Below are 72,089 nucleotides of genomic sequence, written 5' to 3' on the forward strand. Positions count from 1 at the left end.
GTGGTGGGCTCACAGGCAAATAATTTTAAAAGCAAATTCATGATACTACTTGCAAAACTTTTAAAGCACATCTAATGTGGTTCACGGGGGCCTGTGATGGATTTCATAGGATGTGGGGTGAAGCCTCCCACTGCCACAGTGCCCTCTGCCTGTGGGAGGAATCCACCAGCTCCAGCTCTTGGCCTCAGTGGGACCCTCCAATGGAGGTTCAGTTGACAATAAGGATAATGGTGAAGGTACACTTTCATGTTGCCCAGACTCATTCACTTAACTCTAGTTAAACTAAAAATTCTGCTATCATTCAAGCATCATTATAATTTAGATTGTGGAGGAGGAGGCTTCTGGGATGCTTTGGATGCATCAGAGTGGCAAAGACATATTGTGCAGTAAATTAACCTCACAGAAAGATGAAAGAAAACTACTCAGCAGCACAAACTTGACTTATGTTTATTTTTGTATTTGTGCTTTTGTCATCATTTGGTTTTCTTTTCCCCAGCCCACTGCCGTATGCTGTTGGGACTCAGCTGTAATTATTGTACCCATAGATGAAAGACTAAATACAAAGTGAAATAAAGCAAACAGAAACTTCACCATCACAATTCCGGACTCTGCTCTTCAGAAAGTGTCTGCAGTTAGCATGAGACAGAACAAGTTATTTTACGTGGACAAAGAATATTGAAAGCGTTTCATGTACACTTACAGGTATGGCCACAACCAACCCATGACTCAAGACATCTGACCCTGTATCGAAACCCATGGAGATTTAAAAAAAAAATTCTACTTACCACAGCTGTACATTAGAAATAGCTGGGGTACTTAAAATAAATTCAACCCCCAGCTCTACCATGATCAAATAAATCAGAAATTTTTTTTAAAGATTTGATTTATTTATTAGAGAGAGAGAGCATGCACGAGTGAGGGATGAGCAGAGGGAGAGGGAGACGCAGACTCCCTGCTGAGCAGGGAGCCCGATGTGAGGCTCGATCCTGGGACTCCAGGATCATGACCTGAGCGGAACTGACTGAGCCACCTAGGCACCCCTAAATCAGAAATTCTGAGGGTAGGACTCAGACATTGGTATTTTTGCACCACTGTTTTCCACCTCACCTCTGCTACAGATGGTAAGTGATCCTAAATACAGTCAGACTGAAAGCCACTGAATCAGGCTCTCTCTATGTCTGAGATCACCACCTAGCTGTGTGTATTATCCACGTCTTCTCATTTGGGATAGTTTTGTTGATGAGTAATAAAATTAGTAGCCGTTCTCTTGTGGAATAGTTATTAAATATAAACTATCCAGTTGATTTCCAAACTAAGCAACTCAGAGCTGCAGAAGTTAAGCACTACGAAGTGAAATTTCAGAGGCTTTTTTTTCTTTTTCTCTTTTATATTGCTACAAGAGACTCCTAGTAGTTGAATTTAATTATTCTGACTGAAGAGATAAATTGGTCGAGCAGAAGAAACTCTTTCATATTTTCAGTAAAGTGATCAATGTGGTGTTTTCGCAGATCTACTCTGCTTAAAGTAAGCCAGTAAGGTTACTTAGCAAATAGATTAGAAGGTGATAATTTACAACTATGCAAAGATCCAATTTGGAAGCCAATTATCAGGAATTCCATTTTTCTTAAGTTTTGATGACAAATAATAATGCATGTTTAATGTTCCACTTTTCACTTACTTATTTCATATCCAGAGAAACTTTACCAAAATTTGTTGTCTGATAAACAGAGAGTGACTGTATTAAACTTTGGCTAAATACTGTCAGTGACTGTTACAAAGAAAGGAAAGCCCCACCTTAAAGAAAATTGTGAAGCAAAACTTTATACTACCTCCCTAAAGAAGATGTACAGAGGGCAAATAAGCATATGAACATTTTCCACCTCATATGTCATCAGGGAGATACAAATTAAAGCAACCAAGAGTTGCAGGTACACACCTATTAGAATGGCCAATGTCTAAAACACTGTCAACACCAAATATTGGTGAGAATGTGAGCAGTAGGAACTGGCAAACATTGCTGCTGGGAATGCAAAACAGTGCAGCCACTTTGAAAGGAAGTTTGATGATTTCTCACAAAACTAAGCACTCTTACCATACGACCTAACAATTGTGCTCCTTTATATTGACCCAAAGGAGTTGAAAACTTATGTCCATACAAAAACCTGCAGAAGGATATTTATAGCAACTTTATTCATAATTACCAACACTTGGAAGCCACCAAGATGTCCTTCAGTGGGTGAAGGATTAAGGACACTGGTACATCTAGATAATGGAATATTATGCAGTGTAAGCCATGCAAATATATGGAGTAATCTTATAGGCATATTATTAAGGGAAAGAAGCCAATCTGAAAAGGCTACAGACCATATGATTACAACTATATGACATTCTGGAAAAGGCAAAACTATGGAGATGATAAATAGGTCAGTGGTTGCTAGGGATGGAGGAGGGAAGGGATGAACAGGCAGAGCACAGGGGATTTTTAGAGCAGTGAAAATATTCTGTAGGATATTATAATGATGGATATATGTCACTGTACACTTGTCCAAAGCCATAGAATGTACAACACCACGATGAACCCTAAGGTAAACTATCACGTTGGGTGATTATAATATGTTGAGGTAGGCTCATTGTTGATAACAAATGTGCCATTATGGTGAAAGATATTGATAATGGAGGAATCTGCATGCATAGGGGCAGGGAATATATGGAAAGCTGTACTTTTCTCTCAAGTTTCAAGTGAGTCTAAGACTTCTCTAAAAAAATAAAGCCTTAAAAAAACTTATGCTAATTGTGGAACAGGCAAGAAGGCTGCTATCTTCTAGCACTTCTTCAAGTTTTTTTTTTAAATCAGAAAAGCTGAATCCATTTTAATGTACCTAAAATCTCAGCAAATGCAAACACTTTTACTAGTTTGAAAAATGGGCTTATTCCACTGTTGGCTGTAACATTGTTAGCAGCAGTCAAATGAAAAAGATTAGACCTCAAAATGCAGGGATAAAGCCTTCTTTTAAATTATTTCTTGTGCAATTCTACCTCCTATTTCTGAGATTACAATTTAAAGCAATGAAAGAATGTATCTAATTTATAAAAGTTCAATTCACGTATACTTGCTTAGGAGCATGCAAGTTCACTGAAAGTGAAGTATGCCTATAGACCTGGGCTAAAATCTTGTGCTTGCTAAAGCTGAAAGGGGCTATCTGCTTTTTAGGATAGAAAAGAAACTTATAGGCAAGAAATTTTTTCCACTTGGACAATGCACACTTTTCCCCCCTTTTTTTCTTTTATCACCTGAGGGGCCTTGACATCATCAAGGTATGTATTTGATCAAAACCTCTACTATGAGAGCCTTTGTTCTAAGCTAAAGTACTTTTTTCCTTCTTTCTCTCTCTCTCTTTTTTTTTTTTTAAAGAAAATGTCCGAAGAGTCTGTATCTCAAAGTAAAAAATAAAGTTGCTAAACTATTTCAGGTTATATGTCAGCTTGGGCTATGAACTAAAAATAAAATAATGATGGGTATCATGACTTCTCTGAAAGTATAAAGATGAAAACTGAAAGCAGAATGAAAACTGGGTGAGCATTAATGTCATAAAAGGGACATAAAGAATTGAGTAGGCCTGAAACACAGAAGGCAAGTGCTCTGCAATCTTAACAAAAGCAGTTGAGTTGCAAGAAGGGTCTGCTGAATGGGATGGGGTTATACACTGAACCCGACTCTCATAGACAGGACTGGCTACATAATTTACGGGGTCCATTGCAAAATGAAAATGTGGGCCCTCATGTTGAAACATTATTACAATTCTAAGCTGGTGACAGGAGAGCATAAAACTAAGTGCAAAGGTGTTTTTTGTGTGGGTCACAGGTTACAGGTTGGTGAAGCCAACTCTGCTTACCAAAGGGCTATGCATAAAGAGTTTTGGTTGAATTGGAGAGTTTTGGTTGCAGAATAAGAAAAATTGTTGGGGAACAAATATCTAATTTTGGTGACCTTTGAATCTTGAGGGTTTTTGCAGAGTAGGTTTATAACAATCTATCTCCTAGGTTGTAGATACTGTTGAGAGTTCGGTGGTGTAAGGCAAGGACAGAAAGTAGGGCTTAGGTGGATGAAGCTGAGGTTAATGGGACTGTGGGATGGATTGCAGTGGATGAAAGACTGAAGACAGGATAGATAAAAAGACTATTTCAATTGTCACGGAATAAGGTGAGAAAGATTTGAACCTGTACCCCGTCAGAGAAAACAAAAGTTATACATATGATTTGGAGGAACTGGGACTGTCCTACATTGCTGTTGAGAACATAAAGTGACACAGCTGCATTTCCATGATATTAAACACCAAGTTACCACATGACTCAACAAGTCTCCTCCTAGGAGTAGGCCCAAGAGGAATGAAACATCTGTTTATACCAAATCCTGTATACGAATGTTCATAGCAGCATTATTCATAATAGCCAGAAAGTGGCAACAACCCAAATGTCCATCAACCGTTGAATGACAACGCAAAATGCGGTATATCCGTACAATGGCATATCATTCAGTACAAAAAGAAGGGAAGTGCTCATGCTGATGTGCCAGATGAACTTTGGAAACATTCTAAGTGACAGAAACCAGACACAAAAGGCCATGATCCCATTTGTATGAAATGTCCAGAAGAGGCAAACACTTAGGGACAGAGTTTGTTGGGAGCTACGAGGAGCCAGGAATGGGGAGTGACCACCAATGGATATGGGGTTTCTATTTGTGGTGATCTAATTGTGTGAAGTGAGATAGTGGTGAATATATTAAATTGAATATACTAGACCGAATTGTTGACTTTAAAGGGTGACTTCTGTAGTATGTGAATCATATCTCAATAAAGCTGTTATTAAAAAAAAGTAACACGTAAGTAAAAAATGACCAAATTGTACACTTTAAAAAATGTATAATGTATCACACATCCATTATACCTCCACAAAACTGCTAAAGAAAAACCTTAAAAAGATAATGCCTATATAGATGAAAAATGAAAAAATTAAATTTTGAAATACAAAATATTTTTAACTATATAAATATGAACATTTCTATATGGATTTTGAGAGAATTTAGAATGATACAAAATTGAGATTAATCTTAAAAGATTCTCTTTTTTTCCACTATACACTTGTTTTATTTGATAATATGAAAACCTGAAACTGCTTAATCCCTGAGTGGGTTCTGGTCTAGGTAATAAGGAATAAACTTGACATAGGTTGCTATGTGAACAGAGGAAAAAGTCACTATTAGCAGATTTAGGAGAAGTTCTTTTAAAATTTTAGATTATTTAGGGCCAGAAGCTAATCTCTCTTGTTCATTGCTGAATCTTCAGTAACTACCACAAGGGTAGGCCAACAGTGGCCCATTGGGTCAAATCCAGTCCACCACTACTTTTTCTATGGCCCATGACAAAACATCAGAAGAAAAATAATAATTCATGATACTTTAAAATTATATGAAATATAAATAAAAATTTCAGCATCCGGAAGTACAACCATGTTCATATTGTAGCTTCTGGGATACAGTGGCAGACTTGAGTAGTCATGATAGAGACATAGAGCCTGCAAAGCCAGAAATATTTATTATCTGGATTTTATAGGAAAAGTTTGTTGGTCCCTGATCTAGAAGAAAGTCAGCATGTAGTAGATATTCAAAGATTATTTGTTGAATGAAGGGCTGAAAGGAAAGAGAGACGGACTGTGGTAGGGTAATACATTCTTGTTGGTGATACAATTATCTTGAAGCTGGATTGGCAAACGTCTATCAGGTACTAGGAGAAGGAGCAATGGCACATGAAGGAAGGGGATGGGATAGAGGCATTGAGTGGGGGTTATTTCCCTACAATGGAAGTTACAATATCACTAAGAGAAATCACTTCAAGGAAAAAGAGTAGATAAGTGGAGAACTAGAATGTGGGGAGCACCCTATTTTATGGACTGGCAAGAGAAAGAAAAGTCAGATAAGAGGTAGAAAAGGATCTGTTAGGTAAGCGGACAATGCTTGACAAAAATAGTCACACAGAAGGAAGATGTTTCAGGAGGGTTAGTTTTGCTTAGTGTCAATGCCGTGTTTATAAAGTTGTTGGTGACCTGGAGAATACAGTTGTATTACAGAGGAGAAGGCAGCCTTGGATGCTTGGTTGAAAATGGCTGCCACATGGTTTTACTAAACATTATATTGGCTAAAGGGTTTAGAAAAACCCTTTCCAGGGAGACGAACCAGGAGAGATGATGGACTCTGAAAAACAAACTGAGGGTTCTAGAGGGGAGGAGGGTGGGGGGATGGGTTAGCCTGGTGATGGGTATTAAAGAGGGCACATTCTGCATGGAGCACTGGGTGTTATGCACAAACAATGAATCATGGAACACTACACCAAAACAAATGATGTAATATATGGTGATTAACATAACAATAAAAAATTAAAAAAAAAAGAAAGAAAAACCCTTTCCAAATAGTTATTATATAGGAAGCTCTGAAAAGGAAATCATGCTGTGTTCAATCTCTAAAGATATTTTGATCACCCAAGCACAAAGGCACACAGGATAGTGATGCGTCGTTAAAAATAAATTGTTAAATTAATTCCTTCATAACTCAGGTCAAGAAATCCAACCCGAAGCACTTGACCACATGCTTCTTTTGAGCTCAGAGTGTCAGAATAAATGTATACGCCTTATGCGTTCTTGCAAGGAGAAAGATAAATATTTTAATTTAAACAACAGACATTTTCGCCATTTAATCTTTGCTATTATTTTATCATTTACAATAAATGGTTCAATAAAAATAAAATATGATTTTTGTCATCATGCTGTGGTTTTCTTCTGATTTCAGTAAGCATTGTGTTGCATACAAGTTATTTAGCTTTCCCCTAAGGCCTATTGGCATTAGGTAGAGATCTTGATTGATAACTGTTTATATGCAGCACTAAACCTTCTTGTGTTTTGCTTATTTCTAGTAAATGAAAGCAAGTCCCTCTAGACCTTGAGGCAAAATTTAAATCAGTATTTTACCTCATGCTGTACCATCTTGCCTCTCAACTGATCTCATCCTGGAACAGCAAATGCTCTTTTTCTATAGCAGCCAAAGTGATCAGGCAAGTTTAATTGCTTCAAAGTAATGCAATTGAATTTATACTTTTATTGGCTAATTTCCAGTTCTAACAAAGCCTGGTACTCAGAGCACTTGCTGTATACTCAGCCACTTTCACCCAAGTGCTTACATCTGCTGCTTTAGTTTTGTTCTTTAAAGTATGCAAGTATCAGCACATTCTGTTACACGGCCAACAAAGGAAACATGTAAAAATGAACCCTCTTTAAAGGCTCTTTCATTTATTTGGTTACATTCTATCTTAGCTTTTTCATTTCAGACCCATTAGGGGCAGTAGAATACAACTCAAAAGACTGGATTATAAATACAGTGTATCTTTCTCATAAAACTGCTTAGTTCAACAATAATTTGTCTGAAAGATGAATATTTTAGAAATGTTTCAATAGAAATCAATAAATGCCTCAAATATAATAAATGTAGGAAAGAAAATAGTATTTATCAAAAAGAATGCTTATAAAACAGAAGATAAAGAATTTACATTGGTTTATTACTAATGTAAGATAACCTGTTTTTAATATTAATAGTGTTGAATTTCATTTTCATTTTATCCATTGTTCCCTGTTTTGAGCTACATCGAACTCCCACTGTTAGTTTGGTGGAGATACTATTATTTGATTTCTATGTACTTGACTGAGTCAAGTACTTGACTAAATTGTAGCCTCTGAAGGTCTTCAAGACTGGATCTGAACTAGCTCCTGAGAGATAAATTCAGAGTCCTCAGGAACATGCAGCCTGACAAGAGTATCTGTGTATACTTGGCACCTTGGCTCATACCAGATAGTTTATGCTAATAATGTGATTTACCGGGAATGCCTGGTTTTCTTTTTTTGGGGTCACAGACTGTGCTGTATAAGTTTGGCCTCTGGGGGCGCTAGAGACTGACTAGCTAAGGTCAGTAATGCAGGGGTTCCAGATCTCAGTGGCGGAGCCCCAGTGAAAACCGAGAACACCAAGGGTTTATGAGCTTCTCTGGTTGGCAAGGCTTTGAATGTCTTGTCACACATGGTACTGAAATTAAGTTTTGTTCCTGTGACTCCGCTGAGAGATGACAACAAGAAGCTTGGATCTGGCTTCTGGACTTCACTTCATGTACCTTCTAATTTTGCTGATTTTATTTTATTATTTATTTATTTTAGATTTAATTTATTTATTTGAGAGAGAGGGAGAGGGAGAGAGATCACAGAGATCACACAGAGGAAGAGGGAGAAGCAGATTTGTTGCTTAGCAGCAAGCCCTGATGTGGGGCTTGATCCCAGGACCCCCGAGATCATGACCTGAGCTGAACGCAGATGCTTAACCCACTGAGCCTCCCAGGGGCACCAGTTTGCTGATTTTAATCTGCATCCTTTTGTGCAGTAAACTTTAATCTTGAGTGAAATAGCTTTTCTGAGTTCTGTGAATCTTAGCCTGTCATCAAACCTGAGGGTGGTCTTGGGGTCTTGGGATCTCCACCACAAGCAGAAATTGAGATATGTGAGAAATTGCGACTCCAAGTAGTTAAATTACCTTAGGTAACAATGTATAATATTTTTGTGCTGTAAGCAGAATTGCATCTCCATATTATGTTTCCTCTTGAGAAAAGTATCTTTTTCAAAATAGATTTTAATTATAGTGTGATTGCAAATTGTTGCTTGTTTTTTGGAGACACATATATTTTTGTTTGAGATGCAGCTTGGAATTGCCTGGAAGTGAGAGACTTACAAACTGCAGGAAGGATACGAGTTATGTTCTTTATGTTATTTTGAGGGAGAAACCCCCAACTTTCTGGCTTTGTGAGACTCCAGCAGGATTGTAGTGTTGAGGACATCCATAGTTATTAAAGTTGGATAGCCTAAATATTGAGGAATGTAAAAGAGGACAGAGTTGTCCTTCCTTTTGATAATTTGGGAGAAATATGATAAAATTAACCCTCTGCTACTTCAGCCCTTGTACAAACATTAGGCTATTTCAATTGCATATTGTTATTCTGCAAGGGCCATAGGTTAAAGTCAAGGTAGATGGAGAGGAATCCACTAAAGTAAGTGTACATTCCAGTTTCAATCATGATGGAAAGAAGCAAGTCCTATGACAGTAGATAAACCTTGGGGCCACTGGTTTTCCTTTTCTAAGTCTGGACTCCAGAGAGTGTGGATGTGCTTAGAACCATCCTGGATGCAGGGAAAAGACAGTGTACCTCTGTAATGGGAAAACAAGTTCGGAGCAAGGAAGGGTGAGAACCTGCCTGAGGTAGGAAAGGAGGTGTGTAGGCATCCCCTGAGGAGCCAACATTTTCAACTCTGGGAGCAATGTTGCTAAGAGCCAGTTGTGAGAGATTCTGAGGGTATTTTTCTTTGATGCCATTCTCAAGTGCTTTGTAGAATATTTTAAATGATATAGGCTGATTTTCTCTGTGCCGTGGGAAATTAAAGAACTCTGCCAGATCTTTTCTGTTTGCCCCTCCAGATCTACTTTCCATTCTTCCTCTCTGCTGTGTGCTACAGGGAGCAGACCTGTAGACAGCAGCAACACTTGCTTACTGGCTTCTGTTGGGTGACAGCCGTGAGAGACAGTATTAGGAGATCAGAGGTTGGGAAGCAATTAAGCCCAAGATTTTTATTACCCTGGCTCCTTCTCTGCTTGGGTGTAGCAGGTTGGCAGCATCTTTCTGCTAAAGGCCATGACTCCTTTCAGAGCCTTTCAGAACTGATTTTCTCCAGATTCAGGTGATTATTCCCTCCCACTGTTCTTGCACATCCAAGGATTATAACAGTTCCGAGTGTTGCTAGTCCTAGTATGAATTATTGCCTGTTGATTCCCCTTAACCCTGCCCGTAACTTGTGATAGTCAATTACCTTCTTGGAGTGTGCTGTGTCCTGCTGGGACCCTGACTGGGTCAGTAATGACCTGTGTAATCTCGAGTATTCTATGAAAAGAATGATAAATACACTGAAAGAATATCTGAATTATTATTTCTGCCCAGAATCCTCTCTTAAATCTTCCTATCTTCTTAGGATTAGTTTAGTAATTTTTCCATACTCAGGCTGGGCACCTCTTTCTCCAGAAAGCCATCTTTTATACTTTTCCCCATTTTCTATCTCTCTGTCAACATTTCTTTTCCCACCATCCAGTTTTGTTTTGATGCTTTTTCTAGATCTACTTTATACATACCTGTATTGTAATTATCTGCTTATTTGCCTGTTTTTAACAAGTAGACTATAAGCTCTTGGAGTACTATGCTTTTTATCTCTTAATTGCTTGAACTTTGGAGAGTTTTTCTTTTGACTTTATTTATTCTTTCTTTTGTTAATAAGATAAGACTATTCTTTCATAGAGAGTTATAAATATAATTCAGGAATAAAATAACAAGAGTTTGTACTACAGTGATAATTACACAAATGTAGAAAGGAGGATCAAATATGAAAGGCTTTGGAAATGAAAACATCAAAAATATGGTAACTTAATGGAAATACTTGGTAAGTTAATGGAACAAAAAGCAGTTAAAGATATAGCCAAAATGGCAATGTACATGATATTTTCAATCAAATATAATACTGACAAGATGTCATTGTGTGGGCAAACAGAAAATCTCCTGTCTAAATTATAGTCTGTCTCTTATTCCTGAGTTTAATGAAAAATATATTAGTTAATAGCATATTAAGTACAGTTACTATATTAATAATTTAAAGTGATAGTGTTTATTACGTATGTACACAGTACTGAGGAGAAGTTGAAAAGCAACGTTAAGACATGGTTTCTGATTTTTAGGTGTTAGGATCTAGTGATGAACACAGGAACTAGACACAGAAAGCAGGTGAGTAATTATGTCACCAGAATACAATCAAATGGATTGATAAAGTGCATTCAGATTTTAGAAAAGGGAGATTACTATGTACTAGAAAGGATGGAAGGAACAAAGTAAATGAACTTGTACTTCAGCTGAACTTTGAAGTAAGACACGTATAACAAAATAGAGAAGAAGGACAGTTCAGGTAGGAGAAACAACCGAATATGGACGAGAAGCAGGAGGGTTGTGATGTGGCTGAGTAACAATGGTCTTACAGGGGAAGGGGTAGAGGCATGGCTTGCGAAGAGAAATAGTCAGAGAAATCAATTTACATGGTATGTTGTAACTAAATGCATAGAACCTGGAATACTTAGCTAAGCAGTTTGGACTTCACCTGCTGGAAAAGAGAATGGTGAGTACTGAAATTTTTTGAGTGGACTATTGAAATGAAGAAACTGGTGTTTTAAGGAGATTGAGCTGACGATGATGTATAAAATCAAACAGAAAATTTGAATAGAAAGAAGCTAGAGGCTAACTAGTCAGGCAGGAAACTGATGCAGCAATTAAGTTGTGAGGTGGTGAGCACCAGATATGGCTGGTGTCAATGGAATGAAGATGGAATCACAGAAGTGAGGACATGGAGGAAGAGAAAGGGAAAGCATTGTTTTCGGTGAGGCCGATTTGGATTTAAATTCTGTCTCTGACACTTAGAATTGTACCAGATCTTTGGCAAAAACAACTCTAAGTTTTAATTTTCTCATCCAAATCATGGTAGTCACTTGAAGGGTGCCTGGGTGTTGCAGTTGGTGGGGGTCGGACTCTTGGTTTTGGCTCAGGTTGTGATCTCAAGGTCATGAGATCGAGCTCCACCTCTGGCTCCACACTCAGCATGGAGGCCACTTGAGTTTTCCTCCCTCTGCTCCCCTCCTCCCCCCGCTGCTCTCCTCTTTCTCTCTCTCTCCCAAATAAAGAAGTAAGTCTTGAAAAAAATCATGATAGCCACTTGAGCGATTGAAATAATTTTAGCTGAATGACTACAGTGTTCTGCTTTTGTCATCGGTACACCTTAAGGTCTTGGAGAAGTATGGGGCACTCAATCAATAATATTTGTTGGATGAATATGTGGGTGCATGGGTAGTAAATATAACTATTCTTCACTGCTCTCATTAATAACTGTAAATGAAGGAATTTGATGACTGGTTGGATTACATGAATGGCTAATAAAAATGATACTCCCAAAGTCAAGAACTTTTGGTGTTTATAAAGTCATGTTCATTTATCTATGATCTCTATGAATGGTCTTCAAATGTAGGTCAGAGCCCTCCATAATAATCTGAAAAGATAGCACAAAGAATGGAACACATGGCTAGATGAACACGTTTTCCCCTGGGCTCCCATCTTCAGATTGCTGTTAAACTTTCCCGGAGGGCACAGTAAGAGGGTGTGTGATTGTCTGCTGAGAATATTTGCATTGAAAACAGGAGATCTTATTCCCGTCCCCACTCTAACACTTCTTAGCCATGTGACCTAAGACAAGCTATCTGAACTTTAATTTCACTATTGATAGTACTAGATCAATATAATCTACATCACAAGTGGTAGGTATATTATGAAAATTTGTATTCTATAAGAAAATATAAATAAAAGACACTATCATTACATTTGTGGAAATACTATGATTAATATTTCAAGTGGAAGAGGTAAGTTGCATCAAACGGGTTATGTTTACATGAGAAATAGAGCATAAAATTTGGTTATGCAAGAATCAAGTACCAGTTTGAAGAATTTGAAGCAACTTAAATTGCAGTCATAAGCCAATATTTTGTTTTGTTTTGTTTTTTTCCTCAGAAGGCTTTTCAATCTTGAGGTTTAACTGGCATTTAACTGGTTTTCTATAGGATACAAAGTCTCTATCATATGGATAGTATTAAGCAATATAGAAATTACTGAATACTCTTCCTGATACAAACGATTGCTAATGTTACACATCAGGTATCTCGTTACGAAGCAGGTCCTCAGTGTAATAAGTGAGGATTTCCTGACAAAATAAGTATTCAACGTCAGTGCTCTCTGTCAGAAGTCTTGACTCGATGTGCCAAAGCTGTAAGTGTGTTAAATAATCCTTTAATTAGATTACAAAATGCAGCTATTATATGTCAAATATCTATTGATCCCAGGAAGAAAATGGCTTGAGGTTTCTTAAGTATGCAACACCAAAATTCATTTGCCATGCAAGTAACTTCAAATTACCTTCTTGGGAAATTAATATTAGAAAGAATGTTTTGGCATGTAAAAGCATATAATTGACATTTAACAAAAATCTTAGTGATGAGTAATACACGGTTTTAAAAACCTTTATTGTCAATGTATACACAATTTAGCATTTTGCTCTCTTATACCTGGTTTTAGCATGCATTTACCTAAGAATTTTTTTTAAAGAATTTTTATTTATTTATTTGACAGAGAGAGAGAGAGAGAGCACAAGCAGGGCGAGCAGCAGGCAGAGGGAGAGGGAGAAGCAGGCTCCCCGCTGAGCAAGGAGCCTGATGCAGGACTCGATCCCAGGACCCTGGGAACACAACCCGAGCCGAAGGCAGTCGCTTAACCAACTGAGCCACCCAGGCACCCCTTACCTAACAATTTATATGTTTAGATCAGAAATGTAAAATTATTTGAGCTCTGGGAAGAAGGGAATTTTTCTTAGAGCTACACAGCATTTGAGCATCAACTCTAATTATGCCAAAGAGAGTTAAAAGGACTCATGATTCTGGTCACATAGTACCTACCTCAGGACTAAGTGAGGCAGTATTGTGGGAGGAGGAGTGACAGTGGCTTAGGCAGGACGAGGGCAATGGAGCAAGCCACAAAGGAAAGGGGACGCATACAGACAGGATCTCTTCTGGATAACGTCCCATTCTCTTGTTGGGTTCTGGCATTTTGGTGTCAGAGCCGGACTTTATTGCAGGAGGTGGATGGGCCAGTTGCTTAACACAGATGAGCTTGCTAAGGAGCTCATCTGTCTCTAACCAAGAGACAGCTTGCTAAGGAGCTCATCTGTCTCTAACCAAGAGACAGCTTGCTAAGGAGCTCATCTGTCTCTAACCAAGAGACAGCATTGGTTTCTGTGAATGGCCAATACCAGCACTGAGAACTGGCAAGGGGCAAGGACACGAATGTTGATTAAATGTCTGAAGACAGTGAGTAGGTGATAGTGCTCCTGAAAATCACCAATGCAGCTACCTTTACCTCGTAGGAAGCAGACCTACAGCATCAGCAGGCCCAGGAGCAGGTCCCTGGGTTGACAACAGGAGGCTAAGGCTGAGAATGAAGTTTGATCTCTGCATTTAGGATGAGATTCAGAAGTCAAGGAACAGATATGTGCTTTATTTACATGTTTTCCCTAGAACTTATAAATGATATTGAGAAATATTTATTATATGACACTCTGGGCTCTTTACTTCCAGAAGCTATTCCTAATTTGATGTTGATACTGCCATCTGAATAACATCTTTCACACTGTGCAAATTTGATAGCATGATAGGTGTCAGGTTGCCCAGCAGACTTATTATCTAAGTTTCTGGATGGAGGGGAGAGTGACACTGCAAACGGTCATCTTTCCTACTACCATTTTCAGTCGCTGATGAATTCATTAAGAATATGTACCCAGCTGTCTACAGATACATGTGACGCATTTCCCCAAATCCATATGGTTGCATGAAGATAAAAGAGAGCGAGAAAATACATATATTTTATGCTGTCTACCAACACAAACAAGGCCACCAAGTTTCTTGAGAGACTCTGTAAGCACCGATCCCGGGAAATCTGAGCATTCAGTATTTTAAATGCTCTGAAAGCCAAATACCCTAAGGAGAAAAAGGACAGGTTCATTGATATAAGAGGAACTAGAGTGATGAATAAAAAATGAACAAGAAACAAAGGAGAGAATGGGAAGATAGAGAATATTCTCGGCAGAGGTTTGCATGTATTATCATTGCTGGATCATTTCCCAGAGAAGATCTGATCCGTTTACTTATAAGGTTTAGGAGAGAGGACTGTGACAGTGGCAGAGGAAGACAAAGAGTAATTAAACAAAAACACAGACATATATTAATTTCTCAGTTTATCTGGGATACGTTGGTGATACCCATGTAGCAAGTGAACAATGCAGAAATTTTTAAAAGGGAATAAAGCAAGAAAAATAAGGACAGATTTAGGAGGAGAGGAAGAGTGAAGAGAAGGAAGAAAGAAGTCATTTAAAATAGTGTTACACGCTAACACTGAGCACTCCGCATGGAGTTGGTTCAATTTCTGTTGCCTGTTAATCAACTGCTCATACCTGGAGACCAGCAATGCTGAAAATTAAAAGCTTCAGAACTGCTGTGAGGGACATGATTCATGGCAATATTTTGCTTCCCCCTGCAGGCAAATCTCTATTTATCTCCTACAGAGTTAGATAGTTTGGGGTTGACTCCTAAGACAGGTGGTCTTTCCCAACAGATAGCTCATCTTTCCGAGAATCCAGGGCACAGCTTTTTAAAAAGACAGTGTTTATATTTGGGCGTGGGATTTATATGAGGAATTTGATAATTCTAGGAGGTTTTTTTCTGAAGCAGGAACTTCTCTTCCATAGTTGTAGTTTAAGATCATATCGCCATAGTTCCTGACAAAAGCCTGACAATTCTAATTTAAAAAGCTGTAAGAAGAACAAATGGGATTTGAGATGTTTTTTGCAGTTTTCATTAAATTATGACCTGAACCTTAAAATAGCTATATGAGAAGCTAGCAGATTTTGAAAGAAATGAAAAATTGTATGTTACAGGGTGTATGTGTCTAATCCTTTTTAAATGTATATTTTAAACATGTTTTTGGAGTAACTGTTGTGGTTCATTATTGGAATTTGTTAGGAAGTAGATGTTGGACAGTTTACTCCTGGCCCCACTTTTTTTTAGCTATGTAATGTGTTCTACAAAAAATATCGGTTTCCTCATTTGCAAAATGGAGTAAGAATAGTACCCGTCTCATAAAACTGTTTTGAGGAATAATGTAAAGCTTTCTGCATAGGGCTTGGCACTGAGTGAACATCCACTATTAGCTATCTGATTATCTGCATAATGTCTGTATTTCTATCTATGTAAATGTGTATATAGCATATGGCACCACTTAGAAAATGTTCACATTTGCAATATTATTTTTCAGAAGCTGCAATTTGAAAATTAAAGGGATAAAACAAAGGATGACTAATATTTATTCCAAATGCCTAATAAGTGTCATAGATAGCTCTACTTGTGAATATTATATTATCTTATTTAATTCTCAAAACTGCCTTATCCTTTGCATTGTGCCTCTGAAATCAAGATGGGTCACCATCAGCTCAACTGGAACCATCCATGAAAATGCAGCCAGGTTCCCACTCTTCCCACAGCATGGTCTGATCTGGAAATACGGCCTCTGTAATTCCTGCCACTGCTTCCTAACACTATGCACGAGATATAGGCTTCATCACGTTGGACGAATCTACCTTTCTTGATAAATTATCCCAGACAATGCTTGCTGTTTGGACATGGCATGTAAAAAAAAAAAAAAAAACACAAAAAACTTCAGTTAAAAAACAAAACAACCTCTTCATAGCCTTTTAAAGTAGATGTGTTTTAATCAGCTATATAGCCCAGGCAGTAGGTGAAGACAGAATGATTTTCCAAAAGGAAAGGTTGGTAAAGCCTCATATTGGGATTTGAACCCATTTTTTTTTTCAGCTCATTCAGTCCATGCTCTTTCCATGTCGCCACTCTGCATCTCCCGTACAGAACTGAGACAGATTTTGTGTATACAGAATAAATAGGCTTAATATGAGAAGTAGAAGCATCAACATCCACACATTTGTGCTATCGTGGTTACTTCCATTGAGTGCCTAATGTGATAAAACATCTGTTCTTTTGTTTTTATGGAGAAAATGGGTGATAACTTTAATAGAAGTAGAATGGTAAATTAATAACAGAGTGGAAATTTTCTTGCATTTTTCTGTTTTCCTTTTGAAATGCAATGAATAGGAATTGAATTTTAAAAGATGGTGCAAAATCATTGTTATATAATTGTACACTTTAAGCTTAAAAGCATTTGGACTCAGTTTAAATACAAAAACATTCATGTGGTTCGGGATTAAGGGGCTCAGAGAGTAATATCCTTGGGCTATCTATGGGGGGATGCATTTCAAGCTATTCTGATGACAGTAATTCTTCATTTGGACCAAGCACAGAAACAAGATTTAAATGTGGATCCAACATAGTGGATCTTTATAAGAGGATTTAGATGTTATATTCAGAAGAACCCTAATTTAGTTATTCTTATGAAATCATGCTATTCATTGTCTTTTTTGGAGCTTGTCTTACTTCTATCTACAGCTACTAGCAGATGCTATTATGCGTGCCCATAGGAAAGCCTAAAAATGCGTTGAATTTTGTATATATTAAAGCTTAAGCTTTAGACATGTTACACTTTTAAGAAATACTTACAGCATGTGGTGGAATTGAGGTCTGTAGCTCAGGGGCACTGTAGAAGTTGCTAAGGAAACACTGTGGGATATGGTGTAACATCTCTAAGAGCAGCTTTTAAAATAAAGGTAGTATAGAAATGGATAGCAGAAAATGGATAAGATCAAGATTTCGTTTAGGTCAACTCACAAGCTCACTTTTGGGTCTTAGAATTAATAATGGAAACTTTGCTGTAAGAAAAGATTATTCTGACTGTGAATGTTAAGAATCCAAAGAGAGGTTACATATAAACTAAGGGATCTCAAACAAAACCCGATAAATAGTTGAGACAATTAGATGGATAACCCTGGTAGGCTTTAGGCTTTATTTTTGAGCACCATTTAAATGTTTCTAAAGTATCTAAATATAATGCCTTTGGCTTGAGTTCTCCGAGTTTCATCTCTCTCTCTTTCTATTTCTCTCTGAATAAAGACAATTTCATAGCTCTGCTGTGGATGTGGTATTCAGATGTGTAGGGCCTAAGATCTAAGCCTTTTTTACTGTAGTATTTATTTTATAATTTTTTTGATCATTTAATAAAAATCTTTAAAAGATTTTTAAAAACTACCACTTCCTAAAATGAACATGTAATATAGTGAGTGCCAAAGTCACATAATAATTTTATATAGGATTGCAGAATAGGTTTAGTCACTAATAAACATTGAAGTGAAGGACTGAGATATTACTAGTTCTGTTTTATGTATTCATCATGGCATCATGCCACCCTTGCTATCCCGCACTTTTACAGCACCTAATGCAAAACCATAAGCAAACAAAAATAGAACAAAACAACTGCACATAGTGACCAACAGTCAATAAATACTGTTTCTTGATGATGAAACTTTATTGACCTTAACCACCTAGATGAACGTGTGATTCATAATTGGATGCGAAAGTGACACTAAGTATTGCAAACACTCACTTTAACTTTGGGTACTTAGCAATCAAATAAACGCAGATACTCATGAGTTTATATAAATTTAATAGGCAATTTTGATTTTTTAAAAGATTTATTTATTTTAGAGAGAGAGAGAGCAGGGGGAGGGAGAGAGAGAATCTCAAGCAGACTCCTCACTGAGGGCAGAGCCCCACGGGGGACTCCATCCCACTACCCTGAGATCATGACCTGAGTGGAAACCAAGAGTCTGTCTCTTAACCTACTGAGCCACCCAGGCACCCCTGCCAATTTTGATTTTTATCTGATCTTGCTCTCATTTTGAGAAAGGCTGTGGTGAATAATGGAGAAATTGTGAGGAAGTGATGAAAGAAAAATGTCCTAGATTCAAATTTATCATAGCATCACAACTTGGAGAACACGTATTTCTCTTATTCTTAGACTTCAGTGTGAAACAGAAACCATTAAAGGGCCCCTTCCTTAACATTTTATTTTTAAAAGAACATTTGATATTTACATATAGATTACTTTTATTAAAATGGTATTATCATTTATATTCCTTCCTTGTAAAGGTAACTTATATGCACATCAATTTTACAGCCAGATATACAGATATATTAGACTTCTGTTTTTGTTTCACTGGTTTTCAGATCTCAATACTTAAAAAACTATCCTGAATATCTTATCTTTGAGAACTTAATTTTACTTCATTTTTTTTGTCTGATAATAATATGTCTTCAAGTATTTAAAAACAGTATATTTTTACAGCTCTGTTCTTGTTTCACACTTGCCAAATGGCTTAATATGAAATACGCAGATCCTAAACTGTCCCCTCTTCGTAAAAATGAAAGTTTACATTTTGAGATTGTTATAGATTTGCAAGCAGTTGTGAGAAATAAGATAGAAAAAGCCCTGTACCCTTTACCCCGTTTCCCCCAATGGTAATAGTGTATAAAACTATAGTATGACACCACAACAAGTATGTTGACATTGATTCATTCAGGGTACAGAATGTTTACATCAAGGTTCCTCATGTTGCCCTTTGTTAGCAATATCTACCTCCTTTCTGCCCCCATGCTCTCCTTAAGCCTAGGAACCACTCATGTGTTTTCCATTTCTATCATTTTGTCATTCCAAGAGGGTTATACAAATAAAATAGTACAGTATGTAACCTTTTGGGGTTGGCTTTTTTTCCCCTCTGCGGCACTCTTCTGGAGATTCTTCAAGGATGTTGTGTGTATCAGTGGTTTGTTCTTTTTTATTGCTGATTAGTTTTCCATGGTATGGATGCACTATAGTTTAACCATTCACCTGTTGAAGGACATTTAGGTTGTTTCTAGTTTTAAGCTATTATGAATAAGCTTCTATGAACACTCCTGTCTGATATGAATGGCCAAAAGTGAAATTGCTGGGTCTTATGGTAATTGCATGTTTAGTTTTATAAGAAACTGCCAAACAATTTTGCAGAGAGGCTGTACTATTTTACCTCCTCACCAGCAATGTATGAGTGATCCAGTTTCTCTGCATTCCTACTGGATTTTGGTGTTGTCACTGTTTTTCATTAGCTTTTTGAGGGTAAGTAGTGCTATTTCATGGTTTTAATTCGCATTTCCTAAAGGCTAATCATGTTGAACATTTTTTTTTCCTGTGCCTATTTGCCATCTGGCATATCCTCTTTGTTGAATTATCTGCTAGCATATTTGCCCATTTTCTAATTGGACTGTTTTATTACTATTGAGCTCTGAGAGTTCTTTATGTATTCTAGATACTAGTCCTTTGTCAGATATGTGGTTTGCAAATATCGTCTCCAAGTTTGTAATTTGTGTTTTTATCTAATTAATACAGACTTTGTCAGAGCAAAAGTGCTCATTTTGTTAATATCAATTTTTATCAAATATTCCTTTTTTTGACTGTGCTTTTGTTACCAAGTCTAAAAGTTCTTTAGCTGTAGATCTCAAAAATTCTCTCATTAAAATTTCTTTTCTCATTTAAAAAAATTTATAGTTTTACATTTTACACTAAATCCATCATTCAATTTGAGTTTAAGTTGAAGTTCATCAATTGCCTATAGATAACCAGTTGGTCCAGCACCATTTTTTGAAAAGGCTATCGATCCTTTTTCCATTGAATAGGCTTTGCTTTTTTGTAAAAAATCAGGTAGACATATTTTTGTGGGTCTATTTCTTGGTACTGTAACTTGATCCATTGATCTAAGTACCTATCCTTTACCAATAACACGTTTTGATTACTGTAGCTATATAGAAAACCTTGGTATCATGGAGAGTGACTTTTCCCACTTTGTTCTTTGTAAAAGCTATTTAAGTATCCTAGGGCCTTGTTGGAGGAGGTCATTGAGAGGATGTGGTCACCAGTTGATCCACAAGATGGACTCAGGCAATGGGAGGCTCCTTATTCCTGTCTTTGTACATTCTGCCCACCATTTCCATGTTAGGAGCTGCTTCAAACATACAGCTTTGAGAGGGTAATATGTTGTGGTAATGTGAACTGAATACATGACTGAATCCAGGTAAGACCCCTGTATAAACTTCTAAGATTTTGGCAGGTGGATACAGATATCTACTGGTCTTGTGGTCACCCAAGACAAGCCTTGTATTTCAGTTCCCTTACTTATTAAAATTGCCACCTACCAATCTGGAGTGGCATGACTCTTTTTTTTCAGTCTCCCCTTGCCCTCTGTTAAGGGGGCCAGTTTACAAACCAACAGTGTTTTTCCATATAAATTTTAGAATAAGCTTATCAGTGTTTACAAAAATCCTTGCTGAATTTTGGCAAGAACTGCGTTGAATCTACAGACTTATTTGGGGAGAATTGATATCTTTATTATATTGAGTCTTCTAATCTTTGAACATGGATTTGTTCTTACATTTATTTAGGTATTCTTTGATTTTTTTTTAAATCAGCATTTTGTAATTATCGGCTCTTGTTTTGTTGAATTTATTCCTAAGTATTTCATATTTTTGAGGTGCTTGTAAATGGCATTGTTTTAAATTTTGATCTGCACGTATTCATTGAAGTCTGATTCTCTTTATATTGCCTTTCACAGAGCAGAAGTTTTTAATTTTAATGAAGTCCAGCTTATTTCTTTCATGATCATGTCTTTGGTGTTGCCTTAGCCAAGATCATCTAGGAGTTTTCTTATGTTATATACTAGGAGTTTTACAGTTTTGCATTTTACCTTTAGGTCTGTGGTCATTTTGGGGTTGATTTTTTTGAAGGGTACAATGTCTGTGTCCCCAGATTCATTTTTTTTTTTTGCATGTGGATGTCCAATTGTTCCAGAACCATTTGTTGAAGACACTATCTTTGCTTCATTGTAATGCCTTTGCTCCTTTGTCGAATATCATTTAACTTATATTTATAGGGTGTCTAATTCTGAGCTCTCTGTTTTGTTCTACTGATCTATCTGTCTATCCTTTCACCAATACAACACTGTCTTGATTATTATGTGTTTATAAAAAGTCTTGATGTCAGTCAGTGTCAGTTCTCCAACTTTGTTCTTCTTCAATGTCGTATTGGCTATTCTGAGTTCTTTGCCTCACCCATAAATTTTAAATTCAATTTGCCAATATAAAAAAAAAAAGAATTTCTTGGGATTTTGATTGAGATTGCATTTGAACCTATAGGTCAAGTTGGGAAGAACTGAACTCTTGACAATATCTGTCTTCCTATCCATGAAAACGGACTATCTCTCTATTTTGTTCTTTGATTTTGTTCCTAAGAGTTTTATAGCTTTCCTCATATAGATCTTGTACATATTTTGTTAGAGTTATACCTAAATACTTAATTTCATGGGATATGAATGTAAATGGTACTGTGTTTTCAGTTTCAAATTCCATTTGTTCATTATTAGTATATAGGAAAGCATTTGACTTTGTATATTTTCCTTGTATTCTGAAACCTTGCTTTAATCACTTATTTGTTCCAAGAACATTTTTGTAATTCTTTTGGCTTTTGTACACTGATGATAATGTCAACTGTGAAAAAAAGTTTTACTTCTTCCTTCTCAATTTGTATTCCTTTTTATTCTCTTTTCTTGCCTTATTGAGTTAGCAGGGGCTTCCTGTAGAATGCTGAAAGGGAATGATGAGAGCAGACACCCCTGTATGATAAAGTAGTTTCTAATTTTTTGTTCAAAAAGAACAAAGTTAAAGCTGGAACAGTTTGTTTAAAGAACAAAGTTAAAGCTGGAACAATTTTAATGTATGATAATCTGTGTTTATTCTGTGTTGCTTTTGGCTGATCTTTCAACTCATTATGTGTAAGCATTTGAAGCCTCTTTGCATGTTTGATAATTTTTTTATTGGATGCCAGAGATTGTACGTTTTACCTTGTTGGGTGCTTGGTATTTTTGTATTTCTCTAAATATTTTTGAGCTTTGTTCTGGGAAACAGCTGTGTGACTTGGAAACTGTTTTTATGCTCAATTCTTGTTTTTAAGGTTTGTTATGCACAACCAGAGCAGTAATTAGTATAACGCTAATTTTTCTCCTTTACTGAGGGAAGACACTTCTGAATATTATGACCAATTCTGTATAATTTAGGAAGATTTCTAATTTGACTTTTGGTGACAGAACATGGTTTATTGCCTTGTGTAATTTCTGAATGCCACTCCCTCTAATTCCTTCAAGTGGTTCTTTTCTGGGCCATAGTAAATTTCCTTACATGCATGCACTAATTATTATTCTGCTGAATCCTGAGGTGGACCTTCTGCATATGCCCAGAATCTTGGTCTGTGCAGTTTTCACTTCTCTAATATTCTGTCCTGAAAACTCTAACCATTTTGGTCTCATTGGATCTACCTGTGTTCTGCCTCCTATACCACAGCCTGAAAACTCTGTTAATGCTTTAAGCTGCAACAATTTTAAGAGTAACCTTATTTGCTTTCTATATCTTAGAAATTACATTTTATTGTTGCCTGATGTCCAATATCCTGAAAACCATTGATTTTGTATTTTCATTGATTTTTCAGTAATTTAGATAGGAGGGCAAAGCCAATCTTTAGTCATCTTGCCAGAAGTGAAAGTCTCTTCTCCTTATTTTTTATTATGGTATTTGATGCATAAAAAGAATATATGTATCTTACACAAGTTATAAAGAAGAAGGTACATAACATCAGTAAATCCACCATGTGATTCAAGAAATATAATATTTTGAGTGACTTACAGCTACCTCTGTATACTTCTATCCCACCCAACTTCTGAACACTATCATTCCTACAGTATTCACAATGACGTCATTTTTATGTCTATTATTCCTTTGATATCTAAAAATAGCTTTATCCAATGCATGTCTGCTTCATCAATATAATATTTATTAGGTATTTTCTGAGCTATACAAAAATGAATATTTCTTCTATTACTTAATATCAAGTTTCTCAGTTTCAGCCACATTTTTTAGTTGTGAATCATTTATTTTTATAGCTTATTAATATTCTATTTTATGACTATACTAAGATTTATTTAGCCATTCTCCTGACAGTATACGTTTGTTAGCTTTCAGTTTTATGTTATTTAGAACATTGACTTTTATGAACATTTTCGTCTAACACTACTCTCTTTTTTTGTAAGTCACTTGGTTGTTGTGTTTTCATGCCAGCTGTCTGACTGATGGTAGAACCTTACTGTTGTCATTAACACATTACAACAATGTGTAAAAATAAGTCTCTAACATAAGTTTTTGCTTTAAGTATGTGAATTTTTAGAATTATCAGATGCAATTCTCTTTTCTTTGGGAAATATCTTTTAAAAAATGTCTTTGAATATTTCTTCTGCGTCCTTCCTTTGTTTTAGTCAGTTCTTAAGGAAATTTCCACATGTAAATAAGGATTTCCATTCTCTAGTCTCCTTATCTACCAGATTATCTTCCATTACTTTTATCTGCTTGTTTCTCCATTTCAAGAAATCGTAAGTTTATAACTCACAGTTATTTTTCCATTAATTGAATGATTTCACTCATATTTATGGAGTTCTTCCTATGGGTGTTCATATCCTTTGAACTTTGCACCCTCTAAAGTAGTTTCTAATTTTTTGTTTATTTGTATCCTTTCTTATTTCATCTACCTATTTTTCTTCTCATTCTTTCAATATTCCATTTTATCTTGTTGCCTTCTCATAGAAGCCTTAACTTACAACCTATTAGTTTTCTGCCTTTTTCTTTTGGATCTTGGACTAAATACAGTTCAGATGACAATTCTTTTTCTGATTTTTTTAAGTTCTTTTTCTTTCTCTTTTTCTGAACTTTTCCATAACTTAAAAACAAATTTGATTCGTTTCATGATTTTTTTTCTTTATTAACTTTTCGTGTCTTGCTCAGTATATGTTAAATAAAAGACTGGTTTTATTGCCCATAATTCTACCTTCTCTCCATCATAGGGATGAAAAATTATATTCTCAGAGACCAGATGTATGTAACTCATAATTCTAATTTTTTTTTAATAGTCATTCAGCAGTTGGGAGTTCTCCTCTGCTCTGCTGTTATTTTCTCCTACCTATATGACTTTGTTCTGTTTCCGACTCAAATAGTTAGTGTAGTACTATATATTGTTACCAGACGGCTTTCCTTTCCACACCATTATCAAAAAACTTTAATTTTAGGGCTGGAGCTCTTACAAATCAATATATTGGTTAGTCAATTTTCAATCCTCCCTTGGTAATTATGTCAACACTGTCCAAATTAATCTAGACATAGAATTTACTTCCACTTCCAATGGGATTTTATCAACTTGTTGACATCATTGTAAATTTAATCTCAAAGAACATACACAAGTATATATAGTGATATTTTCTAAAGAAATATATTCAATATAAAATAATTCAACACAGCACAGATATCTGCTGAAAAAAGACTATTTAAATAAAATATGGTAGGGCGCCTGGGTGGCTCAGTTGGTTAAGCGACTGCCTTTGGCTCAGGTCATGATCCTGGAGTCCCTGGATCGAGTCCCTGGATCGAGTCCCGCATCGGGCTCCCTGCTCAGCAGGGAGTCTGCTTCTCCCTCTGACCTTCCTCCCTCTCATGCTCTCTCTCTACCATTCTCTCTCTCTCATATAAATAAATAAAATCTTTAAAAAAATAAAAAAATAAATAAAATATGGTAGTCGGTGTTATAGGTATTGTTTTTGTGGGTTTAGGGGGTTCTGGAATGAAATAACCACCTTTCACTAGAGACGTTATGCAAATTTCTCAGTTTCCTTAGAGATATAGAGATATCCTAATAAAGAGAGATTTCTGTTGACTGCTGTTTTTGGATGTTGGAGAGATGACAGGAACTAACTGGCATTGTTTTCCCTTGGTATTAATCTGTTAACTTCCCTATATCCCACTGAGGGATAAACACCAAGCAAGTGCTCTTTGATAACTACAAGCTTGGAAATTTTCCAAGGCTCAACCAGGAAGAATATCTGCTATATATTTTGTAGCCATCTACATACAGTGTATGTTCTAAGTCTCAGATCTTCATCCCCACTTTATTTCTTAATACAACTTATCTATCTTTTCTAAAAATACTTCACAACCTCTAGTCCACTGATCTCCTCTTTCCCTCTGCTGTTTTCAGGACTCTTATGATTTAATCCTTTATGTAACTTTTCAGTTTCATTTCAATAAAATTTTGGTAGGGTTAGTAAATAATGCATGTGTTCAGTCCACTACCTTAAACCAAAAGTATAAATTTACTTCTATAAAAAGAAAAATAATTCTACATTTTCAAAAAAAAAGCATGTAAGCCTGAAGCTAGTAAATATTAAAGTCATTTCCACTTTAGGAAAAAGATTGTTTCACTAAAAGCTTCTGATTCAATTTTTAAAAGGTGCTATATATTAAAGGACTTAATATTTCAAATAAACTCAGGAAGGTGATGTAAACAAATGAAAGTGTAAGATATATGGGTAATGGTGGACTCTGTGACATTCAAATTCATATGCAGTCTAGACCAAACACGACTTCCACCTGGAGTCTGCCTGCAAGGAGAATTCAATCCTTGGGGTTCACAGAAGTGTAGCCAGATTCTAACTCAGGGGATGTTAGAGTATTAGAGTGAGGCCAGTTCATGGCTATGGTTAGGGCCAGTTCTAGGTACGGGAATGAGCACATAAGGCACCTTCTTTATGCATCCCATAGTCTGGTTTCTACATTGTTTCTTCTGCTGTTTTTCATCACAGTCATTAAAAAATGCCATATCAGTGTGCTACTCTGAAAAATTCTGTTAAAATGTTGCTTTTTCTAGGGAATGTGTTCCTTCCCCCACTGACATGACACTGGGTATAACGAGTCAAAGAGAAATTAAGTTAGAATGGTTAAACAGGGAAAGAACACTAGCAATAGGGGAGAGAGATGGAACCCAAGTCCACTGAAACAGAAAGCATGAAGAAATTTTAGGCACTGGTCATCATTGTCACCATATAGTACATAATGAAGTGTAATAGAGTACTTTGGAGAATATTTGGGAAGAAAAACACACAAAATCTTGTTATTTCTTAATATTTTCAAAAGATATTAGTGCTTCTGGAATGTTCAACCAGCTAACAGAAAGATGTATTGGTTGAATTCATATATATAGACGATTGATTTCCAACTAAGCTATTAAGATTAGATCAGACCATTTTTTTCCTTTCCAACTTTAATTAGAATGTTTTAGTTAGAAACGCTTTTGAAAACATTGTGATGCAGAATACCTGAAATGTATAAATAGTAAAATGCATTAGGATACAATCCCGACATCTATTCAAATACACACAAAGTAACTTCATACTTTTGGTTTGGTTTGTTTTAATCTCTGCTTTCGTTTGATCAGAGTTGATGACTGTAGTTAGATTTCAAAAGCATTGGAGCAGATATGTTGGGCTGTTAACTTTGAGAATAGACTCTGAGGACCATGTGTTAAATTTGTATCATTTGACTATCAACTGTACTGATGTTTAATATTTTAATTTTAAGTTAAAGATTCTCTCTAGAGAAGATGATTAAACATATCTAATTATAAATGAACTCACACTATATGAGAAGATACTGTTTAAGTCAATTCAACCCAAACTGACTTCTACATCTCTTCAATATTGTTAGTTTCCAATCTATGCAAGCTTCTTGGTGCAGAGAAATAAAAATGAGTGGGGGGAATCTGGCAAATGGCAGAAGGGATGCACACCTTGCCTGAAATGTGCTGCTTCTGCTTACAATCTCTCTGATTCTTGTGCTCTTGTTTGCATATTGCTTCTTCTAATTACTTTTCATCACATCTGTGGTAGTCATGTCAATGTATTATCTTTAAAATTGTATCGATATAGCGTCAATCTTGAAGAATCTTCTTAGAGGAGCATCTATTGGCCAGCTAGAGTCATGGAGAAGTGGAACACCTTCTCGATGGTGGTCTCAGTGGAATGGTCCTTTTATATGAAACACAATACACATGTCTAAGCTTTACTCCTTTAATGTTGCTTTCTTTTTGATAATTCTTACTTCCTATTTCCAGGATATAAACTCTTTGAGAGATATTGAAGAATAATTTCTGCCCCACTATGCATATCATGTGTTAGTGTTAAGCATAACCTAATAATACAGTTAGCCCTATTAAAATGCTGAAACAGTTTGCCTTTTCAACATTCAATTCCTGAATATGGCTCATGGTTTCTTACACCAATGGCTCAGGTGCCAAGTGTTGGAATTTCCTTTTTTTTTTTTTTTTTGTCATTTCAAGAACACAAGAAGTTTTAAAAGCTTTGGGAAGAATTTTCTTTTTTAATTTTAATTAAAAAATTTATTTGACAGAGAGAGACACAGTGAGAGAGGGAACACAAGCAGGGAGAGTTGGGGGAAGGAGAAGCAGGCTTCCCGCTGGGCAGGGAGCCCGATGTGGGGCTCAGTCCCAGGACCCTGAGATTATGACCTGAGCTGAAGGCAGACGCTTAATGACTGAGCCACCCAGGCACCCCAATTTTTTAAAAATTTTTATAAAGATTTATTTATTTATTTGAGAGGGAGAGAGAGCAAGGAGGGAAGAGCAGAGGGAGAGAGAGAATCTCAAGCAGACTTCCCGCTGAGCGTGAAGCCTGACAAGGGGGCTCCATCTCAGGACCCTGAGATCATGACCTGAGCTGAAATCATGAGTTGGATGCTTAATGGACTGAACCACCCAGGCGCCTCTAGGAAGATTTTTCTTATACGTTACAAAATAAAACTGTTCTATGAAAACATTTTGTTTGTATCAATATTCCTCTGAGTCTCTTTTCTTTTTTTCTTTGCTTTTTAAGAAACCTGCATATATCCCTTATTGTTTCTTACTTTTTCCCATTGTAACTGTCCGCTAATTGGCCTAAAATATAAAGCTGAATTTTATATTAAATAAATTATTGCATTTTTAATAAACATGTATGTCCTATATAATTTATTTTAATTATAATGTTTCTCTCTTCTTTTCAGAAACAAACTAAAGCCCAAATTAGGTTCAGGTTCTTTATGTGGTTCACAATCGATATGTATTTTTCTCTCCTGTGCATCAGGAGATCTGTCCTTGTCCCTATAGTACTAAAGCTTTTTACTTTGCTCTTGGTTCATTATTGATGATTGGTAAACCTCTACTGTGTCTATTTCATGCCAAAGGATGGTTAGAGATGCCAAGAAATGATGAATGTAGTTAAGAAGTGGGCCCTTCAAAGCATTGAGTGTTGTTAAACATAACACTAACTTATGCATGGGCAGAATTACTGCAAATGGGTTGTCATGGAGTCTGACACCATGGCAGCATGAATGTGTATTATGGGGATAAAGAAAGAATGAGATTTTATATTCTCAATTCATTTTAGGAAAATATTTGTCATGTGACTTCATAAGCAATTTTCTGTGATAGCAGTAAAATTGACTTGGACAGGCATCTCTAAGTGAATTAACATAATTAATATGATTTTATTAACACAGCCAAAATGTTTTCCTCCCAGAAAATTTGACAGGACTTAAGCCTAGCAGTACTTGGCCACTGGCAAAGTACAACCGTGTCTCCCTCCATGTCCCCTGCCACAACCCCATCAGTATTGGTCGAGTGAGTTTTCAGAGGCAGAACTCTTCAGGCAGGTGTCAGACACCAGGAATATGAGAGATCTCAGTTAACTGAATGTGACAATTAATAACTTTTATTGAGTGCCCAATTTGTTCAGAGCCCTAGGCACTGTGGGTGATCAGAAAGAAACAGAAGGAAACAAATAATCTCTTTCTGCCTCTTAGGGGTTTCTAGTCATGGCAAAAAGAGGTCCTCTACTGGGTCCATTCAACAAGAGAGAGTGGAAGTTAGACAAGACATCAGTATAAGTTATATATTGAACACATGGGGGTTCAAGGGACAAGAATGGAATTGCCAATTGAATAAATGTGAGATTTGTGACACTTTTGTGGCATTTTATTTTTTTGTGATTTGTGAGTCCTGTCCCTATTAAATTTAATTTGGCAAACATTTTTAAGAATATGCTGCCATGTGTGATATAACACGTTGGGTCTCATTGTTACCATAATGGTAATTAGAGTTTTATCTCTACCTTGAAAAATTAATATCCGTCTCTCCCTTCATATCTCCTGTTTTTCTCTGTCTCTGTCTCTCTTTCTCTATACACACACTGACCCACACACATTTATGTACCTAGGTTATATATACACATAAGCACATACATATTTAATGCAGATGTTGACAAGAACAACACTTATAATTACAAAAAGAAGATTGCGATAGCATAGAGAAAGGAGCAAATACTTTCTGATCAGAGAAATAAATTTATATGGGGAATCTCTATATTCATGTTATTGTTTAGAAAAATCTGATACAAATGTTAATTACAATGAAGCAGATGTAACCATGAATTCATAAGCAATAAACGATCAGCAGAATAATGAATCAAAAACTGATCTATTGAAAACAGAACACACAAGCAACTAAGTGATGGTTGGGAAAAGATGGTGTGGGCTGTGGCAGTAGGTAAATAAGAGAAGCTTAAGTAACAGAACAAGCATAGGAGCTACTTTTTGCCAGCTTCGCAAAATGCAGTGCTAGTGCTTTACATATCGTATTTATTTATTTATTTATTTTTAAAAAGATTTTTATTTATTTATTTGAGAGAACGAGAGAGTGGGGGGAGGAGCAGAGAGAGAGGGACAAGCAGGCTCCACAGTCAGGGGCTTGATCCCAGGACCCTGAGATCATGACCTGAGGCAAAAATCAAGAGTCAGACCCTTAACTGACTGAGCCACCCAGGCACCCCCATGTATCATATTCAGTGGGATTCTTCTACAACCCGATGACCTAGGAATTGTGTTCCTGTTTTAGATGCAAATTAATAGATTTGGAAGATTTGCGTGGCTAACGACACCTAGAAGACTATACAGATGAATGAGAAGCCAGGGGACTACTTACGACATCCAGTGGGGGGAAAATTATTTACATAGTTTTCCGGAGGAAAAGGAAGAACACAACTGTTTGGTACTGCTAATAGGAGCAGATTAAATATATAGAGAGAGTATTACATGCGTAATTAAACAGAGACAGACCTAGATCAGGATGTCTTTGGGAAATAGAATGAAAATAATCTGAAGAAATGTGAATGCTATCTATTCTCCTCTGTATTCTGTGGAGATAAATTTTAGGCTCCCCATGTATAGTTACATATTGCTTCTTCAACTATGGTGAAATAGTATTTTTGTATGCTCAATGGTTGGCCTAATGATATGGTTGCTGACCAAATTATTATGAAAAGAACTGGAAGGAACTAAAGGGCCAATGCTATGTTGCTAATGGGGTAAACAAATAATCTTTCTTCTTCCCCCAAGCTCGGGGAAAAGTATCAGAATTTGGACAAGAAGACAGGCAGGGTGCTACCTCCGTATGCTATTGGATGTCATTTTATCTACGCTTAGTGAAGACACTGGCTCATATGGTATTTCTTTGAGCTCTTTTATGATGCAAATGGGACAAAATTTTGTTTCTAGGAGCTACTTTCAATACATTACTAGCAAAATAAAATAAATTGCAAAAATGTCAAAATTCTCAGCCTGACTTACTTGACAAAAAGCTCCAGATTTGGCGCTTTTGATGCATATCGGTTGCAAAATTTCAAGGATTTTGTGTGATTTATAAAAGTGGCTAAACATTCAGAACTCTCAATTATTTATACAGATCTGTTTGACATAGTCAAACTCTTCAGTTTTTACTATTAGGCCAGCAATTTTAATGACAGCAGACAGGATACTTTCTGAGATGTACGTAAACAAAAAAACAAAGGGTTTAGTGTTTTCCTTACTTGGCCAAGACCGGTTCTTTAAGATATATCACTTAAAATAAGACAAGTGTCAAAAGAAAAGGATAGCCTCATTTTCAAGAATTGGTGAGAGAAAAGAGTTTATAGTAATCTGAGCATATTTGGCAGAACTGTATATCTTTACTTAGATCATCTTCAAAGAGTACAATTTTCCTTGACACTCTAAGACTTCATGAATTTGGAATTAGAATACAAATTACTTTATTTGCCCCTAGGCTTCAGGAATTAACTATTAGTGAGGCTATATATGCGTGCTCTGTGAGATCTTCTGGCATAGAACTTTTCTATTTCTTCACATATTGGGAAGAGAGAGTCAGGCAAATGGAAGGTAAGTAAAATCACTCCCACATTTGTCAACAGGGTCTCCGAGGGATAAATTGATGACAAAGTTTTCATCTGTTATGTTCACTGCTCCATCCTCAGGGCTTATATAACATTGCTTAGCACACAGAACATTCCATACATATTTGTTGAAGAAATGAAAAAGTGAATGAATCTGTGTTAGTCATATGTAGCTTTCAGGATGGCATCAAGCCAAATAATTAGTGAAGAATTAACTTTCCTGCGGACTTAGAGAATGAACGTATAATCAATTTCTTAAAACACAACATAAAATAATGGTGAACCCTATCTGCTGATAAAAGGAATAAAATGGTTTTCTTCATTTTATTAATCATACTTCTTAATACATTTATTTTAAACTTTTATCTTTCAGAAAATCTCTGAACATTAAGATATCTCAATTTTGTAGTCTTTCCGGAAGGCGAAACTGGATCTAGTGTTGGGAATACCAAAAAGGGGGATCTTGGCTTAAAAAGCTAGAGATCTTTATCACTTGGGAAATAAAAGACCTCAGAAGGGTTCCATACTAGTGGATGTTCCAAATAATAATTCTAAGATTTCTTCCGGTTAGAACATTTTCTGATATCATGATTCTTTTCTTAATTTCTTTGATCATTATTTCTTCTGATACTTTATTTATCCAAAACTTAATTTAGCCATATATTTCTTAACTGTCCATCTTTACTCTAAGTCCTTAAGGGCAGAAATTATGTTGTACATTTTCATGGTATCCCCTGTAGAGCCTAGCACAGTGTTTTTTACAAAGTATGCCCTAATTATTATCAAGTACTCATTATCAAGTATTTGAATAGGATGCAAGAGAATCTTATTATTTGCAGCAATAAGGCTGTAGGTACTTTACTTATATTACTCAGTTTAATCCTGACTACAACCATATGAGATTAGTAGAACTGAGATCAGTATTTAGGCTTGTCTGAATATATCTCTGCATAATCCATGCAGTTTAAATGATTATCTGTCAACATTTCTAATCTGAAGTTTTGAATAAGTGCTCTGCTTTTATATGGTAATATAGTCCTCCTGGATTCTGTGGTTTGACCAAGCCATATATAGGCATTCTGATTCCTCTGGCATTTTTATGCATTGATGAAATAATATCTTTTCTTACATATTAGATTTTTGGCTGGAGGAAAAGTCATGATGGAGCATATATAAAAACTATGAATTTTGACTCAAAATTGGTTATGAATGCCAAGAGTTATCATGGCTAATCGTTTTCATCTCTTTTAGTTCCTTGAATTAAATACAGCTATGATTTAGCTTGGCATAAGTGAAGGAAAGTATTGTTTAAAATGTACTATTCACGATCTCATTTTTTCCCCTGGTAATTGGCAAGCAACATAAAGCAATTTAAAACTTACTTAGTAAGTACTTCGAGAGTATTTAATAAAAATACATGGTGTTTTCATTTTCTTTTCAGCCTATGTCCATTTTTAATCACTGGTACAATCTACCAATTTTCAATCTGGTGATTATTATAAGAACAAGTGTATGCAGAGAAACAAGGCTAGTCATTTTATATAGGAGAATTAGAAACCTACTTCTCTCTTGCCTGGTTTGGTGCTGGTGTAGACTCTTGTTTATCATTTTATCATCTTTCAAAGTGACCCTGAGGTTTTACTAGCAGTGTTTAGAAACTCATGTCAGTCTTTGTTTTGCAAATGGTCATTTATGTTATTATGCTAATATGTTGAATAAGTTTAACATTGGCCTAGGAGTGGATTTGAGTAAGCTTCTGGGAAACCTCCACAAATTCACAAAGTTAATGGCTTGACCTCCCAATTCTCCAATGTAAAATAAGCTATAATGATTTTTCAGGCTCTTAGCTCCCCTGCATTTCAAAAAAATGAGCTCTCATTTACTTCAAATGACTTGACTTTCCTTATAATCTAATTGTAAATGAATAATCCTTTATTTATCTTCTAAAATGATTCTTGTTCATGTTTGGTTGGGAGCTTTCTTCATGACAGAAAAGAGAAGTTTCTAGCAGATGTTCTGAACAAAAACAGTGAATTCTTTGGAATTTATGACACCAGGAGGATATTTCAAAGAAGCAGCTCATATATTTGGGCAAATAACTAAAGAAGAATTATGATAAATACTTTTAATACTTATTTACATGATTCAGCAGAAGGTTGGTAGAGTAGAAAGGAACATGTGTAATATATAAAGATTTGGCGTGTGCCCTTTTAAGAACTTAGAAAGGAACAGTTTAATTTTCATTTCTTTAATATTACTAAATTTTAAAAATTCTTTTTTAAACTGAAACTTTGCTTATCACATTACATATGTAGCTCTGTTCTTAATGAATGATTACTTATCCACAATCAATGCTAGAGTAAACTGGTGCTGGCCTAAGAAAGTCTTACTAATTTTTTGAAGTTGCAATTAATGCAAATAGGGGAAAAACAGCAGGGTAATTTTCAAATTATTGTAATGTTGGTATCAAGTTGTATTTTTGCTATACAAATGAAAACAATATTATTATTATTTTTTTATTGTTATGTTAATCACCATATATTACATCATTAGTTTTTGGTGCAGTATTCCATGATTCATTGTTTGTTCAGAAAACAATATTATTAATAGCAGAAGTAATAGCATAGGTTTGAAAAAGAAGTTAATCAAATACTTATATAATATGGTAAGTACTGATTTCATTCTGATCAACAATATTTTTTGTATTTATGAAAGAGATAGTAGCAAAACCTCCTATTTATGGCTCTCTAGTTGCAAAAGACACCATATTTATGGAATGATCACATTATAGGATATATTTTGATAGGCTTTTACTCTTGATTTTCTCCATCTCTTGATGTGGAAATTTACAAAGCAACAAATAGATTATTGTATTAGAAGAAACAATGGATATCAGTGTTCCCGATATTAGAGGGGGAAAGCGAAGGCTAGAAAGTCTCTCCCTTTAATGGGTTCCTTAAAGTTGCTCACTTATTCTAGTGTTTTCTAATCAACATCTATCAATTTTGAGTTTTAGGTGGTAGGTATGGAAAGGCTGATTTTATAACACAAGCTTCCCTCCTAAAAAAGGATTTATTTATTTATTTTTTAAGATTTATTTATTTATTTATTTGACAGAGAGAGGGAACACAAGCAGGGGGAGTGGGAGAGGGAGAAGCAGGCTTCCCGCGGAGCAGGGAGCCCGATGCAGGGCTCCATCCCAGGACCCTGGGATCATGACCTGAGCCGAAGGCAGACGCCTAACGACGGAGCCACCCAGGCGTCCTGAAAGGATTTATTTAGAACTGACTGTACCTTTTTTAATCTTTAAGGTCCTGGATCTGGGCAGAAAGAGTTCACATACTTAATTTCTTTCCAATACTGTAATGCCCAATAAGGCAGTGCTATAGTTTAGTAAGGATCTTAGGATCTAAACATTGTGCCTTCCGTTCTTTAGGATTTGTCCCTCATGCCATTTCACATTAAGAATGTGATTAACATATAATAATACGTTATATGTTAAAAAAAGAGAAGATAGTAGGAAGGGAAGAATGAAGGGGGGGAAATCGGAGAGGGAGACTAACCATGAGAGATGATGGACTCTGAGAAACAAACTGAGGGTTCTAGAGGGGAGGGGGGAGGGGGGAGGGGTTAACCTGGTGATGGGTATTAAAGAGGGCACGTTCTGCTTGGAGCACTGGGTGTTTATGCAAACAATGAATCATGGAACACTACTTCACAAACTAATGATGTAATACATGGTGATTAACATAACAATAAAAAGAATATGATTAAAATCTAAAGGAGAACAAGGGGCAACTTTGAATGGAAAGCTAACTCCCAATGTGAAATGTCCTGTATTCCCTGGATTGACAGGAAGGGAACAAGGGCAAAGAGAGACACTAGAAATAGTCACCTAGAACTTGGTTAACAAAGCAGATGGTACTTTTGTAAACTGAATGGCTGTGGCCCTGCTGCCTCAGGCCATTGTGTGTTGATGACAGATTCACTGTTAAGTCTTCAACATAGGCAACTGTGCCAAGAGGTACTTGTTCAGATACTCAGCTGTAAAAAGTAAGTAAATAATATCCTCCAAGTTGCAATTTATGTTCCTAACTAATAGTTTGAAACTGGCCTACTCTTTGGGAAACTTAAGGCATATTCCCTTAAAACAACACTCTTGTCTTTCGTTAACAGCATCTTTGAAAAGCACGTATATCTTAAAGTGATATTTACAACAAGAATAATTTGCTAGGAGACAGGGTTATTATAAGAGTAGAACTAAGAAAATATAGCATCATGAATGTTGGTTCTGAGAACTTTATAATGAGGTTTTAGTGCAGACTGAAAAATAAAAGGGAGATATAAATTATGGAATGTTCACTAATATTTTTACCTGGTGGTTAATTTACATACTTTTTATAGCAACCTATTATTTTGCTCATATTTTTGCATTGATCAGTGGGTTCCTCTAGCCAATAGTTTTAAAAAATTGAATTGCAATGATTGAAACATATGGAAGCATTTCTATTCTGGAAAAAGAGTTACTTGTTTGCCATTATAATGACATACAGAACACCTAAATGTCTATCCTTGGCATAATTTTGGTTTCTGTAGGGTACACAGGCATATTAGCATTGTGGCTTAGTCCTTTGGAATCAATGACTTTGGGGCTTGGGTAGGGTTTTGTCACTAATTTATCTGGGAACTTCTGGCTTTAATTGGAACTTCTTTCTGGAGAAAGTTTTAATCAATCTAGCAAATAGAATCACAAATAGGAAGGGACTTCAAGAGATCATTTATTCCCTTCCATGTCTTCAGGCAGTGAAAACAACTAACTCTTTAATAACATCAAGGTCTACTTACCTAGCCAAAAGTAAATGGAGATTGTATAATTCTCCAGTGAATTTTGGTTGACATTACAGACAATGTAGGTGTTTTTAGGGGAATAATTTCATTTTTGCCTGCATGATCCATCTTAAATTAACATAACTTTCTGTAGTACTCTATGTTGAGGTAATTCGGAAAGAATGGTTATGTGATTCGAGGTTCTTTGAGAAATATAAAATATCAACAATATATACCCTTTTCTCCTTTTTCCCTTTAGAATTGAGTCCTCCTGTGTTCACACTTGGACTCTATGATCTTCCCAGTGGGAATGGCTGAGTTTATGATAACAGTGGTAACTGACATTGCATTCTCTCTCTCTCTCTCATTAATAGTAACCTCTCCACCCCCTGAAAATCTTTCCTCCTTACAAACACCCTCCCGCCCATTTGGGTTGTCACCTATTTTCAGAAGTCTTACTAAGATTTTTTATTTTTTATTTTTTGAAAGTAGGCTCCACACTCAGTGTGGAGCCCAACACCGGGCTTGAAATCACAATCCAGATCTGAGCTGAGATCCCGAGTTGTCCCTTAACCGACTGAGCCACCCAGGCACCCCCCTCCCCACTCACATAGGATGTTCTTTAAATGGATTTACCAAAAATATCTTTTGCAAAGTTCTCTCCCCAAGCACTGGAGATGCTTTGCCACACACCATCATCAAGAATAAACAAGATGTCTACAACTTCAATATTGCACATTTGGAGAGAAAGCCTCGCTCCTCTTGTGTGATGTTCCTATAGGTGTAGGCGGGCAGGATTTCAAACGTGCTACAGAGTTTTAGTGCCATAGTTTTCTCAGTTTTTACATAGTTTCCTTGCTTTACAAAAGAAGTACTTAGAAGGCAGATCCGAGGAACAAAATCATGCTTTCAGAATCTTCCTACTGTTAATAGTTGAAGATGCATGAGTAGTTTAGGATCATGGTGCCTGGATTCATTTCTCCTCAGCATGAGTTCTTCTGAGTCTTCCTGAAGACAGACTTCTAAAGAAATCCTTTCCCTATTTTGCAGACTGACCCCCATATATCCACGTACCACTTAGATGCATGCTGGGACCTCCTCCACGCTCTGTTTGCATTGCTATTTATTACATGACCTCCTGAGTTTTATGAATTTGGTAGCAAATTAAGTTTTCCTTTATAATTTCTTTAATAGCTCAAGGCTTCAGTTATTTTACTTATCTGGATTGCAGTGTAGAAAAGAGCATCTATGTGTGTTTCACATCATCTTTTTATTTGGAAGTTATACGTATTTAAGGAGCTTGTGATTTTACTCACACCTTTAGATCTCTTTATTTCTCCCTTATGATGTGACTGTAAGATGGGAGACATGGTTTTCTAAATCATTCCAATTGTAACAAACCAGACCTCACACTTTCTTTTCTGTGAAACTCACAAAATTTGCTCTTTTGGAGAATTTCCATGTGGGAGGAATAGATAAAAGTTTATACCTGGAGAAGCTTAGCAGTTCTAGCAGAACTCTATCGAAGCTGTGATGTTTCTTTCCATGTGCTATTCTCGGTTGAAGCGTTTAGTTTATTTGTCCTAACATGCTGTTTGCATTACTTAAAAATTACTTTGACTTCATTGATATCAAAGTAGAGAGAAAATGGGATTTACGTAATTTGTCTAAGTGCCCAGTAAGGCTGTCACATGGCAGAGTGAGCTATCCATTCACCAGGATCTGACATTTTTGTGGACAGAAGGTGGTGCTGTTGATTAGGAACAATACACAGCCCCACATTTTTCTATAAACTCCTGATCAAGTTCTCATTGCAGTAAAGTGTCTACTGAAGAGAAAAAAAATAAAATCACAGTCAGCTGGAACTTATCCTGGCATTTGACATCAGTAACTTCTCTGCTTGGAATCGACCCAAAGAATGCCCCAACCGTGTTATTCTTACTATTTTATGTAAATCTTGGAAGCTGTGCGAAAAAAAATAAGTTCTCAAATATAGGACATGTTGTTTCCCTTCATGCAGTGAGGCTTAACATTATGTGCAAGACTTTAAAACATCTAAGGGCCTGGATGACTCACTAGCTACAAGAAAAAGACAGACATTTAAAACCCATGCAACATTGTTGCATTTGAACATGAATATTTCAGGAACACAGACTACTGAAAAAAAGCATTTTTGACTCTAGTTTGTTCACAACATACATACTTCTCTGGTATGGTCATCAAGCAAGTTCAGGTGCTGGGAAAGCAGCCTTGTGGTCATCTCCCAAGCCCCCTGGCTGTGGTTCTGGGGAAGGATCACAAGTACCAGATGTAGGCATGGGCTTTCCCGGGAAGAATGGGAAAGACCCAGGGGAGAGCAGAATCACCTAGAATCATCTGCAATACCATGGAAACAGGTCAATATTGCAAAATAGCTTTAAAGTTTAAAAATAAGGTGCAGGGCAAAAAGTCAAATCAAAGGAACCGTGGCCTGACTAAACACTTAGGCAGCAAAGAGCCAAGGTACATAAGGGCTTGTTTTATATAGTTGCGCAGAGAGACGTCCAGACCCCTCTTACTAGCATATTGGTTAACACCAAATTGGGAGAATTGTGTTTAGCTCAAAAGATCTGTTTATGTCTTGAGATATATGGTGACATCCTTTGGAGGAAGCTCAGACAAGAAGAGAATCTTAATTAGCAATAATTGTAAGCTTGAATCTTTCCACTGAGCTGAGAATATCTTTGCTCTCTTGTTTGAAAAATCCCCAACATTGCTTCTTAAGTTTTCTTTCTCCAGGGGTTGTAGGTGACTCTTTTTATCTCATTCTGGTGGGAGGAACCAGCCTAAAGATCTGTGGTGGGAGGCAACGTAATATACGGATTTGAAAACAGACTCTGAAACCGGGTTGTCTGTATTTTCTTTTATTTTGTATTATTTATTTATTTATTTATTTGATTGTCTGTATTTTAATCCAGTTCCACCATTTGCTGGCTTCTTTTCTGTGTCTTGAGTTCTCATCTGGGGATACTGAGAGTACCTAGCTCATAGGGTTGTATGGAATCAATGAGTTTATACAGGTAAAGCATGATGAAAATTCTCCGGTACTTGCTATTATTATTCCTGTTCCCTTAGGGAAGGCTAGGAAAGGATGCGAAGATCAGAAGCTTTACCAGTGAGTGTGCTTTCTTTCAGATGAAACCCATCCTCTATGCCAGGTCATGATCCCTTTTTGAAATATGCCCTGGGACTTCCAGCATCACTGGTGCTTTAGGCTTCACTGTGTAAACATATAGACAGAAGGAACAAAGATGTCAATGATGGCCATAATTTAACACTTGACAGCCGGAGACAAGGAGCCTGTAAACTGAATACTTAATAAGTCTCTAAATGACTTTCTGAACAGAAATACTTTTAGAAGGGCGCCTGGGTGGCTCAGTCAGTTAAGCTTCTGCCTTCAGCTCAGGTCCTGATCCCAGGGTTCTGGGATCGAGTCCCGTGTTGGGCTCCCTGCCCAGCAGGGAGTCTGCTTTTCCCTCTCCCTCTGTCTCTTTCCCCAGCTTGTGCTCTCTCTCTCTCACTCTCTTTCTCTCTCTCAAATAAATAAATGAAATCTTAAAAAAGAAAAAGAAATAATTTTAGAAGGAAAAAAAGAAATGTTTGGTATAGTTGTACTGAGATCATCACATACTTGTGGACATACATATGTGATCTTAAATATGAAGACAAAAACAAAAACAAAAGGATGTGTTTAGGAATACTTTGGTTACTAAAGATCCTTTTCAGTGAGGTGGTGAATCTGATACTCTTCCATCAGAATTCCCCCAGAGCAATTGTCCTTTTTCCAGAGTGCCTTAAAATACCGTCTCCAAAGAGTATCCCCTTAGACTGACATACTTTGCATTTGTATATTTATTTCTGATACCATTTTTTTTTGTGCATTAGTGTTTGATGTAGGCTTTACATTTTTCTTCAATAATTTAAAAGTTTCAATTCCTTCAAATAGTTTCCAATTTTATTTTTTTTAAAGATTTATTTTATTTGAGAGAGAGAGGGAGAACATGTGTGAGTGGGGGGAGGGGCAGAGGGAGAGAAGCTCAAGCAGAGCTCCTGCTGAGATGGAGCCGGCCTTGGGGGCTCGATGCTATGACCATGAGATCATGAGTCAAAACCGAAAGCAAGAATCAAATGCTTAACTGGCTGAGCCACCCAGGTGCCCCCATACTTCCCAATTTTAGACACTTTATCCACCCTTCCCACTCTTTTTTTTCAATTGAAGTACAGTTGACACACAATGTTACATTAATTTCAGATACAACATAGTGATTTGGCAACTCTACATGTTAGGTTGTGCTCACCACAAATGTGGTATGATAACAGTGTATCATACTACAACCGTCACCATACAAACTATTCCAGTACCATTGACTATGTTCCCTATGTTGCACCTTTCAACCCTGTGACTTATTCATTCCAAAACTGGAAGACCCTACTTCCCATTCCACTACATCTTTTATCCATCCCCTCACCGCCTCCCTCTGGCAGCCACCAGTTTCTTCTATTTATGGTGTAGACACTTGATTTTTATATGATATATATATATGTTAGAGTACATCATTTAAGGGTAAAATGCTCAAGGGTGAAAAAATGGAAACTGGAAATGAGGCCTAAGAGAAGAGCTTTTGGAAAGTGGGATGCTGCCAGGATTACAGTTTCATTCCTGAACATTGGTCTGCATTTGAAGGTCAGGACAGATTATTAAACAGAAACCTTCAATTCAAGTCTAGGTGAACAATTTAATTATATTATTGTTTAATAGAGTTATTGCTACACGAGACTTGGTTTTATTTCCTCACAGACCATAAAGTTTCCCCTATTAAATATTTTTTTTCATTACTCATGGATCAAATACTAGAGACCTTAGAAATACGACAAGCAAGTATAAAATAATTTCTAAACTTCCCTTTAGAAATGTAAGATGATACTTTATTTTTATCCCTTCTTTTTAATACTGCTGCAAAATTCTAAAGGCATGATTGGCAGTAGGGTTTCACTGAGTTTTACCCGTAGTTGCTATCAGCCATTTTAAGTTTTCTATTAGTCAAAGTGAAGAAATTAATGTAGAAGTATCAGATGTTATTTTGACTTTGGGCACCAGTCAAAATTGAGCTTTTTTTTTTTTTCTTACTTTACATAGCTAATTAATGATCTAACTTGACAGCAGATTTTTTTCCTTATCGCATTTTTAGGGAAGATTGTAATTCAAGGGACTTTGGGAAACGATGTAATTCTGAATTTCAGATTCATATTTTAATAAAAATGTTTAGTATCCTCTTTTTTTTTCATAAAAGCTTTTAGATAGCTCTCTGAAAGTACCAACAGTGTCTTCAGTATTTGCTACTAGTAACATACATAGCAGGTATTTCCAGGGTCTGCATATTAATCTTGTGATTTCTTCTATTTGAAAAGAAAAAGAATATGCATGACCTGGCAGTCAATCTGAAGGCAGTATTTCTCTTGATGAATATCTCATCTTTTTTTCTTTAGCACTGCAAAGTACTTTTGTCCTTTATTTGCCACTAATGCTTATGATAAAAAATTAAATTACTGTTCATCCTTTCAATATGTTTTCCTCAGAGGATCTCTGCTGAAGAACAAACATTTAAAAGAGGATGCAGAAGATTTAGTTTTATACACAGCCCTGCTATATTATTCATTGCAATGCATTTTTAATGTTAGAGAAGGAGAAGTAAAATATATGTTAATTTCTAAGGTGAGACAGGCAGTGATCGAGGGAATGATAAATTCACAGAGGCTGGAGATGTGTGTGCTATAATAAAATAAGAAGTCTTCTCTCCTGAATCCTGGGCTTTTTTTTTTCCTGTATGTGGAAGGGAAACTTGGAGGTTTTTTTGAATGAAAATCTCAAGACATCATCTTCAATAGTTAATGGGCCTCCGACTCTTCATATTTCCAGTTGAGAAAAAGGTCACCAGACCATGATTATTAAAAACAAAAATAATACAAGCAAAGCAAAATGGAAAAAAGAAACTCTGTCAACATAACCCAGATTTTACTACATCCTATATCAGCTACCTAACTCTTGTCTCTCCAATTCGGTTTACATTTCTCAAAAAATTTGCACCCTTGTTGTTCAAAAATAAGCCACTTATTTTTCTTAAGTAGGTGAAAAGATTTCAGTGAGCATTCTTTTAACTTCTAAAGCATGATAATATTTTACAAGAACAGCAGAAGAATAATGTACTTTATTTGGTCTATGAATTGTCGAGGCTAATGGTTTTCTTTGTATTGTGTTCTTTTGGAAGTCAACAATTTCTCTTCAATCCGAAAGGATTACAGTATCCGGTAAGGAACCAATTTACAAACTTCTCACAGTATGAAAGAAGATTCAACTTTCTGGAATCTGTTCTTCAAACTCCCACAAGCTTTTCAGATCTGGAGAAAGGGATGGGCAGCACTGTTTGATGTAAACAAGAGATAGTGAAAGCACTTGGGTTCTAGAGTATTTTCTCGAATTCTCCAAATCTATATGCAATTTGTTGTCATCAGAAAACACATATTTTGAATTTGGGGAGGACGAATGTGTGAAAAAATAAAACTGTCATGTGGAGACTTGTCTGTTTTTGGTTGTCTGCCAAATAACAAGTCCCAATTGAGTATGCAGTTAAAAAAAAAAAGAGGGTATTTTCCATTTTCTTTTGTTGAGTACTGATGAGCAAAAAGTGGAGGAAACATACATTTAGAAAAACATGTATGAAGCATGAATTGCTTTTTGAAAATGTTTAATTTTATCACCCTTACATCAAAACCAATATATTTTATTGTATACCATTAATCTCAGTATAGAACATCTTAACATAATTCAGTCTTCCATTCACTCTGCGTTAGCACTTCTTTTCACCTCTTTCAGATGCATTAATATAAAATTGGAAATACCTACTTTTAGGACAAATATAATTTTATTTCACTGCTCAAACAATATATAAAGTAACAAATGCCTACTTTTGCAGTTATTACCTCATTGATTTTATTCTAGACATGTAGTGGTCTGAATTTTATTTTACTCATTTTATAATGACTATCACCATAGCAACTAGGCAGATTTTACCAAAATGATAAAACATTCATTATATATAGCTACCTACAATGATTCATGATAGGCTACACACCAATACTGAATAAATGATAATAAAATTCAAATTATCACTCACAATCAGACTAACAAAGCCAATCATCCCCAGAATATGTTGTTTTGTCTTATTCATTTCCACTTCTTTGTTTTTTTTTCTGCTTTATTGCCAAGGCACCTAGACATTTCATTAGTTCAAATTATAGAAACATGGGATTCTTGGAGCAAAATTTCTGTTTTAAAAAAATTGCTCCTATTATCTAAGTTTGTTGAAATTAAATCTGATGGGGAGGTGTGCTTTCTGTAGCAGAGAAGTAGCTAATGTGCCTTACGCCACCCAAAGTTTTTAGCATGGTCCCAACGTGTCTGTATCTCAGAAGGCAATGTTTATATAAGCATGAAATATTTGTTCTGGAAGGCAAGAGGGAATCTTGTCCCAGGCCCTTGTGAACTTGCCATTTTCTGGTTGTGTAGCCTTAGGCATAGACTTGAAAATTCTGAAGCTCATTTTTTTTTTAATCTTTAAAATGGGGTTTCTGCAACACAAGTGAATAAACAAACAAAAAGCAGAATCAAACATATAAACACAAAGAACAAACTGTTGGTTACCAGAGGAAAGGGGATTGGGGAACGGGCAAAATGGGTGAAGAGGAGTGGGAGCTACAGTCTTCCAGATATGGAATGAATAAGTCACAGGAATAAAATGTACAGCATAGGGAATATAGTTAATGATACTGTAATAGCGTTATATGGTGACAGGTGGTGGCTACACCTGTGGTGAGCACAGCATAATGTAAAGAGTTGTTGAATCACTATGTTGTACACCTGAAACTAATGTAATATTGTGTGTCAGCTATACTCAAATAAAATAAAATAAAATGGGTTTTTTTCAACAATTAATTGAAGCAAGTGTCTATATCTTCAAGCATGGTGGCAGATACCTGAAAATTGCTCAGAAATATTAACTATGATAACAATCGTGTTAATAGTGGCATAATGACATGTTCTCTATAAGTGTATCTTTCTTCTTTTCCATCTCAAATGATATTTATTCATTATACCCAGTGGAATTACAGTTAAAATTCTGAACATTTTACTTCCATATAGATTTATCAAGTTAGCTTTACAAAATAGGTCCATCTTTTCTGTCAAGCATGGTATGTAGCCATATGAGTCCTGCTTCAGTGTCAGCATCTAATAACATTTCAATCTTCTATTCACTCATCTTGAAAAAATACTCATGTGCAAAGATGAAACTTTTGCCTATAAAATTCTCATACTATTTACAATTGCAAAATATTACTTTAAAACTTTCAACAGTATTTTCTTTTTTCCTAAGGTAAAGCTCTGTTTATGAAACAGTCAGAGAAAAGTACCCCGTGCTCACAAAAAACAGAATAGCCTTATTAGTCCCAGAGTATCAGCACTTTTGTTTAAAATCACTTTGCAGAAACAAACCAGCAACCCATGTGTCTGTGAGCGAGCAGACACGTATAAACACATATGTGTGTAAATGTCAATGAAAAGAGAGTCCCTGCAGCTGGGGTTCCAAAATCAACCTAAGACTGTGATTTCTTTAATATTTCCCTTCCCACAGTTAGGGAGCAGGCAAGCAAAACAGTCTTTTCTTGAAATAATTTTTTTTTCTCTAGCTCTACCGGACTCTGGCCTGACATAGGCATCCTTTTTCCTTAGCATAATGGAGGCACATCAGTCTCAGACTCGAGTACTATAGCTCAGATCAGAGAAAAGGGAATTCTGGGTTTCCTTTGTGTTGACTGATTATGAGTCTTTTATGGTTATTGTATCCCAATCCCTTGGTAAGTTACTTCTAGAGACTACAGTCAGAGAGATGCAAAGACTAAACCCTGGGGTCAATTCTTCTCAAAGGGTCTTATTCTTTGATGCAGTCAATGAAGCATGTTCAAAAAACTCTTAAGAAGATACAAAAAGAGGTAAGTGATGGAAGTCTGGAGGCAGATTCAAAATTCACCCCCCACCCCCCAAAATTAATTAAATAGCATTCACTCTTTGTTGTGTACAGTACAGTGATTATAGTTAATAATACTGTATTATATACTTGAAAGTGGCTAAGATCTTACACATCCTCACCACAAAAAAGGAATGGTAATTATGCAACATGATGTATGTGTCAGCTACTATAGTGGTAAGCCTTTTGCAATATATAAGTGTATCAAATCAACATGTTGTACACCTTAAGCTTACACAACCATATATGTTAATTATAACTCAATAAAGCTGAAAAAAATAGCATGAACTCTTTATTGTATACCTATTACATATTGAACATAGTACTAGACACTCTAAAGACATCCTTTAGTTGGTTGCCATAACATTTGAGAGTAGATATTATTACTTTTGAAGTTTACAGAGAATAAATAACTCACAGCTACGGATGATACTGAACCCAGGTCTCATGGACTTCAACGGTCCTTTACTCAACCACTGCAGTGCTAACTGCCCCGATCTCAACCCTGGAGTAATTGCAGGGTAGGAAATGTATTTCTTTTTCTTACCACTAACACTTTTTAGGAAGATATTTATCTTTTTTTTTGGAAACACTTTTGCATGCAGTCTTAGGACACATGGGGGCAGGGAAGCATAAATGTCAGATATCAAAACATAAATAAGGGAAAGCACCTATATATATGATAAAGTAAAGGATTAGGAATTTGTATTTTTTTCAAAAGATTTTATTTATTTATTTGAGAGAGAGCACATGAGAGGGGGGAGGGTCAGAGGGAGAAGCAGACTCCCTGCTGAGCAGGGAGCCCGATGCGGGACTCGATCCCGGGACTCCAGGATCATGACCTGAGCCGAAGGCAGTCGCCCAACCAACTGAGCCACCCAGGAATTTATAGGTTTTTTTTTTTTCTCCAAAAAGGGAAGAGAAGACAGGAATAGGATTGATGAGAAAGAGGAGAGGAAAAGGAGGCGCTCATAAAATGAAGAGATGCTGGAATGATGGAGATTAGTAAACTTTGGGGAGGTGGGTAAGCGAAAGACCATTGAAAACTGATGCTTATTTATGTTCCCTTAAAGGTTGTCTGGCTGTGATAGAAAGAACTCTTTCATCCTCCCCTGGTGAAATTTACTCTGCTTATGACACATTATGGGAGTGGGTCTTGGAGCCATCTCATTGATTCTTCTGGGATTCACATCTGGAGAGATGTGGTGAAGCCCAGAGATACCACGTAGTGAAGCTTTGCCCAGTAGGCAACATAGATGGCGACAACACATATCTGAGATGTTTGCAGATCTTTTTGTGTGTTAATAATTGCTAATAACTGCTATTAAAAATATTCAAGTCAAGTATACCTAGCTTACAAAGGTGATGTGCTGACATCTGTGTGACATTTTTAAAGTACTGAGTGACTGTTGACTTCAAGGGCAGGAGCAGAGCAAAGGTTCCTTCACTTATCTTTGTTTCTTAGAGGATGGCATATAGCAGAGACTTCTTACCACACTTCTCAGAATGCAGTAAGTCTTAGAGGTGTCCTGCAGACTGAAACCACTGACTACACTACTGCAACTATCATTATTAAATCCTCCACACTCCCTTTGTTACCTCCGAAGCATGTTCCAAAATTTGTGTCATCACCGTTGTTTACTTTTTCCACTCTTGCTTCTGCTCCCATTTATAGGAGACTCATCGTTGCTGAGAAAAAACAGAAAACCATGCTGACAGAGGCACCTATTTTCAGGCTCTGGGATCCCAGGTCTAAGAGCTTGCATTTACTAAGACTACCCATTTATCAGATGTAATTAGACATTTCACAAAATATCACAACCACTCTCCGTTAGGCATGGTTATCCCCGTTTTGCAGATAACAAAACTGTGATTTCAAGAGGTTATATAACTGACTGAGGATCAAAAAATTAATATGGGTAGAGCCAGCACTCACCATCCAACAGTAGCTAACAACAAAAGTGTGCTGTCTGAAGTCCAACACGTGGCCACTTGAAGTCAGCTTATTTTTTAATTTTAATTTTAATTTAATTTTATTAATTTAATTTAATTTTTTATTAACATAATATATTATTTGTTTCAGGGGTACAGATCTGTGATTCAACAGTCTTACACAATTCACAGCCCTCACCATAGCACACACCCTCCCCAGTGTCCATCACCCAGCCACCCCATCCCTCCCACCCCCTTCCACTCCAGCAACCCTCAGTTTGTTTCCTGAGATTGAGAGTCTCTTATGGTTTGTCTCCCTCTCAGATTTCATCTTGTTTCATTTTTCCCTCCCTTCCCCTATGATCCTCTGTCTTGTTTCTCACATTTCTCATATCAGTGAGATCATATGATAATTGTCTTTTGCTTAGCATAAGACCCCCTAGTTCTATCCATGTCCTTGTAAATGACAAGATTTCATTTTTTGATGGCTGCATAATATCCCATTGTGTGTCTGTGTGTGTTTGTGTGTGTGTGTATACACATATACCACATCTTCTTTATCCATTCATCTGTTGACGGACATCTAGGCTCTTTCCATAGTTTGGCTATTGTGGACATTGCTGCTATACACACTGGGGTGCATGTGCCCCTTTGGATCACTATATTTGTATCTTTGGGGTAAATACCCAGTAGTGTAATTGCTGGTTCATCCGGTAGCTCTATTTTCAAAAGTTGGCTTATTAAGGCAAAATTGCTCTTTCACTTTCCCAAATCAGATCTATCATTTGACCATCTTGAATTCTTAGGGGTATCATTATTCTCTTAGTTGTCCAGACCTGGTATTTTAGAGCTCACTCTGAATCACCCAGCTTATCTAGCACATCCAATCCATCCCCAAGCCTTTAAAATTTTTCCTGGGACTATCCTTCACATCGGTTTTGTCTTTTCCATTTCTACTGCTGCATACATCCTCCAGGCCCTTTTCCCATCTGGATTATATCACTTCCTTTGTTCCCTAATGGGTCTTCTTATTGCTAATATTTCTTCATTCTGACCTGTTCCATATATAGTCAAGATCAATCTTCTTTAAAGTAGCCTATAATTTTGGCTCTCCCACCTCAGCACTCTTCAATAATTCAACACTGCCTACTGAATAATGCCTCAAACTCTCCCTCTGGAATCTATGTACTATAAATGTGATTCCTCTCTACTTCTCTAACTTTATCTTTGCTCATTATCTTTATCCTATCTAAACCAGAGAGTAATTTTAATTCTTTAGTTTTCTTTTATTTGGCTAAATTATATAGACTAGATAAAAATGATTTTTTAATGGAACTAATAATACTATCCCTTTCCTCAAAATAATTTCCCTAAAACAATTTTGACTTTCTTCAAATTGACCTGTATCTTCAACATAGAGTTTTTAACTCTACAACCTTGGAAATGGATTTTGTGGATAATATTTTAAACGGAGACATTGTTTTTGTGTCTAACCAAGTATTGCTTCTATCTTCCACCTCTGACAGCAAGGAAGATAATTTTTATCACTTAAATGTACATGGAAATTCACGCTATATTTTGGAAAGAGAGTGGAGGTGGGGAGGGACAGAGGGAGAAGAAGGGAGAAAATCTTAAGCAGACTCCACACCCAGTATAGAGCCTGATGTGGGGCTCGATCCCACGACCCTGAGATCATGACCCGAGCTAAAATCAAGAGTCGGTCGCTTAGCCTCCTGAGCCACCCAGGTGCCCCAAGAAATTCACTATATTTTTAAAATAAAGTTTGGTACAAGAGTATAATTTCTGCTAGGATGATGGCACTGTTCTGTTTTTGGTGCTTATAGTGTTTAAGGACAATCTGTGGTGTGATTTCTACCTCAAAAATGAAAAAATACATTTTAAAAGCAACTTGTTTTGGGATTTGAGAAAGTGCTAACACCTGTTGATTAACTCTATAGTTCTATCGAAACAATGTAATATTATTGAATAGGTACTATTATTATATCTTATATTTTATGAAATAACTCAATAATAACTGTAAAATATAAATAATATTTCCTTTCCCTCTTTTCCTTTTCAAATTGCTCATTGATCTACATGTGACCCCATGACAGGTACAGATTATATGGGGATTTGGTGAAAAAGATAGAATTAGAAGCTATAATCATCAATTTCTAGTCCATCATTGTTTTAGCAGTTGGCATTTCCTTTTTTTTCTCAGTTCAAGTTTAGTAGAAACAACAAAAGACAAAAAGTGATGCCCTACTACTGTACATAAGAGTTGGCCTGCCCCATAACACCTGAGGCTGAGCTGTTATGGGGCAGGCCAGAGGAAGAAAGCCTGGTCTCCCCAGCCCCTGCCCCCATACCACATCTGCACAGAGTCTAAAGTCTTATGTTCTAAGCATGACAATAGTACAAAAGAGATTTTGTTTTCATGGCCACCCACTGCAGCCCAGCCCTAAAATGACCCGGTGCTCACTTTTGCTTAGAGAAATATTCTTTGCTCTTCTGGACATCAGGTTTGATGGTATCACTGCCAAGCTTCCAGCCAGCTGGGCACACTTCCCCATGCTTGTCAGTAAACTGGAAGGCCTGAACCAGTTGCAGAGTCTCATCCACAGAGTGGCCTACAGGAAGGTCATTTACCGTGATCTGCCTAAGGATACCTTTATCATCAATGATAAAGAGGCCCCTGAAGGAGATGACTTCATCAGCCTTTAAGACTGCATAGTCCTGAGCAATGGTACGCTTGGGGTCTGATACCAAGGGAATGTTCACGGGTCCCAGTCCTCCTTGTTTCTTGGGTGTGTTGACCCATGCCAGGTGACAGAAGTGAGAATCCACAGAAGCACCAATCACTTGACAGTTGAGTTTCTTAAATTCCTCTGCCCTGTCACTGAAAGCAATGATCTCCGTGGGGCAGACAGAGGTGAAGTCAAGAGGGTAAAAGAAGAACACAATGTATTTTCCTTTGTAGTCAGATAGGCTGAGGTCTTTGAACTGGCCATGTGGCATAACAGCCGTGGCTTTGAAGTTGGGGGCAGGATGCCCAATATTGGCATTTCCTGAAGACATCTTGCTCTCAGCAGGGTGTGGGAAACCTTCTCACCGACTCTGAGACCAAAAACGCCGAAGACAAGGCAGGAAGAAGACCCGTTGGCATTTCCTTTTTTTATGCTTCATTAAGTTAAAATTTTGAGTTTTATGAGAAAAATTAAATTCTAATTCTCTATTTTATATCTCATTTTTTATTTCCAAGAAAATCATTAAAGTGATTTTATTTTATTTTTTTTAAAGATTTTATTTATTTATTCATGAGAGAAAGAGAGACAGAGAGAGAGGCAGAGGGAGAAGCAGGCTTCCCGCAGAGCAGGGAGCCGGACATTGGGCTCGATCCCAGAACCCTGGGATCATGACCTGAGCCGAAGGCAGACGCTTAACAATCTGAGCCACCCAGGTGCCCCTAAAGTGATTTTATGTCTCAATTTCAATAAATATGGAGATAGAAAAATTTGAGAAAAATCCAGAAAAACAAAAATTAAAATTCTGAGTATTTTCTCTCTGGGAGAAAATGAGGCCATTTGTCATATCTTTCCACCAGCACCGTTACTCAGTCTGTGGATGTGTTCACTTCTTTAAGTACTATAGGAAAATAGTGACCAACTGTGTGATAAGTTTAAGGGGCTTAAAAGAGTTGCTACATGAAAACATGTCCTTCGTTAGCCCATCTAAAATTTTCACTACCAGAATTCTTTCTAGCATAAGGCACTATTTACATTAAGTATCTATTAAAATATATATTATCTAGGGGCGCCTGGGTGGCTCAGTTGGTTAAGCGACTGCCTTCGGCTCAGGTCATGATCCTGGAGTCCCGGGATTGAGTCCCACATCGGGCTCCCTGCTCAGCAGGGAGTCTGCTTCTCCCTCTGACCCTCCCCCCCTCATGCTCTCTCTCTCTCTCATTCTCTCTCTCAAATAAATAAATAAATAAAATCTTTAAAAAATATATATATATTATCTAGGAAAGATAATACATTACTAGTCCCCACTTTCATTTGTGCAAGGGAGGTTGTCAGATTTGCTTATTGGATACCTGGATAACAAAAAGGTTCCTGAACCAACGAAACTCAAACCAGATTCTTTTTGAAGGAGATAGAAGAAGTTCAGTAATGCTCTACACACACACACACACACACGCACGCACGCACGCACGTACATACATATATTTCCATTATGCTCCTGTAGTTCATGCTGGAAACAGTTGCTCCTCAACATTTTCCTTCTTCCACATTATCCAGCTGCTTGGAAAACTTGGAATTCCACTCTGGCATAAGAAAAGTAAATATAATCTTATTGATATGCTGCTTTTTAAGCATTAAGGTTGTAGCTTTGACATAATGAATTAACTTTCCAACAAAATAGACTTGCATAATTTGGAAACCTGAGCAGCAGCTTTATGTTAAAATATCCAATAATCATTCAAAATTTCACCTTGAATCTGCTCTGTGACATCTATGCAACAGGGATTTGCGGATGGGTTGTAATCTGTCTTTGCCCTCCTGTAGGATGTTACTTGACTAATGAGTAGTTTACTAATGAATTTTAATTTCATTCTGACTTCCTCAGTTAGGATATCCATTCAATGCACACAGTGCTATATCACTAAGCTAGCACATTCCACGTGATTTCCTTATCATCACTCTAAGAAACAGTGAACCAACAAATAGCAAAACAGTGGCAAAGGCTGAAATTGGTCACAAGTGTTTTTCCCATACTATCTGATACCATTCTCATACAATCTGACTCCAAAAAATAGTCGGGTCATGATCCCAGGGTCCTACGATGGAGTCCCACATTGGGCTTCCTGCTCAGTGGGGAGCCTGCTTCTCCCTACCCCCTGCTCATGCGCTCTTTCTCTCTCTCTGTCAAATAAATATATAAAATCTTTTAAAAAATAAACAGTTTTAAAAAAAATAGACTATAGAGATGTGCCTATCATTTTAGTTCAGATCCTTATTTTTCTCCTTCATAATCTTTGAAGGGACATCCTTTTAGCATTTAAATGTTTTAAATTATTCTCATACATGTGTACAAAAAATTAAATATCCCAGAATAATTTAGTACCACTCCTCCCCACTTTTTCCACTCTACTGAGACAACTACTTTTAACTCTGCATATATATTTTTCTTTATTTTTAATATTTAAAAAATGATTATGCTACTATTTCTTTCTTTTTTTACAAGATTATTTATTTACTTATTTGACAGAGAGCCAGAGAGAGAGCACAAGAAGGCAGAGTAGCAGGCAGAGGGAGAGGGAGAGGGAGAAGCAGGCTCCCCGCTGAGCAGGGAGCCCGAAGCGGGACTCGATCCCAGGGCCCTGGGATCATGACCTGAGCCGAAGGCAGACGCTTAACCAACTGAGCCACCCAGGCGCCCCTATTTCTTTTCTTAATACATTTATTTCTTGATTTTTGACTTTAGTTTTGTGTTTTAACGTGGTGCTGTGCTAGGATTTAGTTCTCACTTTTTGATTGCCACTGTTTAATAGGATCTGATTCTTGTTTTGTGAATATAATAATGAATATCCGTGAAGACACTCTTTAGGCTCTCTCCCTCCCTCTCTCTTTTCCTTCCTTCCTTCTCTCTTTTGTTTCCTTCATTGAGTTTTTCTGGTTCTGCGAATTATCTTGGTATCCTCTAGGGTGCATTTCCTTTTTATCTCTGTTTCCTCACGTGGGTTGTAAGAATTCCTCAAATGTCCAATAGTTCTCATTTGGTCATTCATAATAAGAGAAAATGAATGGGCACCCTTCAGTAGTTTAGCTGGTAGAGCCGAGGACCATAGATGGAATGTATAAATCATGGGGATGAAAGGTGCAGCAGAGGGAATATAATCCATGGTATTTTAACAGTGTTGTATGGTGACAGATGGTGACTAGGTTTGTGGTGAGCATAGCCTATAACATACACAGTTGTCAAATCCCTATGTTATATACCTGAAACAAATGTAACATTGTATGTCAACTATATTTCAACTGAGAAAAAATAAAGTGAAGGAATAGGAAACTGGCTTGAGTTTCTGTTTACATGGATAGAACTTTTGGGTGGTAAGTAGTTCTTAGCCCATGGGGAATTGGCTATTTCACTGAAGGCTCCTCAAAAACCTGAATCTAAAAAGTGTTTTTCCACTATACCAAACAAAAATTGCACAGAATTTCTGCAAATTTTTCTGTGTTTCAAAGCCCAACTATTGCCCTTTTCACGTGTCAGAGTTTTCAATTAGTATCTGATTTTTAAAATCCCACTTTTTTACTTTCTTCCTGGATTAAATTTGATATAAGTGAGTTTGGGGGTCATTCTGGAAATTTTTTAAAGCATATTCCTTTTTTTTCACTGTTAGTCTCACTGCACAGTCACCAAATATTCTCCATGTTTACTGAGCGGGGACCATGTGCCAGGTGTTGTTCTGGGCGTCTGGGATGCACCATGCACATCAAGTAAGCTCTTCATGGAGCTTGTATCCTAATAGGGGAGACATTTCTTCTACTTCTCATGAGGCTGAACATTTTTAAATCTGATTATTGGTCCCTTGGATTTCCTTTTTGGAATTACCTATTCATAATCCTTGTGTGATTTCCTATTGGGATATTTTCTTCTGTTATTACTTTATAGGAGATTTTATATTTTGGAGATAGTAACCATTTGTGTCATATACTTTGTAAATTAAATCAACAATGAGGTATCATAATTTTCTCATCAGATTTAGAAAAATTACGAAGAGTAATAATATCTAGTGCTAGTAATGATGCAAGGAAATGGGCACCACCTTACATTGCTTACGAAGTGTGAATTAATACATTTAAAAAAGTCATGTGGAGATTTCTATTCAAATTTAAAAGTCAAATAGCATTGATTGGCAATCATATTTTCAAACACCAGCAGATAAAAATATTGCATACTGAATACATTATTTTCCTTAGTAGGAATATGAGACAATATAAAATGATGATGACTAATGTTCCTGCTAAAGTTATTTGTGTTGCTGTTATATAACCTCAATTCTTTATCTATTTCTATAATTATCAGTAAAGTACATCGTGTCCAAGGATATATTAGATTTGGAAGCCACCTAAAAAATTCCTTTAGGTTTCACCTCTGGGAGCATTCAAAGCAGGACAGAGAACATGTGCAGAAGCAATACTTAAATAGACCTCAACGTGGAAAGGATTTTAAATATTATAGTATATCATGGTATGAAATATTGTACCATTTAAATAATGAATTTGGTCTAAATATATTGACTTGATTTTTTAATGCATTATTAAATGAAAAATAAGTTGCAGAAGAATGTGTACTCTACAGCCTCATTTTAAAACAAATAAAATAAAACATATAAATGTTTATTTGAGCATAAAAAAATCATAGATTCACAGCAGATTGTTACCTAACAGGTATGGAAAAGGAAGAACACAGGGGCATGTTTAGCTTATTATTTATGAATATTTAGATTTTTAAATTTTTCTTTAAACAAGTATGTGCTATCTTACAAATAACTAAAGGAAGTTTTTATAAAAGAAACCCCAAACAACCAAATATACTATGATCCCTGCCTAAGAATTTTCAGATCAGAATCTTTGGGATGAAAGTCTTAGGATTTGAACTTTTAAAGTGATCCCTGTACGGTTCTAATGCACACTTTAATGTTAGATTCAGTCACTTAGAGAAAATCAATAATCAGGAAAATAATAAAAATTAATTAATAATATATCCAGGTTAAGATTTATCCATATATATACAAATAACATGAATTAAGTTTAATGACTAGATTAAAGAACTCACCATGGTAAAATGTAGTCCTGCAGGACAAAGTTTATTGGACATTGATCACAAGGCAGGTTTGCAATATGGTTATCAGTGAATTTTGTTATTTCAAAATAGTCAACAATTCCCTTTACTGAAGATATTCAGAAGAATGTGTGCAGCATGCTATGAGAACCATTTCAAATGATGACTTATAAAAAGTCTTTATCAATGTAACATTGGAATGGGTGTATAGTCACCCAGAGCAATTCATTAGATGGTGAAGACTGGTTTTTATGGAAAAGTTCTGATATGAATACAATCCAGCTGGGTTCCAACATAAGCAAGGCTACCACCTGCAGGACAAAGCATGGTAATAAAAAAGAGGAATCCTGGATATGGCTCATGGGGGAGGCAGAATCTTGGTGTAGAACTAACTGCCAGGAAGAGTGGGCAGCAAATAGAAACAGGTAGAGCACCCCCAAAGAGCATTAGGCACTCTAATATTTTCCTGCCAGGTTTGGAGATCCAAGACAATCCAATCTCATGGTAGAGGTAATTTCCAGAAAGTGGCAATAGCCAGACTCTGGGAGGTGGCATAACTGGCATCATGGATCTCCGAGGTTTGAATTGGGTAACAGCTAGGCTTTCTTATTCCAAGTCTGTTCTGCATGGTCTTGTGTCTGGCTGTGTTTTTTTTTTTTATGCTTTAAAAACTTATGAATGCACACACATATTTGCTTATCATGTATGAAGATGTAATTGTGTGATGAACAATCGCTGTTTCTTCGGCTCTGCACATAATAAACTGATTTGGTTCTAGGGATCTGTTCTTTTCTCCATCCCCGCACTGATGTTCCTCAGGGGAGCTGACTTAACTCCTGGCTTGAGGAGTGGTCATGGGGACTGAGATCAAGCAAATTAGAGTTTATCGGTCCCCTAATCACAGTGATTGGGTTTAGGAATGCACACCTGTCCCAAACAATTCAATTGGGCATGCCAAGAGATATTCCAGTATTTTGTTTGTGAGTTTGAGAGACTGGAAAAAACAAACAAACAAACAAACAACCCATGAAACCAAATTTCTTTTTCACAGGATTTGAACCTGAAAATATGGTCTAAAGGTTGGTGTTACCAAATATTGCATAGACTGTTGCTAACACAGAGCCAGCAGTTGGGAAAGAGCAGGTCCTAGATCCAGAGATCAAGCCCTTACTTAGATCAAGCTGCATCCAAAGCCCATGAATTTTTCAATTAAATAACCAATAATTTCTCCTTATTGTTTAATTCAGTTTAAACTTTGTTTTCTGTCATTTGTAACCAAAAAAGCCCTGGGTAATTACGGCAGATGAAAGATGGCTGCAAAGTCTTTGATACTGTCTTTATTTAGAGATTGAGTCTGTGATCCTTCCCCCCCTCTTGAATCATGGTGGGCCCCTTGCCCATTATGCCTCATAGAAAATGGCAGAGACACCCTGTGCCAGCTTCTAGTTCCAGGCCTTAAGAACCTGGCAGGAATAGAATCTCTGGGAGCTCTAAGACACAGTGGAAAAAGTCCAGCAGCCTGGAGTGAGTGTTTTGGGGAAGAGTCCCAGCTGAGAATGGCCGTCCAGCCATGGCATGGCACATGGGACAAAAGCTGTCTTGGATTCTCCAGACTAGTTTATCCATTTGAGACCCATTCAATTAGAGAAAATAAGTAGCGAAATCCCAGAGTGACCCCTGTAATGATCCTACATGGAGCCAAGACAATCACCTAGCTGAGCCCTGACTAAAATACTTGACTCACAAACTTGTGAGATATACTAAAATGGCTAGGTTTGGGGGTCTTTATGCAGCAATGTATAACCTGAAAATAATTTTTTTACTTATTAAAATTTAAACAGTTAATTATTCACCTATTGCTAATTAGTTTCTTTTTCTTCTTTCTTTTTACTATATAATCAGTAGGTGTTGAAGAGTAAGAAAAAATTTTCTTTTTCAGGATGACAGTGATAAACAAGATGAGGTCCTTCTCATGTGAAAGGTGAAAATAAGACTTCTGATTTCTTACGTGTGAGCTGCCTCAGGTAGAGTGTTTTGTCAATATTGCAATTTTAATCAAATTACCTAACTTATTTGGTTCTGGTTCTTTAGTTAATAAGGTATACCCTATTATATAGCTAAATATAAGTTTTTATTTTATTTTATTTTATTATGTTATGTTGATCACCATACATCATTAGTCTTTTTTTAAATTTTTTATTGTTATGTTAATCACCATACATTACATCATTAGTTCTTGATGTAGTGTTCTGTGATTCATTGTTTGCTAAATATAAGTTTTAATGAATCTACACACATATATACATATATATATCTTAGGTAATATACATGTAAAAGTGTGTCATAAATTATAATTATCTGTACACAGTTTAAGTTACCATTACACTTCCACTTCTAAATTCATATATAGAACATGTCCTTTAAGACCTCATTTGTGATTAAAAATAGATTGCTATTATGACCACCACCACCTATATTTTCTTTTGTGGAACTGTATACGTATCCCGGTATAAAAAGTTATTTACATTGGAAGGAAGATTTAGAATTATAGCTAAGAAAAGACTAATTACAAGGGAAAAATAAAACCTTCACATAAGGTTTGGTGAAAATGTGGGAATTCAAATGAATAAGACTTTTGTGGTCAAAAGTAACATGTAAGTATCACATTGAGGAGGAAGGGTGCTATGACGGATTTTGGCTCAGAATATATGATTCAAACTGTAGCCCTGACACTCACTAGCCTTTGTATTTGGAACTCATATTTGTACCCTTTATAGGTCATATAGATAATATTGTGTTTTTTTTGAAGATTTATTTATTTGAGAGAGAGAGAGAGAGAATCTGAAACAGACTCCCTGCTGAGAGCAGAGCCCAACTCAAGGCTTGATCTCACGACCTTGAGATCACGACCTGAGCCAAAACCAAGAGTTAGATGCTTACCTGACTGTGCCACCCAGGCACCCCAAAATTGTTTTCTTCTGTGCATAATTTATTAACTGATTTTGAAAGTAACCCTTAAGTGTACAAGTGGTATCTGAAGAAAGTCTATGATCTGAAAAAAAGGAGTATCTGCAATTATCTTTTTGTCTATATGTGTTCAGAAGGTATTAAAAAATGTGCCATTTCTTTACATCTTGTCATCTGTTGTTCCTTGTTCCTCCAGTATTGTGAGTGAGTGGAGAAAGATACAGCTGTAGGCCATTGTTCACAAAGCTCCAAATTTACTTAAAAATAATGTGAAATTACGTGCATTGAAAATTGCTTTGATGCAATTAAAATTTAATAAAGTTAGAGCTGCTCATTTAATTATTTTCTGACATTCTATAAATATTAAACAATGGTTTATTTCTTTATTTTCAGAAGAAGATAATTGCAAACATTACTGTTGTCAGGGCTCCTCATTCCTTTTGTTGTTATGAAGCAACATTTTCATAATATCCTTTTTAACTGGTGATGAGTGATACTTGATTTCTTTGTCTTTCCTGATTTGTAACTCAGAAGCCTAATTTTAAATGATGTAATTTTTCATTTTAAAACTTTCTCAGGTTTCTGTAATGATTTAAGCCTATCAATATTTCCTGCTTAGTTTCTAGCCTACAGCTGAGTTGTGAAAAACATTATGATTTTTCCTCCAGAAGTTCTATTTGATCCTTTAGTTCATATAATTGAAAAAACCAAAAAACAATTTGCAATCCTATTTCCATTAACCAGCCCCTGCCACGAGGCTTTATATCCAGACATCTTTCTCAGCATACTTACACTACAAGTGATGTCCTGTTTTACCAGTTCTTACACCTGAGTTTACTAGATTAGAGTTCATAGACCACCTCAATCAAAATCGCCCTTAGGAGCTTGTTAAAAATGAAGGTTCCAACATCTCATACACAAGATTCTAATTTAGTCAAGCTGGAATGGAACCCAAGGATCTACATTTTTAATAAGTGTCCCCAGGAGGTTCTTATGGATACTTACAATAATTGACACAATAAATATTAGACCCACTGGTAATCAAGTTTCCTTATACATATAATATATATTCATAGACAAAATGAAATGGAAAATAGAGATAATAATTTGACTGTTTTTTGGGGAAAGAGCCTTAGTGTGAGGGAATATCTACTTGGAGGATTATATGACTCATTTAATTATAAAATTGAAAATCTTACAACCTCATTTTATTTCTCTATATGGCTATAGCAATGGATAAGAGCTTGCATAAAAATCAACCAAACAGTTGTACACATTTTTGTGGTTTTAAAGTATGTTCACAAATTCTTTGATACCCTTCCCTTCAAAAAAGGCAGCCTAATTCCTCCCTTTTCTGAATGTGGGCTGTATTTAGTGACTCTCTTCAAAGGAATAGAATGTCATGAAACTGGCAGTGTTATTTCTGAGACTAAGTCACAAAAGACACTGTGACTTCTATGTTCAGCTTTCTTTATCACTTATTCTGGGAGAAGCAGGCTGCCATGTTGCAAGCCTGCTCCAGAAGCCCTGGTAAAACCCAGGTATGGAGACTCAGTTCTCTTGCTGGTCAGTCATGAGAGTAAGCCACCTTTAAAGTAGATCTTCAAACCCTAAACAAGCTTTTGGATGACAGTCGCCCTTGTTGACATCTGGGTGGACACTGGGTCAGCACTGCCCAGCCAAGCTATCCCCAAATACATGACTCACAGAAACCATAAGAGCTATTAAAGTTCATTGTTGTTTAAGACACTAAATTTTGGATATGCACCAATAAATAACCAGTAAACACAATTAGATAGCTATATTACTTGCTAATATACTATTGTTTTATAAAAAATTATTGAAAACATTTACATATCCAGTAATCTAATAACTCATGCTGAAGATTGAAGGTAGTTCATAGGTAGTTCATAGTTCACCATAACTTTTTGTCATCCCCACAGCTAAATTGCTAAGCTACTTTCTAAAGACTACATATTTATTTATTTATTTATTTATTTATATTTTTAATTTTTTTAGAGAGGGAGGGGGAAGTTAGAGAATCCTGAGCAGGCTCCGTGCCCAGTGCAGAGCCCGATATGGAGCGTCATCTCACAACCCTGAGATTCTGACTTGAGCCAAAATTAAGAGTTGGATGCTTAACTGATTTACCCACCCAGGTGCTCCTAAACACTACATTTTTTGAAAAAGGACATTTTAGCAATAATATTACTCAATAAGTAAGTGAGAAAATGGATATTTTTTCCCTTTGTGTCATCTATTGTTTCAACAGTATTTATTGACACCTACTATGTGCCGATCACTCTTCTAGGAGCTTGGTATATATCAGTCAGCAGAAGAGACAAAAATCCCTACTCCCGTGGACCTTACATTTCAGTATTAGTAGTAGTTCATTAAATAAAGGTGCATTGAGGACATGCTATGTACACATAGAAAATATGTATATGGCCTAGGCCCTGCCTTCACTTAAGCTATCATGTCCTTTCCACGTGAATGCATTCCTGTGAACTCAACAGTTTTCAAAAGTGAACTTTTAAAAAACTTTTGTGTCAATTAAAATGTATATTATAGTGACAAAATAAATTAAGATGGTAATTTTTTCTGTCTCCCATCTTTTGATTATTCATACACATGCAATAAGAATGTTTGAGTTCTTCAGATCATTCTCTCTGTCAGCCTGTCACATTTTAATGTCAACTCTGTTCATTAGGGACATTCTACCCAGGGGGCTTTTTATCTTTTGTTTCATTTAGTAAAGAGTGAGACTGTCCCAAGACATGTGAGACATGTTTTTGCATAACAGCTTCTTGATATCCCAGCACTCATACGATGAGAAGGGAAACAAGATAGCTATTTTTTTTTCTAAGCAGAGGATGATACTGTCTACCATTTTTATAGCATTTATATTATATTAAAACTGTATATTCTTGGATTTATCAGTGATCTGTAAAAGTATACTGTAAACATAAAATGATAAATGCAGGTTTACAAATGTACAATGGCAGTGTAATTAGTAACAATTGTTAGTGATAACAGATGTTCATAGACTTAAAATTTTTATTCTTTTTAAAAAAGTTTATAGACCAGTGGTTACCTGAGTTCAGATTCATCAGTTTACAGATGAGAAACTACTCAAGAAATTTTAGTCAAAATTAGCTATTGGCAGAAAAGTGACAAAATCCCTAGCCTGTGACTCAGCCTATAGTCCTTGTCAACACAGTGAGGTTTTATCTCATTATTATGTATAGAAAGAAGCAGAGAAATATTCATTTCACAAGTGCTTAATTTTTCATCTTACAGAAAGTAACTTCAAACTTCAATGTCTTACATTCTTAATTATTTGTTAAACCAATGTGAATTCTTTATTTTATTTTTATTTTAAAATGGACTTAACTGGAGAAAATGGCATTACAGGAAGTTTTTAAAATAGAGAAAAATCTAAAATCACTGACCCCCAAAAATTGCATTTACTTTTGCATTCTTACATTCTAGTTTTTAAGGTAATTGTACTAATAGCAAACATGCAATTCTCTCTGTGTGTGTGTGTGTGTGTGTGTGTGTGTGTGTGTGTGTTTACTCAAAAGTCCTTTAGGTTGCTTAATTTTTGGTATTATAAACACCATTGCAAGTAATATCTTGTGTATTGGGCTTTGTCTATTTATAATTGTCTTTATTTCATTAAAATTAATTTTTGAGGTGCAATAATAAGCTAAAAATATGGACATATTTGCTCTTGATACATATTTCTATGCCATTTGCCCAAAAGGCATGGTACTAATTCTCCATGCTATTAGCAATGGAACGTCATGGAAGGTAAATAAATCTTTTTCTGTTTTTTCCTCCATCATGTAGTCCATAGACTGGTGCAAAGTAAACACCTAAAAGTTATTGCTAAATGGATAATAAATATAAAGGTACCAGCTTCTATTCCACCCAAATGTCTATGCTACTGCCTTGGACATTACTATTTTAAAATATTTGGGTTTAATTAGCCATTTATATAAATTTTAGTGTTTTTATTTATAATCAGTATGGATCCTAACTCTCCAGTCACTAAGTGAGTATCTGCTTATGTATATTTCCAGAGCTTATTAACTATTTGCACACTGTGAAAACATAAGCCAGTCATACTCTAGAATCTCTGGGGTAAGACAAATGCTCAATACCCATAAGTTGGGAAAGAATTGGGGCTTGTCAAGTAATAGAAAAGGTAGTGAATTCCATGTTTTATGTTGTCATCTTCAAGGTTTTGCAAATTATAATAAATTTAGGGTGCCAATTGGTAGAATGGCCATATAATTTGTGAGCTGAAACACTTTTGAGTAAAAGGGACTGTTTTTCATAAATATGCCTGGGACAACAGGCATACACTGGGAATCTTCTGGGAAAGTCAGAATGCAGTCACTCTGATCATGGACATAATACAAACTTTATTCTCTAAAGTTTCTGTCTCTAAACCTCCATCTGCATCATTAGGGAAGGGCACTCTGTTAAAGAAAGGTCCTGTGGAAGGGCAGTCCATTCAAGCTGTGTTGTTGGAAAGAATACTTGTAAATGGGTAGAGATCAATGTCACAAGGGCATTAGAGGAAAGGAAATTCAAAACAAGAACAACAAAGCAACCTAGAAATCGCCTTGAGATTTCCCTAGCCTGTAACCAAGTATGGGAGTTGTTAGCAAAAGTGGGGAATTGGAACTGCCCAGTATTAGAACTACTACGGAATTGTCCAGGCAAGAGTCGGGAGGGAGATAAAATGAGCCTCCTGTGGAGGGTGGAACCATATGGAGACAGAGCCACTGCCATTGGCACATCTCAGAGGTAGAGGTGGGAGTGGGACTTACCCCGGCTTCTCCCTTCCCCGTGCTGTCTGGTCTGTCTTTGGTTGAACCAGAGATTAGCTCCCAAAGGAACCTGGTGATTATACTTTGCAGAGTCAGCCCGCAGTGAAATCAGAAAGAAAAGTGCAAGGGAGGAGGAAGAATCTGAAAGCAACTAGGAAAATGGTCACCACACCCAATATAATCAGCATAGAAAGAGAATGAAAAGCAACATACAAGTCAAACTGGCTCATTAGTGGGCTGCACTATTCAGGTCTGATGTACAGCAGGACACAGTGTGATTTTTCATGTGAGCTACAGTCATCTATTAGTCATTACAGAATCCCCTGGGAACTCAGAACCAGGCAATAGGCCCTGATCTGAAGGGCTCTGGAAGATACAATGTCTTTACTCAAGGGCACAGGACAGGGCAACTCTGACTTTTTGTTGTTTGTTAAAACATGTAAGATTTTTGGGTATAATAAATGCATAAACAACCTAAGATGTGTTTTACTCTCGGTTTAAAATTTAGCTTTTATTTCTTTTACTGAGAGACAAGGAGGAGAAAAGTCAATAATGAAATAGAGTTCACTAGAATTAAAAATCTTGATGCATATTACTAATTAGTAATTAAAGTGCTTTTCTCTTCCCTTACACTTTAGAAGCACATACAGTGTGTATGGATCATTTGAGAGGAGATGCCACTCTTGTCATACCCTCAGGCTGTCTCTTAAGATTTTGATTTCTCTGCTGAGAAAAAGTGCCCCTGTTTTCTCTGGTACTGCCAGTTTGGGGCGGCTGGGGAGGATGAGGCACACTTATGGACGTTAACTGTTTTGCTATGTCAAAAAACAAAAAAAATTTTGATTTCTTACTTTTTGACTCCTCTTAATTTGCAGGGGCACCAACATGGTCCATATATCATCCACACTATGAGACTTTCTGAAGCGACAGGAATCAAGAATTCTTCCACATAAATTGGAGGAAAGCTCCTCTTCTGAGAAGGAAAATAACTACTGGCTAAAGTCTAATTAGAATTCTAAATTACGGGCTTCAAAATTCTTAATCACTAGGATTCTCTCTGCTTAGTTGATCTCATTTTCTGTAACATTTAAAGTCAAACACTGTGCTCCACAAAAGCAAATATATTCATTTTAACCCACGCAAAGCTCTGCAGACTCAACCTCAAATCCTGGTCTCCTAATTTCACAGCCTAATGCTGACTCATTGCTTTCCACAAGTTGACTTTTTTTTTTTTTAATTCATTCTCACCATGACGACTTCTCCAACTATAGATAGAATAATCATAAGATTTTCTTAGCCAAATTGATGCACTTTTAAGAGTAGGAAAGATGCCATTTGTAATTACACCAGGAATAGGCAACATTCACAACCATCCCTGGCAAACCAAGATATATGGTCCACCCTAACTATAGCCCTAATCATTCTGTAAGCCTCTGAACATCATAAACACATTTAAATAAATACAGATTTATACAGATATCCTCTCTCTCTTTCTCTTTTCCTCCCTCATATTTTTCCACCTATTATTTACTATGACCTCGATTTTGCTCAAGATCCAAGGAAAGTATTATTTCCATATTTAAATGTATGAATTTTCCTAAACTTTTATCTGGGAACTACCTGTTAGTTTGTTCTTTGGTTGGTCATTGAATACTACTGTGTATATTAGCCTTCACTTATGATTCTCTTTCCATTGGAGAAATGGAAGACTTGGTAACTTCTGGGTAAAGGTGGGACACCTTTTTGTCATTCTAGGGACTTGGAGACTATAGGCTAGGACTGACCAAGAAAAGTAAGATCAACATGATTGGCCAGAAAAGCCCATCAGATGCTGTGGATCTAGGTAAGCAAGTTGTTAAGACCAGAAAATTCAGCCCAGGGGAAGGAGAAGAAGCAGTAGGCTGTTCTATGTGGCTGTGCAGCAGGATCCAGATTCCAGGAGACCTGGTGTGAACACCAGCATTGCTAGCTGGTGTGAGGCTGTTGTGCACCTCTCTATTTTTACTATAGGATGTGTGCAAGAAACTTTTAAAACGACAACTCTTGATTCTAAGAGTTACCCCGTGGCTTGCTGGTGCATCCACCCTCCTAACTTAGTCTAGCAATGATTATTCTGGTTAGCACGGAAGGTCCCTAAATTTGTAACCAGCAAGTTTGCCTGAGATTTTCTGAATTTAGAATTGATTTGGTAATATTTGCCCATGTGTTATTGAAATGTCTCATAAGCATTCCGCTAATATTTGGGGCTTTCACCTGGATAAATAAATTGCTTTTATTACAACTAGGAAAACCTTTTGCCATTGTGTAATGGATTGATATATTGATCATTCAATAAAAATGGACATGAATTTTTTTGTTGTTTTCAAAATTGTTTAAAAAGTTTTTACTTTGGAGCTGCCATCTTGCGTCCCTGTGTGTGTGCACCTGATCTCTCTCAGCTGGTCCCTCTGAGACCCACTTAGCTCCAACCCTGCTTGCCCTCATCCCATTTCCACTCCAGCAAGTTGAGAGAAACTATCATGAACCAGGAGAAACTTGCCAAACTGCAAGCACACATGAGCATTGGTGGGAAAGGAACCGGTTGCTGAAAGAAGGTGGTTCCTAGAATGGCTACAGCAGATGATAAAACATTTCAGTTCTTTTTTTTTAATTTTATTTATTTATTTGAGAGAGAGAAGAGAGAGCACAAGTGGGTGTGGGGAGTTAGAGGGAAAGGGAGAAGCAGACTCCCAAGTGACCAGGAAGCCCCACATGGGATTCCATCCCAGGACCCTGAGATCATGATCTGAGCTGAAGGCAGAGGCTTAACCGACTGAGCCACCCAGGCGCCCCAAAACATCAGTTCCTCTTAAAGAAGTTAGGGGTAAACAATATCTCTAGGATTGAAGAAGTGAATACATTCACAAACCAAGGAATCGTGATCGATTTTTACAACCCTATAGTTCAGGCATCCCTGGCAGTGTTCAGGCATCCCTGACAGCGAACACCTTCCTCATTCCAGGCCATGCTGACACAGAGCAGCTGACAGAAATGCTGCCCAGTATCTTAAACCAACTTGGTACAGACAGTTTGACTAGTTTAAGAAGACTGGCTAAAGCTCAGTCCACACAGTCTGGGGATGGAAAAGCAGCACTTGCTACCGGAGGGGATGATGATGATGATGAAGTTTCAGATTTTGTGGAGAATTTTGATGAAACTTCCAAGAATGAAGCAAACTGAATTGGGTCAGCCTCTGAAGAAAACAATACTTGAAGAAGTTACTGGGAGCTGCTATTTCATATTATGTCTGCTTTTAAAAATTTTGTTCGTGGATCTGATAAAATCTAGGTCTCTAATGTTTTTAAGTCCAAGCCCCTTGGACACTGCAGCTCTTTCCAGTTTTTGCTTATACACAATTCATTTTTTGCTGTAATCAAGCTGAAGAAGCCTGGGAATAAAGTTTGAAGCAAGGTTAATAAAGTTCTTTGCCTAGTAAAAAAAGAAAGTTTTTACTTTGTCTTATAATGGATATAAAACGGAGAAAGAAAAAGGTTGGATTTGTTGCTTTTGTTGTTAATGTGTCAATAAAGCAGTGAGTTCCTTTTAACTATCTTGCCCTCTCCTTTTATCACACATCCTATTTATGTCTGGTAGAAGAGATGACCTAAAACCTGAAAACCACTCACAACCAACAAAATGGTCTAGGAATTGGGAGTAACAGGAGAGTCTGGAGAGGTAATTTAGATGTCTCGATTCATTTTATACCTTTTGTGTTTAAATTAATTTTAAATTTAATTTAAAACTGAAGCTTTTAATGTAATTAGTTAAAATTACTTAACTTTTTTTTTTAAGATTTTATTTATTTATTTGAGAGAGAGAATGAGATAGAGAGAGCATGAGAGGGGGGAGGGTCCGAGGGAGAAGCAGACTCACTGCTGAGCAGGGAGCCCGATGCGGGACTCGATCCCAGGACTCCAGGACCATGACCTGAGCTGAAGGCAGTTGCTTAACCAACTGAGCCACCCAGGCGCCCCAAAAATTACTTAACTTTAAAATTTAAATTTCTATCAATGGCTCTTATCAAACTAGAAATTTCTAGTCCAATATTAGATCATTTACGAATGTCACATTCCTCAATATATGCATGCATATGTACACACATACACACATACATATATAATATACATATATAGATAATTATGGTGGCTTCTTGTACTGACCACATAAATCGTATATTCCTAAAGGCTGGCAACTGCATTGTATTTTCATCTTTTCTTACTGTCCCCAAAATGTCGTCAACAATCATGGTCATATGACAGGTGTTCAAAATAGTTGCTTAGTAAAGAAATAGCTTACTTGTAAAAAATGCATTCAAACAGACTTTGACTACCATGAGAAAGTAAATGTGGTACACAGTTGTTTTCTTCTTTTTTTTAATCAACTTGAATAATACCAAATAAGAAGGATATCAGAATCATCTCCTTATATCAGGACTGGTGCTATAACAGTTAAATATCAATAACCAATGAAAGATTAGGGAATGTATTCTAGAATCATAGAGATGATTTAAGGGTTAAAAATAAGATCAACATCAAAAAGCAGTATCTGGCTAATTCTTGTTCCTATGTGATAAAAAGCTATCCATTATAAACTTGTTGTCAGAGCAACATACAGATGGGATGGAGGGGGACCTTTCCCTGCTTCCCTGCAAACCTCAGAGATGTAAGTCTGTTTTCAGACTGGTTCTCTGCTTGTGAAAAATATGGAATAGAGTTGGTAACCAACCCTTGACCCATTTTGCAGGATGTCTGGCCTGAGAAAGATTATTATTTTAAAATTGTAGCATATTATTCTTCATCAATACCAAGAAAGAATAAGGAAAAATGTCCTGTCACTATGCTAGATTTCATGTATACATAAAAGTCTTTTGGGGATAAGACAGTGAGTGAATTTCTTTGGAGGTCTTCTTAAAAAATTTCCTTTGGTACGACTTAAGTACAGCCTTGCCTGCACACTGGAGAATAGTTGATAATTCACTTCAACAACCCTTCTCCATGAATCCCCCAAATATTTGTGTGGATTATGCATAAATGTGGTGTGGTCCTTTTAATTTTGTACATATGGATCCATTCACTAAAAACACTTAAAGGACAAGTGAGATCTGGGTTATACTTTCCTTCCTAAACACCCTGTTTTTTTTGTTTTTACTTTTTTTTTTTAAATAACAGCATTCACTCATATGTGGTATTTAAGAAATGAAGCAGATAAACATGGGGGAAAAAAGAGAAGCAAACCACAAAACAGACTCTTAACTATAGAGAACAAACTCAGGGTTGCTGGTGGGAGGTGGGTAGGGGGATGGGTTAAGTGAGTGATGGGCGTTGAGGAGGGCACTTGCTGGGGTGAGCACTGGGTGTTATAGGTAAGTGATGAATCATTAAATTCTCCTCCTGAAATGAATATTATACTATATGTTAACTAACTTGAATTTATTTATTTATTTATTTTTAACAGATTTTATTTATTTGAGAGAGAGAGAATGAGAGAGAGAGAGAGAGAGAGAGAGAGCACATAACAGAGGGGAGGGTCAGAGGGAGAAGCAGACTCCCTGCTGAGCAGGGAGCCTGATTCGGGACTCGATCCTGGGACTCCAGGATCATGACCTGAGCTGAAGGCAGTCTCTTAACCAACCGAGCCACCCAGGTGCCCCAACTAACTAGAATTGAAATAAAAAAAATGAAACAAAAATAACAGCAGAGTGGTAAGAGGAAAATGAACTTGACCAAATACAAAATTAAGGTAAAATCTTTCCTGCAAAGGTATGCAAAAGACATACAAAAATGACTGAAATAGCTTTACTTCTTTTTTTCAATCATAAATGAATATATCTGTGCCTTTAATATGTGTGGAGGCTGATAAACACAGCTGTCCATGATGAGAAAGCAGATTACATCCTGTTACTCTAAATAAGCCTTCTAATGAGAAATCAGGATTAAGTTGAATCTGGAGAAGAAATTTGTATTTGCCTTGAGAATTTCAAGCTGATCTCCCCCAGTGGGAATGATGGAGCATTAAGAGATTTTAATTCGAAATGAGGTTATGGGATTGTAAATTGCTGACAGATATTTAGTAAATGATTTAGTGTTTGTGTTTACGTTCTAGCTTAGGAAAGATTTTGACTTTTTCAGCAAACTGAAGAAATGTCTTCAAAACACATTTAGCTAATCAAAATGAAGTGTCCAAAGAATGGGGAAGAATGAGCAATTAAATCAATATATTTGAATTATGCATTAAAATTCAACAATAAACTTTCATTCTCTGAACAAGCCTCAGTCTTTATTGAGATTTTAGTGCCACACAATTAATTTATTAGTAGCAATGGAAGATCTAGTGGTAATATCCTTGAGCAAGTGTTATAACTTACAATATCAGGCGTATTAAAAATACCTCTCTACGTGTCCACGTTTCTAGAAGAGATCATAATTACACAAAATCCAAGAAGATTTCTTTTTTGGTGATTTATCACATACTATTTCTGAAAACATTCAGTAGGTAAGATATTGTGTTTATTCTGCACCCACCAGGAGTGAGCAGCATACCTCATGTCCAACTAGCTCTGTAAAGAGGTACCCCATGGGGAAGATGGGTAAAGACCAAGATTGATACCACAACTTACTCCCTTTTTCCTTTTGAAAGTTTTATTTTCAGTGCGACACCTACTATCATACACAGTCCCTTTTTCTTTGTTTGACAAACTCACACAGCTTGCAAAAAGTGATTCAGCCTTCATTAGAGGAATGCCACCCAAAGGGTGTCTTTCAAAAGCTTTGTGTTTTTCAGCTGGAGACAAGACTGAATGCATCATGGTTTCTATGGCCCTACAATTTCTAGTCCAAGATAGACACCACTGTCATTACAGATATTGCAGGAAAATGTGCTATTTCTTACTGAGCTGCCTTGTGGACCAGTGTCACTGGGGAAATATCACAGCCTGGTTTATGGGAGGCTGTCCTATTTTGTATGCAGGTACATCATAAAGAGCTTTATGCTTGGGATGCTAGCTAGGAATACACTGCTTCCCACCTAGCCAAGATTCTCCTTTTTATTTCATCTATTGGAAAACGTGGCTTACCATTTACCTTTTTATGTCCATTTCTAATTTGGAATAATCCTTTTTCTCTCAAATTTTGAAATCTGACACCCTTTTGGGGTTTGTGTCTTTCCCCTTTGCTTCTTCACATACATTTTCTTCTGCCCTAAAACCCGAGCAATTAACTCCTGTCACTTTAAAAGCCTTTCTTACAGCACATCGCTCCAGCTGTTGAAGCATATGTAATTACATCCTACCCTACCTGTCCTGGGGCATGCTAGTTTCATACAATTTTCATATCACCCTTTTTCATTATTCAAGCAGAGTGAAATTTTAAGGACAGTGTGATTAGGCTGAAATTGGAACTATTCAGGGTTTGGCATTGTGTGAAAAAGCAGGCTCTTTCCTTTCCTACACTGAACTAAAAAGCTATTGTTAAAAAAAAAAAAACGGTTCAATCAGCTTGGCACACACACTGGTCACACATTTGGGACCGTCACAGTTAAGACTTTTCATGGAGTCATATTAACATTCGTTAGTATTTTCATGACCAAGTTGGAGTTTAATCTGAGGGAAATGGTTTTAATGATTAAGGATTTTATAGATTTATATAGATTCGGTCCTAATTTTGGCAATGAGAACCAAGAAAGACACATTGAAGTAATGTGAACAATACAGGCAAAGTACTTAGGCAAACTAGGCCAGTGAGATACTTAAAGAATATTGAACATTACTTAAAACGTTCATTGTACAAAAAAAGAAAAAGGAATAAAGAGATCAAATAATTGTTCTCTCTTTACATCTAAACAAAAGCCTCTAAAGCAGACATAAACATGGAAAATGAACTTAATCCATTTAAAATTAATACCAATTTCCCTAACTTCCTGGCATCCTAGCCCCATAGTTTTCTAAGATATACTGTGGTTTGATGTAATTAATCAACTTTTTTTTAATTTGAAGGAAGAACGTTTAATTGATATAATTTTACAGGATACTTCAGTTACATAGAATTATGGATTTAAAATTTCTAGAAGCTGAAATTTCATTTTAAGTATAAAACTTTGTATAATTGAGTTACTTTCTAGGACTCTGGGAAAATGATTCCAGGTTTTGTCAATATAGTGTACTGATCATATGTCTCAATGTTTTGTTTTGTTTTTTTAATTAAAAAATTTTTTTAAATTTAAATTCAAGTTAGTTAACATATAGTGTAGTATTGGTTTCAGGAGTAGAATTTAGTGATTCATCACTTACATATAACACCCAGTGCTTATCACATCACGTGCCCTCCTTAATGCCCATCACCCATTTAACCCATCCCCTTGCCCACTTCCCCTCCAGCAACCCTCAGTTTGCTCTTTATAGTTAAGAGTCTCTTATGGTTTGCTTCCCTGTTTGTTTTTAACTTATTTTATTTTTTCTTCCCTTCCCCTATGTTCATGTTTTGTTTCTTAAATTCCATATGAATGAAATCATATATTTGTCTTTCTCTGACTGACTTATTTCACTTAGCATAATATACTCTAGCTCCAT

The 72,089-nt window shown here is 36.4% G+C and overlaps 1 pseudogene; it reads right to left on the reverse strand.

Moving 5' to 3' along the window:
• Positions 1 to 50,306: 50,306 nt before the first annotated feature.
• On the reverse strand, positions 50,307 to 50,912 carry LOC114205080 (peroxiredoxin-1 pseudogene; annotated as a pseudogene).
• Between the last annotated feature and the right edge of the window lie 21,177 nt (positions 50,913 to 72,089).

This window comes from Eumetopias jubatus, unplaced genomic scaffold (genome assembly GCF_037043125.1).
Source record: "Eumetopias jubatus isolate StellerSeaLion01/CBP00866 unplaced genomic scaffold, mEumJub1_p1.0 scaffold_16, whole genome shotgun sequence".
Lineage (NCBI taxonomy): Eukaryota > Metazoa > Chordata > Mammalia > Carnivora > Otariidae > Eumetopias > Eumetopias jubatus.